This window comes from Bos mutus, chromosome 5, assembly GCF_027580195.1.
Source record: "Bos mutus isolate GX-2022 chromosome 5, NWIPB_WYAK_1.1, whole genome shotgun sequence".
Classification (NCBI taxonomy): Eukaryota; Metazoa; Chordata; class Mammalia; order Artiodactyla; family Bovidae; genus Bos; species Bos mutus.
Genome location: NC_091621.1, coordinates 44,852,202 through 44,922,074, shown reverse-complemented (window position 1 = coordinate 44,922,074; position 69,873 = coordinate 44,852,202). Strand labels below are relative to the sequence as shown.

General features: G+C 49.7%; 4 protein-coding genes across 4 annotated transcripts in view; 3 read left to right on the top strand and 1 right to left on the bottom strand.

The window, feature by feature from the left end:
* KRT84 (keratin 84) overlaps positions 1-1,023 on the top strand; it is a 6,804-nt gene extending 5,781 nt beyond the window's left edge. Inside the window, exon 9 of the mRNA XM_005906991.2 lies at positions 677-1,023. Coding sequence (XP_005907053.2) covers positions 677-1,023 — 347 coding nt within the window. The remainder of the gene's footprint in view (positions 1-676) is intronic.
* Positions 1,024-12,589: 11,566 nt separating this feature from the next.
* LOC102266976 (keratin, type II microfibrillar, component 5) lies at positions 12,590-20,030 on the top strand. Its single transcript, XM_070369986.1, has 9 exons — positions 12,590-13,009; positions 14,725-14,933; positions 15,507-15,567; positions 15,711-15,806; positions 16,464-16,628; positions 16,891-17,016; positions 17,408-17,628; positions 18,357-18,388; positions 19,076-20,030. Exons 1-9 carry the CDS (start codon positions 12,590-12,592, stop codon positions 19,267-19,269), a joined length of 1,524 nt encoding a protein of 507 aa, XP_070226087.1. The 3' UTR covers positions 19,270-20,030.
* A 4,714-nt stretch (positions 20,031-24,744) lies between these two features.
* LOC102266697 (keratin, type II cuticular Hb5) lies at positions 24,745-43,564 on the bottom strand. The gene is made up of 10 exons (XM_005906989.2): positions 43,142-43,564; positions 40,454-40,662; positions 38,012-38,072; positions 36,997-37,092; positions 35,917-36,081; positions 35,561-35,686; positions 29,506-29,726; positions 26,435-26,466; positions 25,619-25,725; positions 24,745-24,855 (listed from the first exon to the last, which is right to left on the bottom strand). Exons 1-10 carry the CDS (start codon positions 43,562-43,564, stop codon positions 24,745-24,747), a joined length of 1,551 nt encoding a protein of 516 aa, XP_005907051.2.
* Positions 43,565-58,962: 15,398 nt separating this feature from the next.
* LOC102266402 (keratin, type II cuticular Hb3) lies at positions 58,963-65,546 on the top strand. Its single transcript, XM_005906988.3, has 9 exons — positions 58,963-59,346; positions 60,950-61,158; positions 62,260-62,320; positions 62,442-62,537; positions 63,118-63,282; positions 63,555-63,680; positions 63,933-64,153; positions 64,850-64,881; positions 65,359-65,546. The coding sequence occupies exons 1-9, from the start codon at positions 58,963-58,965 to the stop codon at positions 65,544-65,546; spliced, it is 1,482 nt and encodes a 493-aa protein (XP_005907050.2).
* The last annotated feature ends 4,327 nt before the right edge of the window (positions 65,547-69,873 follow it).

The following is a 69,873-nucleotide window of genomic DNA, read 5'->3' as shown; positions in this document are numbered from 1 at the left end:
CCATGACAGCCAGAGGAGCAGGGATCATCTGGCCCTTGGACTGAGAACATCCTTAGCTGACTTAGGTCTTAAGACATCCCCAGAGCCTGCCTCCCCAGAGCTAAGCAATCAATCACCAATTGGGGTTGATCTAAGTAAAGCTTAATCAGACTAGAGACCTGGGTCATGGAGGTGTGTCCAGTGGAGACTAGAGGGCTAGAGAGCACAGCCATTTAGTGAGTCAGGAGGAACTGAAAACGGGCCCTCTTTAGGGGTGGGCAATGTGGGGATTTCCAAGGGGCAAGATGTAACTGGAAGAAGCCCTGTGGCTTTATTACGGAGGCTACTGGATAATTCAGCTCACCAGCACCCTCACACAACCCAACCAGACTCTGGCCATATACAAACCACAGTGGACTTACCGCTGTATGCCAACACCTGGGGGACTGGCTGAACTCTTCCGTTTTAGTCCAAATGTTCCATTTTAGTCAGTGACTCCACTAAAGTCAAAGTCCATTTGGACTTTAGTGAAGTCACAACTTTTGAGTCACCCAGGCAAAAGGACAGAAAAGTGGGTATTGACTACATAGATAGTAGGAACCCCTGGGACCCAGGCCACTTCTGCCTGTCCTCTCTGCTCCCGCAAAGGGAGCGTGAAGGGTGAGGCAGCCTCGCTGAGGGTTTCTTCCTCCTGCAGCGGTGAGTAGCTCCCGGGGCGGCCTGGTGTGCGGGCCCGAGTCCCTGTACAGCAGCTCCAGCCTCTGCCGTGGCGGGGTCATCTCCGGAAGCAGCAGCAGCAGCAACATCCGGTCCAGCGGCTTCTGCAGCTCCAGCGTGGGCGGGGCCCGGGTCGTGGGTGGTGGGGACCTGCTGGGCGCTGGCTCCCGAGGGGGCTCGGTGCTGGTGGGCGAAGTCTGCGCTCCCAGCGTCCCCTGCCCACTGCCCACCGAGGGCGGCTTCAGCAGCTGCAGTGGCGGCCGTAGCAGCCGCAGTTCCACCGTCCGCTTCGTGTCCACCACCACCTCCCACCGGACCAAGCACTGAGAGCAAGCGCTGGCCAGCCACCGCTCTCAGAAGAACCATCTCCACGCCTTCTGCTTCTGTCCCCAGGGTGCCCTGAGTCAGGCTGGAGGGTGCTCTAGGTACCCCTCCTGCGGGGAAGCCACGGGCTGCTCTGCCTGGTCTCTGTCCTTTGGGGGGATTTTTTACACCCCTTAGATGCTCCATCCACAGGCCCCAAAGGACTGGCTTTCTCCCTGACTCCCAGTTTCCTAACTTTGGGTCACTCCTCACCACCCAGCCCAACAGCCTAAAGAAAGTACAAAAACCAGTATGTTGGGGGAGAAATGGACCAGTTCAATGCCAGAAAGAATGTGCCTGGGCACCATCACCATCCTAACTTTGGATTAACTTCAAGAATGGAGAGCTGGCTGTCCACAGACCAGGGGTCCTCAGCCCACCAGCCTCTGCTTCCCTCTCCTAACTTTCCCTGGCAGAAGGTTCTTTTCTCCTCTTCCTGACCCAGAAGGAGCCACAATCTTCAGTGGCCCAAGGGATCCCTGAGTCCCCAGAGATGGTTCTTCTCCAAGTGGCATCGGTCCTGACTGCTGCTCTTCCTGGGGTGTTGGTTTAACTCCAGCATGCGAGTCCACGAGGTGGATGGGTACTGGTGGAGAGGCGGGCCCTGCAACACTCCATGCCCCTGCTGGTGTTGTGAGGGAAGTCCAGCCTTCCACTGCAAGAGGGTTTATGTCTGCAAGCTCCAAGGAGGCCTGGGCTGGGGTGGGTGCCTGTTTGTACTACTCTTTGTGTTGCTGGAATTTCAATAAACTTGCAAGCTAACATGTCTAGGACTCTGGCCTCTCTTTACCAGTCATGCTGGGGGTGGGGGATCTTGCCTCTTAGATTCCACTAGCTCAATCCCTTGGGGACTTGCTAAGGGCAGAGGCTGGTGTCCTGGGACAGAGGATGTACTAAGAAAAGAGCCCTCAGGCCCCTCCCTGGAGGGGCACATAGTTCAGCAAGGGAGATGAGACATACAGCAAAAGCTCTGAAAAAGAATGCCAAGCAGCCCACTTCTCTCCATGTGTTGCCCTCCACCCTCCTTCCACCAAGGCAAACCCTTCCATTTGTTTCCCAGGTCCCACCCACCCCCAGTTCCTCTGGGATCATTGTAGGGGCCAAGAGACCCAGCCATGTGATTAGAGGGTTGAAACTTTCAATCCACCCTCCCTGACCTCCAGGAAGGGGAGCGGGGTTGGAGGTTGAATCAATCAATCATGATTTATGTCATGAAGCCTCCATAAAAACTCCAAAAGGACTAGGGGTTCCAAGAGTTTCCAGGTTGGTGAATATGTGGAGATATGGAGGGGGGGTGTGCCTGGTGAGACCATGGAAGCCCCCAGCCCCTTTCCCCACACTTTGCCCTATACATCTCTCCCATCTGACCTTGAGTTTTATCTTTCCGTAATAAACTGGCAATCTATTACGTAAAATGTTTCTCTGAGCTCTGTGAGCCACTCTAGCAAAGTAATCAAACCCAAGGAGAGGTTTTGAAACTTTCAATCTATAACCAGTTGATCAGAAGTCTGGATGATAACCTGGGTTTGCAACTAGCATCTAAAGCAGAGTTGGGGTGGGCAGTCTTGTAGGACTGAACCCTTGACCTGTGGAATCTGATGCTGTCTCCAGGTTGACAGTGTCGGAATTGAGTTGAATTGTAGGACACCCAGCTGCTCACTGGTACAAGAAACCCCATGTGCCTGTGTGTGTGTGCACACACACACGCACACACATTGGAACTGTGACCAGAACTCTTAGTGTGTGTCTTGTGCAACAGCAGAGGATCCCACACCATAGTAAGTCCCCACACTAGGTTTAATGACTATTCTCATCATCATTAAATTCTTAATAGTTTTAACAAGGGGTTCTGCATTTTTATTTTACATTAAGCCCCATAAACTGTAGAGCCAGTCCTACCTGAATAGCTATATTTCTACTAAGGGAATTGAATGTGCGGTTTAAAATCTTCCTACAAAGAAAACTTCAGGCCCAAATACCTTCACTGGTGCATTTTGCCAAACATTTAAGGAAAAATTCAGAGTCTTCCAGAAAACAGGAGGGAAATTTTCCCAACTCCTTTCATGAGACCAGCATTACCCTAATACCAAAACCAGCCAAAGACGTAATAAGAAAAAAAAAAACCTACAAATCAATACATGTTATGAAACTTAATGTAAAAAATAAAATATTAGTAAATTGAATACAGCAACAAAGAAAAGGATAACGCATCATGACAAGTAGAGTTTATCCTAGGAATGCAAGGCAGGTTCAACTTTCAAAAACCTAATGTAATTAATGTAATTTATGATATCAACAGACTAAAAAGGGGCTTCCCTGGTGCTCTAGTGATTAGGGATCCATCTGCCAGTGCAGGGGACGCGGCTTCAATCCTTGGCCCAGGAACCAGGACCCCACATGCCACAGGGCAGCTAAGCCCGTGAGCTGCAACTCCTGAAGCCTGCACACTAGAGATCATGCTCCGCAACGAGAAGCCACCGAAACGAGAAGCCCACACTCCGCTACCAGACAGCAGCCACGCTCGCCACAACTAGAGAAAGCCCACACGGCAACAAAGATCCAGTGCAGCAAGAAAAAAAACCCACACAGACTGAAAAGGAAGAATCATGATTACCTAACAGACACACAAAAGGATGTGACAAAATTCAACATCTGGTCGCAATTAAAAAAAAAAAAAAACTCACAGCAAACTAGGAATAGATGAGAACTTCAGTAATTTAAATAGCACTACTAAATTCATCAACAAAGTAACATCCCATAGCTAACAACCTACTTAATGGTGAAAGTCTGAATGATGTCTTCCCTAAGACTGGGAAAAGATAAGGGTATCTGCTCACATCATGTTTAGTCAGTATGACACAAGCTGGCCTAGTCGATGAACTAAGGCAAGAAGAAGAAATAAAAGTCATATAAAAAAAAGGCGGGGGAGTCAAATGGGTTGGGTAGGAAGAAATAAAACTCTTTCTATTTTTGGAAGACATTATTTTCTGCGTAGAGAATCCCAAGGAATTTCTCTTTTTAAAAAACCTGCTAGAACTAATAAGTGAGTTTAGTAAGATTAAGGGATGTGAGGTCAATATACAAAAACTAATTGCATTTCTATATTCTAGCAAAAACAGTTAGAAATTAAACATTTTAAGTATCACTTATAATAGCACCCAAACAGAGAAATACCTAAGCATAAAGCTTTAAAAATGATCAATATGCTAAAAAACTACAAAACAATAATGAAAGAAATCAGAGAAGACAAGTAAATGGAGATATATACTATGTTCCTGAATCATAAGACTCAATATTGTTAAGACATTGATTCTCCCACAAAGATGACACACGGTTCAATGAAACTTGTGAACTCTGGTTTGTGCAAACCCCAGTTCAGATCCCAGGTTTTCTACTTAATAGCTGTGTGGCCAAAAGTAATAACAGGCAAGAATGATACTTAATACAGATTGAATTGAGCAGGGTTTCTAGTGTGTTTTGTGTTTTATCTTACTTGATTCTTTCAACAATCCTATGCAGTAGTCACCTTAATAACTGCACTTTAGACAAATGACAAAATCAAGGCCCAGTGGTCAAAGCAAAGGCATTCTGAGTGCAGAACCCACACTCATCACCACCACGCTGTTCGATCTGTCATTTATTCTGTCTCTTGCCTCATCTATAAAACAGGAAAATAGCTTCTATATCAAAAAGTTGTTGTGGAGATTACACACAATGGCATAACTACAGTGCTTAGCCATAGCCTGGTACACAGTGGTGCACAATAAACGGTTGCTATTGTTTTGATGGTGATGGTGGTGGCAGGTCTACTTCTACTGCTAATGGAGAAGAGCTGTGTTCAGCAGCTCAGTCACCCCATTACCAAACACGGGTGGATGCCCAAGGGTCAGCAGGCTGTTGCCAGTGTTTGCACGCAAAGCCCTCAGCCCTGAACTGCAGGCAGGCAGGCAGGCAGCTCCCCAGCCTTTCCTGCTCCTGCAACCTGGACTGGGCCTCTGCCTGGCTACCTGTGGGGCGTTGCTGCCCTCTGCTGGCCACCAACTTCCCCGGGGCCTTTTCAAAGCATTTCCAGGGCAGGGTATTATGGAGAGAGAGAAGGAAGTCTTTTTTTTTCTCCTTTTGTTATTAATTTCCTTACGCTTATTTTTTAAATTAAAGTATGGTTGGTTTGCAAAATCGTCTTGGTTTCAGATATGCTGCTGCTGCTGCTGCTAAGTCACTTCAGTCGTGTCCGACTCTGTGAGACCACATAGCAGCCCACAAGGCTCCTCTGTCCCTGGGATTCTCCAGGCAAGAATACTGGAGTGGGTTGCCATTTCCTTCTCCAGTGGTTTCAGGTATACAGCACAGCAACTTGTTTATGTGTGTGTGTGTGTGTATACACACACACACACACACATATATATATATATATGCATATATATGGCTTCCCCAGTAGCTCAGTTGGTAAAGAATCTGCCTGCAATACAGGAGACCCAGATTCAATTCCTGGGTCAGGAAAATCCTCTGGAGAAGGGAATGGAAACCCACTCCAGTATTCTTGCCTGAAGAATTCCACAGACAGAAGAGCCTGGTAGGCTACAAGTCTATGGGGTTGCAGAGTCAGACAAACTAAGCGCGCATGCGCACGCGTGCACACACACACACACACACACACACACCACACAATATAGAGAGATAGATAGATTCTTTTTCAGAGTCTTTTCCCTTAGCAATTCAGTTCAGTTCAGTCAGTCAGTCATGTCTAACTCTTTGCAACCCCATGGGCTGAAGCACATCAGGCTTCCCTGTCCATCACCAACTCCCAGAGCTTGCTCAAATTCATGCCCATCAAGTCAGTGATGCCATCTATCTCATCCTCTGTCATCCTCTTCTCCTCCTGCCTTCAATCCTTCCCAGCATCAGGGTCTTTTCCAATGAGTCAGTTTTTCACACCAGGTGGACAAAGTATTGGAGCTTCAGCTTTAGCATCAGTCCTTCCACTGGATATTCAGGATTGATTTCCTTTAGAACTGATTGGTTTGATCTCCTTGCAGTTCAAGGGACTCTCAAGAGTCTGTCTTCTCCAACACCAAAGTTCAAAAGCATCAATTCTTCAGCGCTCAGCTTTCTTTATAGTCCAACTCTCACATCCATACATGATTACTGGGAAAACCATAGCTTTGACTATACCAAACTTCATCAGCAAAGTAATGTCTCTGCTTTTTAATATGCTGTCTAGGTTGGTCATAGCTTTTCTTTCAAGGAGCAAGCGTCTTTTAACTTCATGGCTGCAGTCACCATCTGCAGTGATTTTGGAGCCCAAGAAAATAAACTCTGTCATTGTTTCCATTGTTTCCCCATCTAAATGTTGAGTGTAGTTCCCTGTGTTATCAGAGGGGAGTCTTTTAAAAACAAATTTTTTTCCTCCAAAATTGTGTTTAGGACACAAACACTGCAACTCTGAATGGCAACTTTAAGGAAAGGAACCCACCCCCCATTCACCAGCCCACCACAGCGTCGCTTTCACCATGCTGCGTCCCTGTCGGTCTTGGTTCTCAGAGATGCTCAGAAAACCACAACCCCGAAGCAGAAAAGAGCCATGGAGGCTTCTGAGTTCCATGCTTTTCATACCAACTATGTTCCTTGGGGCTCAAGGGCCAGCGCTTCCCGTCTGCGGCATTTTCTGCCAAGCACAAAATATTCAAAGTATCCAAAACATCTATTCATTTGCACATTCACTCAGCCCACAAATATTTATTGGGCACTTACTATATTCCCAACACTGTTCTACGTGCTTGGGAACCATCAATGAACAAAAAGACTGAAAATCCCTGCTTCCATAGAGTTTATTTTGGAGTGAGAGGAAACTGACAATAACCAAGAAATAGACTAAACAAGTCAATTACAGTATGTTACAAGGTGTTAAGTGCTACAGAAAAAAGAAATTAGAGCCAGATAAGCTGGGTGGAGAATGCTCTAGAGGGAAAGGCAGGCTGCCATTTTTAAAAGAAATGCCAGAGAAACCTCTTTGAGAGGCTGTATCTGAGCAAAGACCCGCAAGGCAGGTGGCAACAGGGCAAGCCATGTGGCAGAGGGAAGAGCATTCAGGGAAGAAGGGCCAGTCAAAGGCTCTGGGTCAGGAGTAGGCAGTGTGTGTGTCCGAGGAGCAGAGGGGGGCCAGAGTGGGTGCCCAGAACAAGGGGATGAGTTGAGAACTGTAAAAACAAGGACAGGCAGTGCAGCCTTAGACTTTTTCTTTTTCTTTTTACTTTGAGTGAGAATTATCTGGGCATTTGAGCAGAGGAGTGACACAGCTCAATGTCTTAAGGGGATCACTGAAGTAGAGGGGGCCAAAGCAAGCAAAGAGACCAGCATGTCCATCTTACCTGTTTTTATAACCGAATAGATAAATAGAGAGAGAGATTTATATAGGTGCTTTCCTCCTAAGATTTAGAGAAATGATTCTACTGCTGAAGAAGGAGAGGAGAAGGAGGACGAGGAAGAGAAGGAGAGGGGAAAGGGATGGGAGGAGGTAGAAGAGGACAAGGAGGAGGAGAGGAAGAAAACTTCAAAACCATTAATGTGGTCCAGCTTTGAAATTCGAGGCTCTGTGTTTACTGAGCATCTGCTCTGACCCAAAGTAGCCATCAGGAAACAGTAAAGCCACCAGAGAAAGCTGCCTGCAGGAAGGCATGTGGACAGGGTTTGGGAGAAAAGTCTAGAGTTCCTAGCAGGGAAGCCCATCAGAGGAAAGATGGGGAGGTGCAAAGAGCGGCTTTGCCAGCTGGATGAAGCGCCCAGCCCCGGATGCACTGGGGAAGGTCTGGCATTCATTCAATGCCTCCCTGTTGCTCTGGCCTCACTCCTCTCACAGAGGGTCTCTCAGTGACATCCAGGTCTTGCAAAAGCCAGAGAAACTGTCCTAGTGCCAAAAGACCGTCTCAGAACTGTGTCCCACCACCAGAAGGTGGCGTAGATCTGGACACATAATAAAAGTGTGGAGAAGACCAGCAGAGGTGATGGGCAATGCCCAAGGTGGATTATCTGAGTGGGAAACTATCGAGGCCTTGCTCATCACAGCCATCAGGATCAATCCCAGAGGATCCCACTATCCAAGGAGAACAGTGAGATGGTCTCTGAGAACCCCGGCAGTTACATATATGAAACTATAAGGGTCAACAGGCAGCTCTAGGACAGACAGGGTAGGATGAGAAGGTATCAGCACTCCTCTATCTTTGGATGAGTCCAGGAAGCCCTCCTAGCAGCAAGGGAATTGTAAGTACAAGAAAGAGAGCAGAAGGGAAGGGAGGTCATGACTCCTGGTATGGAGAACAGCACGTGTGTCCCCCAGCAAGCATCCAAGCTTGGATAACATGTGGGAGGAAGATGGAGCATCTGTGGCGGGTGTGAGTTTGAGCAGTGACGCCTCTGCAGAAAGCCTGGGAGATGGACTTCAAGAGTCGAGGAAGCTGCCAGGGACTCCAGGGTGGAGCAGAAAACCTCTCACCCAATTAGCTCTTGAAGACTTCCTGGAAGAAGTGGCCTCTCAGGAGCATGTTAAATTATGGGAGGGCCACGGGTTCTCAAATGGACATTCCTGATACTGGGTGTGGCCTTCACAAGGTGTGAGTGCGGGAGGGGACAGAACTGAAGGGCTGATGAAAGCCAGCACCCAGGACAAAAGGATGTGCAAGACAGTAACTGCAGCTACCTGGGGAGCCCCAGGAAGAGTACTGGTGCACTGCTGTGGAGACAGAGGAGAAGAAATCACAGTCTCCCTCTGAAGAGTCCCCAAAGGCTTCCTGGAGGAAGTGGCCAACTGTTCTGGGACATTTCAGGCAAAGGTGTGACAGGGAAGAAAGCTTGGAGATAGGGAAAGGGGTGTGGGAAAACTATAGGGCATATGTGGGCAGTAAGGCAGGAGAAGGCCAGTAAAAGGAGGTCTGGCTCCCATCCCAGCACCCAGATAAGGATCTGGTCTCACTAAGCCAACTGCTTCGGGGGACGGTAGAGATGGGTGTGGTTCTATGGATTCTCTGCCCGCCCTGGGATAGAATCAGATGGTAAAGGCCCAGGTCCGATCAGTTCAGTTCAGTTGCTCAGTCATGTCCGACTCTTTGCAACCCCATGGACTGTAGTACTCCAGGCCTCCTTGTCCATCACCAACTCCCAGAGTTACACAAACTCATCTCCATTGAGTTGGTGATACCATCCAACCATCTCATCCTCCGTCCTCCCCTTCTCCTCCTGCCTTCAATTTTTCCCAGCATCAGGGTCTTTTCCAGTGAGTCAGCTCTTCGCATTAGGTGGCCAAAGTATTGGAGTTTCAGCTTCAACATCAGTCCTTCCAATGAACACCCAGGACTGATCTCCTTTAGGATGGATTTGTTGGATTTCCTTGCAGTCCAAGGGACTCTCAAGAGTCTTCTCCAATACCACAGTTCAAAAGCATCAATTCTTCGGCACTCAGGTTTCTTTATAGTCCAACTCTCACATCTATACATGACCACTGGAAAAACTATAGCCTTGACTAGGCGGACCTTTGTTGGCAAAGTAACGTCTCTGCTTTTTAATATGCTGTCTAGGTTGGTCATAGCTTTTCTTCCAAGGAGCAAGCGTCTATTAATTTCATGGCTGCAATCACCATCTGCAGTGACTTTGGAGCCCAAAACAATAAAGTCTGCCACTGTTTCCATTGTTTCCCCATGGGTCTACACAAACTCCCCAGGGTGTTGTGCCAGACTGACCTGATCTGTGAGTTTCTCACTTGCCTGGGATGACCCTGAAACAGTCCCATAAGGACTCAGCCTCCCCCTCCAGCCCAGTCCCTTAAATCTAAAGCACCATGTGGATGGACTTCCTGAGCAGACCCCACCAGCCCTGGGCTCTGCTGCCACCTGCAGTAATGCAAACTTCACCCAGCAGCCACAGGCACATCCCTGTACCTGGCAGGGCCTGCCCTCACTCCCAGCACACCTGCCCAGGGACTCTCACCCTTGTTCTGAGTGGTCCCGCTGGTCCTGGATGGGTCTCTTATTTCTGAAGGCAGTGTGGCATTCCCAGGTCTCCTGAGTCCCTGGTTCCCCTTTCCCATCCTCAGTGCCCAGGCCCAATTTGAGGTGGAGGGGTGTGTGTGTGTGTGTGTGTGTGTGTGTGTGTGTATGTGTGCACGCGCTAGGGGCATGGGGTACCACTGACACAGGCATCTCCCTCTGGACCAAAGCCTCCACTCCCTCCTGCTGCCAAGAGGCAGAAATGGGTCTTCCATCCTCTTCAATAAGCTGAGGAGAGCTGAGCTTACAGCAGGTGAGGTTTAATGGGCTGTCCAGGCTGACAGAGCAGAGGACCCACCCATCCTCCATCTCCCATGCTCGGCTCCGACCCTCCTCCCCTTCAAAGGGCCCAAAACCCTCTTGGCCCCACCCCGCCACTCCAGGTCTACACCACCATCTGGCCAAGGCACAAGAATACATCCCTGGGTCCAGGCCAGCAGGACCCCCGCTTAAGGGGTGGCAGCTGGGAAACCATCCCCTCCTTGATCCCCAGTATGGCCTCCTCTATCCACCCCAGACTCCACCTCAAATTTTTACACTAGTGAAATCAGGTTAAAGAAAACATTAAAAGCAGACTTGAAAGGATTATGAAATCATAAACATGCAGAAGAAGTGAAGCCGGTGGGTGGGGCAAGGAGCAGGCCCACTCTCTGCTGAGTGAGAGGGTGCGGAGCGGAGCAGCAGGGGTATTTCTGATAGGAAGCAAGAATCCCTTTCCCTTACACAAACCCTTTTGGTCCCCAAAGTACATTCTTGTGTATTATCCATTTAATCCCCCCAACAACCCTGGAAGATAAGAATGAATTCCACATTACAGCCAAGGAAACAGAAGCTCAGAGAGGTTAAGAACGTCCCCAGAGCCACACAGCTAGGAAGTGTCCAAGCTGGCACTTAAACCAGGTCTTCCGATTTGGACTCCCTTGCCCAGGTTGCTAAATACCTGCTGCTTCACCACGGGTGACTATGATCTGAAGATTACTTGGTGCCAGCTGAGGCCACCTGCTCCTCGCTTCCCCAAGGCCTCTGCCCTACTCGGAAGGACAGGTGTGGGATGTGGAGATAGAAACCAGCTAGCCTGGTGCTGGGCAAAGACCTGCAGTGGCTCTGGCTGTGAAGACAAGAGCAGACCCCGGATAGAACGTGGGGTGTCCAGGGAGGATCCAGGAACAGCAGCACAGGGACAGCATTTGGTTCTGGCAGGCTCCCTGGAGGAGTTGTCACCCTCAGAGGAAGTTCCTCTGCCCTTCTTCCTGAAGTTCCTAACCTCTCAGGGGCCTGGCGAGCCTCCCTGGGGGTACAGATGACATCCCCAGGTCTGTACTCAATGAGCATTAAAGAATAGCCATCATTATGTTAATAAGTGGCCCCAGGACATATAGGAAAGAGGGGACTTTGGAAAGAACCAAGAGTTCAGAACCTGTGGGAGCCAGAAATCACAGTGTCCTCGAATAAGAAAAGCCGCCTTCCTCCCCCGTCTCTGCGCAGAGCAGTCTCTGAATGTTCTTCCAGGAGTGACAATTCCAGGGCTGGCAAACAGGGTGAGCCCCTCCCCTGGCTGGTGGTCTTGGAAGGAACTGGGACTCACAGGACCTGTTTCTTCTTAAAGAGCCAAGAGATAGTGTCCAGAGTAAGTTCGAAGCATCAAGGCTTTCCCGGAACTGGGTTCTCCCATCCTTTCAGTCAAGTGGGAGAAAGTATCTAAAGGGAGTCTCCCCATTATCCACAAGAGGCCATTATTGTGGCCACTGAGAGGTAAGTGGTTTGTAGTTTTGTGGGTGAGAAATGAAGGCCCTGGAACAGAACCTTTCAAGCTGGAATCCAGAAGGTTCTAGGAGACCATGGGCTCAACCCTCTGCCCTGCAGGAAGCATGATCAAAACAGCCTCTGTGGACCTGAACCACCTCCAAGCCATGCTGCTTGAGTGGGTTTGGGCTCTCTTGATCTATCTGCCCCTGAAACACAACGATATACCTGAGAATGTATCCTGTATGGAGCCCCGAGGACAGAGGTGATGATCTCTGGTGGTCTCCCCCAACCTGGGGCCCTAGAGCTTCTTCCTGGAGATGGTGGCCCCAGTCCCTACCCCACACTCAGCCATTCCAGACTGTTGTGTTCAAACCCGTCTCCAGGTGTGGGTTGAGGCCATCTCACAAGGAGACTGCGGGAAAATTAATTACCCTAATGTATGTAAACGAGCTTTGAAGATGAAAAGTGCAAACGCACAGTGTCCCTAATAACATCTTCAATACTTTTACGGAGGCCGGGAGTCACTGCTGAGCTCACCTTTAAGACGAGTCCTTGGAGAGTTGTTGGCAAACTCCCCAAGCCAATAAACAACATAAAATGACTTTTCACTTCTTTCATGTAGCCAACCCCAGCTCTCTCCACCAATAAAAGGACCGAGGAGGATCAGAGGGTCCAGAAGCATCCTACGTAGCGCACCCGCCGCTCTCAACACTCCCTTGCTCAAACCTCCATCCACTCAGACCCACACCATGTCGTGCCGTTCCTACAGGATCAGTCCAGGATATTCCGTCACCAGGACCTTCAGCTCCTGCTCGGCTGTGGCCCCCAAAACGGGCAGCCGCTGCTGCATCACCGCCGCCCCTTACCGAGGCGTGTCCTGCTACCGGGGACTGACGGGCTTTGGCAGCCGCAGCGTCTCGGCCCTGGGCTCCTGTGGGCCCCGCATAGCGGTGGGTGGCTTCCGTGCTGGCTCCTGCAGCCGCAGCTTCGGGTACCGTTCCGGCGGCGTGGGCGGCCTCAGCCCTCCCTGCATCACCACCGTGTCAGTCAATGAGAGCCTCCTCACGCCTCTCAACTTGGAGATCGACCCCAATGCGCAGTGCGTGAAGCACGAGGAGAAGGAGCAGATCAAGAACCTCAACAGCAGGTTCGCTGCCTTCATCGACAAGGTCAGTGAGGCCTGGGATGGTCCAGAGATGGCCCCGGCCCTGCCTTCCCCTCAGGAAGGTCCCAGTCTTCAGGGGAGCCAGCGTATGGCTGCCAGCCACCGGAGGGAAATGCAGGCCAATCTTCACAGAAGGATTTATTTCTCTCGTGTAATTCCAGCAAAGTGTATCTATACCCGCAGCCCAGCATGGTCCAGAAATTGAGTCTGTGCTGTAAAGGGTTTGCACTTCCAGAGACAAGACAACATGGGAATATCCGAGCTGCCGTGAAACATTGGGCGCTGGGTGCTGGACGAGCAGAGGGGCAGTGGGGAGAAAAGAAGGCCTGTGGTGGGGCAGCTTGGGAAGCAGTTGGAGCTCTGCTCAGAGCCCTGCCGCCTCCCCACCTCCCCGCCTCTGCTCACAGTGCGAATCTTCAGGCCTGTTGCTTGTCCCCTTGATAGAACCGGCTTCATATGTTTGCTTTGAAGATTAACTGGGCTCCTGTGCAATCAGTGCCGGCACATAGAAAGTGATAAATGTTAGCTGTTAGCATTCTTCCAAGGACAGTAGTGGGCGAGGAGATGTGATAGGCAACCAACCAGGCTTGCCAGGCTGCTTCATGGGTGCAGAGCTGGGAATGGAGGAGGGGAGGCCACTAGACTGGCGAGAAGAGACCCACCGGTGCAGAGGGTGAGAAATCCCCAGCTGCCCTCTGGCTGCCTCCCACAAAGGTCACAGCTGCACCTCCCTTCGTGTGGGCTCTGTCATGGGGCCTTACTCCAGCAGAGGAGACAGGACCAGACTCAGGTCTGGGACCCGGGGTGAAGGACAGTAAGGGGGACCTTCTTATTATCACTTTCTTTAGTGATCTCAGTTAATCCTTGAAATGAGTCACTGGAGTAGATATTACCATCTCTATTTTTTTAATAACAAATTGAAGCTGAGAGCTTAGGGAGCTGCTTAGACAGACTGTTCATAGGGTTCTCATGACTGAGCAACTGAACTGAACTAGATAAATCATGGTGACAGGCAGGTGAAGGAGGCTCAAGGAACGTAGGATCCTGACTCCTGACTAATTATGAGATGATAAGTTAGTCATTTCATACCTTGGGGTCTCCTGTTCCCCTCCTGTACTATAGGGGAAATAAGATCTCCCCCCATAAGGTTGTGAGAATTGAATAAAATTGATTGGTAGGTGCAGTCATAGATAAAGGTGTGTGTGTGTGTGTGTGTGTGTGTGTGTGTGTGTATCTTAGCACAAGCCCTGGGACCACACAGTAAGTATTCAATAAATGTTTGTTGCTTACATGAATAAATGAAGAACTTGTAATTAAAGTCATAGTTAAATTGGTTGAGCACTTCCTGTGTGTCAGAAACTCTTCTAAACACTTTACATGTAGCAACTTGTTCAATCTTTACAACTTTAAGGAAGGTACTATTATCATCTCTGTTTTGGAATGAGAAAACCAAGCACCCAGAGGTGAGACAGCTGCCATTACAGTGGCAGACCTGGGATGTGAATCTGACCTTTGGCCTCAAGCCCGGGTCACTCCCACCCACAGTGCCTCCCTGGGGGGCTGGGAGCAAGGCCCCCTGAGTCGCAGGGATTCCAGGGCTCAACCCCCGCCTGGCCCCGGCTGTTCAGCGGGCACCAGGGCAGGAGAAAAGAGAACTCTGGGGAACCAGACACCTCCCGGGGCTCCTCCTGAGTCTCTTTCTCCCACTCTGGGCGGCAGGTGCGCTTCCTGGAGCAGCAGAACAAGCTGCTGGAGACCAAGTGGCAGTTCTACCAGAACCAGCGCTGCTGCGAGAGCAACCTGGAGCCCCTGTTCAATGGCTACATCGAGACGCTGAGGCGGGAGGCTGAGCATGTGGAGGCCGACGGCGGGAGGCTGGCCTCAGAGCTCAACCACGTGCAGGAGGTGCTGGAGGGCTACAAGAAGAAGTGAGTGTGGCACCACCTGTGGTAACAGGGTTAAGGGGGAAGGCTCTGCCCACAACCCTCTTGAAGCAGCTTCATTAAGATTCCTGCCTGTCTGCCAAGAGGGGCTGCCCGCTACCCAAGAGTATGGGCAGTAGGAGCCTAGGTTTCTTCAGATTCTTTGGCTCCACCTCAACTCCTTGGAGGCCCATGGGTCTTAGAGATGGTTTCAGAGGAGTAAGGAAGCCCAGTGGGGTTCCATGGCTTTCTTGCTCCTCCTGCTCCCCTTCCTGACCCAGGCTCCACATCCTCTCTGCCCGTGGCACCAGCTCTCTTTGGATCTAGGATGGATGGAAAGATGATTGTAGACCTGGGCATGGAATGTGCATTCTCTGATCTCATCCCAGAGGCAGCAGGACTCAGGTGGAATGAGCCAGGCTGGGACAGGGCTAGCCCACAAACAATGCACAAATAGAATGGGGAGAGAACGGGATGACGTTTGCAGAGTTCACCCCATTTGACTCCCAGAAGAGCTTGCCCAGGATGGCTGCCAAACCCTGACTCCTCAGCACCAGCCTCTGACTCTCTCACATGCAGGTATGAAGAGGAGGTGGCTTTGAGGGCCACAGCGGAGAATGAGTTCGTGGTTCTAAAGAAGGTAAAGGGGCTGGGCTCCGGGAGGGAGGGAGCGGCACCTCTGTGCGCACAACCTCCAGGGGGACGGGTCGCCACACCCACCCAGAGCACCTTCCCGGGGCCTCCTCCCACACGCTCGCCCCCTCCTCTCCACCCCACCACCAGGATGTGGACTGTGCCTACCTGCGAAAGTCAGACCTGGAGGCCAACGTGGAGGCCCTGGTGGAGGAGTCTAATTTCCTGAAGCGCCTCTATGACGAGGTGAGGGGGCCCCTGCCAACCAGCCTGGAAGAGGGGAGGGAAGGTGAGGGGACCCAGAGTGGAGACTGTGTGCACATTCACCCCCTGAGGGATGACAGCATGTAAGGAACACGCACACACATGCAAGTGGGCGTACTGTGAGGCTGTCACAGACACGTGCACGTGAGCACCGAGGACTGTGGAGCACGTGTGTGCTTGGGCTTCTCTGTGCTTGTGGTCTCTGGGTGTTGCCGTGTGTGTGCCTGTGGCTGGTCTGAGTGCGTATAGGTCTCTACATGGATATGAAAGTGTATACGTGGGGTGGAGAGTGCAGGGGGTGGGTAGGGTGGGTTTCCAGTGAGAGAGGGGTCTTAATTCCTGGACAGATCACTAGTCCTGGCATTCATACCCAAGCTTCCCTGCTGAATGACGTTGAGTCAGGCCTTTTTCATACACTGGGATTCAGTTTCCCCATTTGTTAAGTCTGTCCCCAGCTGATCTCTAGAGCCCCTTCCAGCTTCACTGATGATGTACCTGTGTGTGAACGAAGGCGAGTGGGAGTCATGAATCATGCATGGCCAGTGGGTCCCCCAGGGAGTGGACAGCCCCCAGGGGTAGAGCATGTGACCCAGACCAGACACCAGAACCAAATGCATTGGCTTTTGGCACCCACCCCAGGAGATCCAGATCCTCAACGCCCACATCTCAGACACCTCGGTCATTGTGAAGATGGACAACAGCCGAGACCTGAACATGGACTGTGTTGTCGCCGAGATCAAGGCTCAGTACGATGACATTGCCAGTCGCAGCCGGGCTGAGGCTGAGTCCTGGTACCGCAACAAGGTGAGTGGTCCAGAACACCTGCCTCCTGAACATGGCACTGGAAAGGATATGAAGTGTGGATTAGAAAAGGCTTCTTCTGCCTGGGGACTTTGATCTTTAGGGATGTCGAGAAAGAGACAGATCTCAATTTGGGTGTCAGAGCAAGGTGGCCATGTATAGTTGCACAGGCTGAATACTGTGCAACCTGCACAATTATCCAAGTTGTCCTGAGTGGATGAGCTGTCCCATTCTGAGCCTCAGGAGCCTGTCTGCTTCCTCCCAGTGTGAGGAGATGAAGGCCACGGTGATCCGGCATGGGGAGACCCTACGCCGCACCAAGGAGGAGATCAACGAGCTGAACCGCATTATCCAGAGGCTGACAGCTGAGATTGAAAATGCCAAGTGCCAGGTATGGGTTCTGGGAGGGCTTGAATACCCAGCACAGGAAAACTGTAGCACCAGGCCCTTTGCCCGCAGAAGAACAAAGGTCTAGCCCTAATCAGGCCTCAGAGTGTGCCCGTGAGGAAGCAGGGGCCCAGAGAGGGGGCTGGGGCCCTGGCACTTCACACAGCACAGGAGCTGAGATGAGCCAGATCACTGATATCCCCCTTCTGGCCACCCTGAAGCACCATCAAGAAGAAATGATGAAAAGTGTCCATCACCTCCCTTGTGTTCATAGTCCCATTAACTACCTGCTCATAGGAGGTTAACCTAACTTTTCTCTGGGATCCTTGCCCCAGCTCCCTTGGCTCAGATGAGCCTAGCTGCACCTTCCCATCCTCACATCTCTTTCCCCACAGCGGACAAAGCTGGAGGCCGCAGTGGCTGAGGCTGAGCAGCAGGGTGAAGCGGCCCTTAATGATGCCCGCTGCAAGCTGGCTGGGTTGGAGGAAGCCCTTCAGAAGGCCAAGCAGGACATGGCCTGCCTGCTCAAGGAGTACCAGGAGGTGATGAACTCCAAGTTGGGCCTTGACATCGAGATCGCCACCTACAGGCGCCTGCTGGAGGGCGAGGAGCAGAGGTGAGGCTGAGGAAACCTTGGGAGTCTAGAAGGAGGCGGCCCTGGTCCTCTGGGGGTGAACTTCCCTGAACCCAAGTGGGAACTGCATCTTTGCCCACTGCTAGTACAGCTCAGGCTTCAATAGAAATAATAATTTATGAACGCTTTATTAGGCCTGTGCTCCGTGCTCATTTTAATCCTCACAAACCAGGTATTGTTTTTCCCATCCAAAGATAAGGAAATAAGGCCCAGCGTTCAGCGACCTTTTCGGGGCTACACAGTTAATAAGCAGAAGAGCCAGGACCCTCATGCAAGACTTGTGGCTCTGAAATCCACTCTCTTCCAGTAGCTTCCTACAGGAGGCTGCCGCTTGGCCTGCCCTGGAAGCAGGTACATTATAAGGTCGATGCAGTCTATGCTATAGCTCTTCATTGGTACCAGGCCCTTTCACATGCTTTCTGTAAGCCTGATCGGCACTATCCAGGGTGGGCCAAGTCATTCCGATTGGAAGCAGCACGTGGATTTCATAGCTTCACTCACCTCTGCTGAAAAGCAGAAGGCCTTGTCTCTGTGGTCAGTGAATAGTTAAAGGAGTGTGAGCATTTAAGGCAAACTCTAGGGAGCACTTCCTGCCTCTGGGGAATTGGATCTGTACACAGCAGGGCCCTCTCTGTGCCTAAGCTTCAAGGAAGCTGCCTCAAGGAATCCAGCTCAGTGCTTGGAATTAATTAGACTTTTCTTTCCTGTAGGCTGTGCGAAGGAGTGGGCTCTGTGAATGTCTGTAAGTACCTGCTTGAAACCCCCCTAGAAAACTGGCTTTATTGATGGGCAGATTTGAGCCGGACAGCCTAACCTACAGGACCTGGAAAGTTCCAGACCTGGGAGGGGGCCTTTCATGCCCCCTGCTCCCTCCCCCGCTACGCCCCGCCACCACCCCCTTACCTTCTCCCTGGAGGCACTAAGCAAAGGCATCTTTGGGCGCCCTCCACTGGTGAATGTGTGAACTGCATGCCCGGGAAATAAGAATGCAGCCTCTTCGCCCCTGGGCTGCCCTGGTGGCTCAGATGGCAAAGCGTCTGCCTCCAATGCGGGAGACCCGGGTTCAATCCCTGGGTTGGGAAGACCCCCTGGAGAAGGAAATGACAACCCACTCCAGTACCCCCTTGCCTGGAAAATCCCATGGACAGAGGAGCCTGGCAGGCTAGAGCCCATGGGGTCACAAAGAGTCGTACACGACTGAGCGACTTCACTTCACTTCAGCTTTGCCACTGAATCTGGGGGTACTTGCTTCCTTCTCGCCTGGGTGCCCTAGAAGGCTGAGGTGCTGAGAACAGGATCTGAGTTATGAACCACTAAACTCATCGGGGAGGAGGACGCTCATGCATGCAGAAGCCCTTGGGGGCCTGTCCTGGGGTTGGTGACATCACTGCGGTCCATTCAGCCCTCCCTGTCCCCTCTCTTCCCACAGGTGTCAGCAGCTCACGCGGTGGAGTCACCTGTGGGGGCCTCACGTATAGCACCACCGCAGGCCGCCAGATCGCCTCGGGCCCCGTGGCCACCGGGGGCAGCATCACAGTGCTGGCGCCCGACTCCTGCGTCCCCTGTCAGCCCCGTGCCTCCAGCTTCAGCTGCGGGAGCAGCCGGTCTGTCCGTTTTGCGTAGAGTCAGAGGCCCCGCCTGCATCCCCCCAGCACGGAAGGGTGTGTGAATGGGAAAAAAAAAAAATTGTGTGCTTGCTTCCAGAATCTTCCATGTGTTCCTACAAGGGAAGGACCCTCCGCCGCTCTCCGCACCACCTTCTCCTTTTAGGGAGTTGTTTTCCTGGTTCTCCAACAGGCTTCAGTTAGAGTCATTCCCAGCCCTTTCACTCAACTCCGATTTGAATGCTAAATTCCCGCGGCCAATTTGTGTTATTCACCAAGCTCTCTGGGACCCTCCCAATCACCCAGGGCAGCTGGGCATCATGAAAACTCAGTCTTCCTCTGGCACAAGGAATAAGCCGAACCATCCAGTCAGGTCTCCCTCAACCTTAGAATCAGAGAGGAAGCCGCCCCCACTCCAGCAGATCCCTTGTCCTGGCTGGGAAGTTCTCTGCAGGAATTGCCCCTTGGTCATTTGAGTTTGTATTTTGCTTGTCTCTCTAACTGATTGCCTTCTTCTGGGTTAACCTGTTCCAGCCAAACTCCTCCTGTGACGTCCCAGATGAGAGGCCTCTAGTGGGGGGAATTCTTTTGACTTTGGACAGGTCTTGCTATTCAATACACCTTAACAGATTTCAAAGAAAACGCCATGGTTGCTCCAGATCGCCCCCTGCCGGCGCAGGGGGAATCTGTCCAATCCAGAGCAGGTGGGCTGGAGAAGGGGAGGCCACTTTCTGGGTCTCCCTCTTATTATGACTGTCTGTGGGTGCCGTGCCTTCTGGGTTGTCTCATTCTGTGTTTCAATAAATGCTGCTGCGATGCAAAGACATGTGATCTTGTGAATGGCAATGTCTCCGACTGTTGCCCTAATGGCCTGGGAGTGAGCAACGAGAATGAAGACAGAACACAAAATCTGGTGCAATGGGTCAGGGGACCTGCAGCCTCTATTGGACTGAGGTGCAGAGTCCACTCTGAGTCCAGCTTTTATTTCTAATGGCAGACTACAAAACTTTCTTTGATCTTTCTTCCCCAAGACACTACTGTGACATAGTCCAGATCTCCTTGTTTTTACCCCAGGCCGTTCTCTTCTAGGATAGTCTCAGGACCAGTCAGCAAGTGCATAGGCAGTGTTCATACCTGACACTGACTTGGTGTTCCAAGGTCCATCTTTCATGATCCCAGTCATACTCCCTTCTGGGTCTGGCCTTGGGGTTTGTAACAAGGCTATTATTCTAAGAAAAACGTGAAGAAAAATCACAACACAGTTTTGTAACATTTGCTGTTTTTCCAAGTGCTACTTCTGTGAAATTTCTCAAGGTTGGGAAAGCACATTATTAGGAATTCCCACTACATCCAACTCTCCAACATGTCTGACGCTCAGCTCCCACTTGCTCCATCTCTAGCTGACCAGCCCTTTCCAGCCCCAGCCCCCCAGTGGTGCTGCCTCTTCCTCTCCACTTCCATAGCCTGATTCCAGCTCAGACCCCTCAGTCCTGGACCACAGCTCCAGATTCCCACATGACCACTTTCTCCTCATTCCTCACACACACCTCCCCCCAGCAGCCAGAATCCCAAACTCATGGCTCTTATCCCCTACCACCTGGTTCAAACAATTTCCCAGCATATGCACGTGCTCCCTAGGCCAGACACAGTCTCCTCCAGCTCGTCTTCCCACACTTGCTCCTCAGTCCTGTACAACCCCTCCACCTGGATGCTCAATTTCTCAGATTCAGGCTCTACTTTGTGGAAAGACTGCTCTCTGAGGCCTCCAGGGACCATCCCACCTGGACATATCGGCTACTCCACACCCTTCTTCCTATTTGCCTTTGCTCAGTGCTCCCTCTGCCCACCTTCCCTCCTGCTTCGTACATACACACACGTTTCCCTTTCCTGCCCGACAGTGTCTCAAACCCTGAGGACTTCTGACTCTTTCTTTGTGGCTCAGACCATGGCTATCACTGGGTGTGTCTGGACACTAGATCAAGCTGGAAGTTTCTGGAAGAAGTTCCAGGCAATTTCTCTTCCTGGCTTTGCCCCCAACTAAGCTCCAGATGGGATTCCAGAACATGTCAGGCCTGGGATGTTTGGGTGAACTCAGGCTGGTTGAGCAGAGGTGTAGACATCAGCCCTCTTGGACTCATCTCCATCTCTCCATTAGAGAACAGATTAGCCATCACTATTCCGCCTGCTGGCCTCCTCTGCTGCCCCATCCCCTAGCCTGTCCCTGGAAGGAAAGTTAAGGTCCCCTGCATTCTGATGAATCCTCACTTCAGGCCCAAAGGGCTGCAACTCCAGGGAGACTGCTGGCCCTTCCTGAGTGCCGAGGCGGCTGCTGTTTACGGTTTGCTGGCTGATACCAGACAGGACTCCTCCAAGTTTCTGGCCCCCTCCCCTTCTTTCTCCCACCTCTATGGGTCTCCAGGGCATGGTCGTAGTCACAGTAGGCCAACATTCAATTTAGGGCACGTCATCCATCTACAAGAAAGGTTAAGTCACCAGGGCTGAAACGTCAGGAGATCAAAATTTGAGCATCAGCTCTGCCATGTCTCAGTAATACGCTGTGCAAGAAGTGGCCTCCGTGCTCTGGGCGTCAGCTTGGGGGTGGGTGAGATAAGCATTTTCCAGCCTTGCCACTTCCTGTGGTTCTGGGTCTCTGCAGTAGCCTGTGCTTTAGGAAAAATGCCTTGATGTTACCATGGGTCTGGCTCAAGTATAACTAAAAAGTTAAATCTGATAAATAAAAATATAACATCATGCATTGAAAAGTCAAACAACCAGAATCTGGGAGTTAGCAGCTATTTAATAAGTTTCCATGTTCTGTGCATAGCAGCCCGAGGTGCCATCAGCTTATGAAGATGAAACTTCCCCTCCCCCGCCCTTGCGTTCAACAGCAAAAATGCAGAGCCATCTCTTCTCTTTTCAAAGGAAAGGAGTTATTCCTTGCAGAAAGTCAAGGATACACTCCAAGAGTAACTGAGGATTAAAGTTTCATTACAAAAAAAAAAATTTAAGGAAAAGTCAAGTGATCTAAATCTCTTGATTAAGAAAAAGCCAGAAGAGCAAGGGGCCCAGACAATAAAGCAGGCCCATGTGGGTGGTTCCAGAGCTTTCCTGGAATCTCCCCCCCCCCGCCACTTTTTCTTTAAACTCCACAAAAACTAAGAGCTCCATCAAGAGAAAATCAGACCTTCTGTCCATTTTCTACTCTTATTCAAACATTCAGTGCCCTTCCCTCAAATACAAAGGCTCTCCATCTGCTTAGACTTTGGGGTCTTCTCTGTCCCTTCTGGAGGCCACAAGCGCTCCTTCACCGAGTCGCAAATCCTCTCTGCTCTGGGCCATCCTCACAAACACCCACACCCAGGCCACTCCTCCCAGCCTCAATGTCACCAACTGCTCTCTGCCTCAGTCCTTGGGATCTTGGGAAACAGAAACTGAAGCCAAGCATGGTGAGAAAAGCAGATTAACCACATGACCAAGGAAATCACGAAGTCTAACCCTCTTTGGAATGGACATGGACATGAGAAATGACCATTTCTGGGAATCACCCCTTGTCTGGATGCCCCGCTGTTATTCCCTCAGTGGGCAGTGGACAGCAGTGGTGAGAGGTCAGTTGCCAGGGAAGGGAGCGGGTCAAGGCAGCACTCAGAGGTTGAGCTGTTGCATTGAAAATGAAGGAAACTCTGGAGACACAAATGTGCATATACACACCCTCCCCCATCACCATCAGAAAGGAAAGGCAGAGCTTCCCCCATTTCTGCCACCCCCCCACTCCCCTACCCCATTCTGGGGCAGAAGGGGCCTGGTACAACTCCTTTCCCTTCACAGAGGCGATCTAGTGGCTCCCTGAGCCCAATTTTCTCCCCTGCTCAGACTTGGTGGAATCTAGACCAAGGAAGTGCCCAAGATGAAGCCCCTGAAAGACCCTTTAAGCCCAGGAGGAGAGACCAGGGGGCCACCACACTAAAAAATATCTGGGTCCTCCCGGGTTTCCCAGGGACCAGTGAGTCTCATGGGGACACATTCTGAAAGGCATCAGGAGGGCAATGCCAGGGAGAACTACTCAAAGGTCTTTGTATTTTGAGATCAAATATGTATTCTTGGGGCAAGATATCTTCCACCCAATTGGGTCTTTTTTTAAATCTTTTTTAAAAAATCCCAAATAACATAAGGTGTCAGAAATAAGTGTTCTTCCTGTAAAACAAGTGAAAGAAAGTCATCCACCAAAACCCCTCTCTCCATCTCATCACATCCAGGGAGGACACCTTCGAATCTGAGGGGACTCTGAACCGACTTCCCTGGGGGCACTTCTTGGGGGTTGTCAGTGCAGGAATAGCGGGGGGAGAGAGTCCCAGGTGGCTCAGCAGTAAAGAATCACCTTGCCAATGCAGGAGACGTGGGTTCAATCCCCAGTTGGGAAGACCCCCTGGAGAAGGAAATGGCAACTCACTCCAGTGTTCTTGCCTGGAGAATCCCATGGACATAGGAGCCTGGCAGGCTACAGTCCATGAGGTCACAAAGAGTCAGACATGACTTGGTGACTAAACAGCAACACCAGAGGTCCCCACAGAGCCCACTGTCCCTGTCCAGGCCATCGGGGCAAATATCCTCTGACCAGAGGTCTGAGTTTTCATTCTGGATCCCCACGTAAGAGGCCTGTGCTAACTGCCCCATACTAAGGTCTGTCCAAGATTCTTAGAGAACAGAAGCTGTGAGGAGATGTTCCTACAAACACTTCCAGGAGGCTCATTAATGTCACCTTCCTTCTCTTTTCTCTGGAGTGTCAGTAAGGTAGGATCAGTTAGAACGGCATGGGCCATGATTTTATTCTTCAGGAAAAACTGAGGCAAGGGAGCAGAAAGTATATGAGCATTGACATTCCCTACTGGGGCTTCTCTTGTGGCTCAGATGGTAAAGAATCTGCCTTTAATGCCAGAGACTCCAGTTGGATCCCTGGGTTTGGAAGATCTCCTGGAGAAGGGAATGGCAACTAATTCTGGTATTCTTGCTTAGAGAATTCCATGGACAGACGATGGGGTCGTGAAGAGTCTGGCACAGCAGAGTGACTAACATACATAGCCCTCAGTTTGGATACTGGACTAGCTGTATGAGAAGTTACTCAACTTCTCACGGCCTTAATTTCCATATCAGTATAATACTGTTGCTGTAAGCAATGAATGAAATACATATATGATGTTCCAGACATCTAACCAGTGCTAGTCAACACAGGCTCCCCTCTCCTCCTCTTTTTTACCTTTGCCCCCACCCCACCCACTGTGGGTGGCCAAGACTGGCTCTGATCTTTTAACAAAGTCAGAGGAGAAAGGCAAAGAGTTGAATCTGATCCTGTGAAAATCAGACGGAAAGTCACGTCCACGGCCAGAATGATCTGAGCCACCCACACAAACCAGTGTACTCTTGATCTTTAATTCTTATGGGAATCCCCTGGGAGCTTGCTTAAATTCAGATTCCTGGACTCATCTCCATAACTTTTGATTCAGTGGTTCTGGATGGAGCCCAGCATCTGCATATTTAACAATCCCTTCATCCCCCGCTCCTCAGGGACCCTGATGTAGATGGTGGTCCATGGTCCACACTTGGAGAACCACTGAAACAATTGGGGAAACAAGGAAGGGTACAGACATTGACTTGGTTACAGGAGAAAATGTTTACCACGACATTTAATCATGCACACCAAAAGAGAGAAGAAGCCATACAGGAATCACCCCAATACAATAAAATTACAAACCACCAATAATAAAAAGCTGGGAGGATTAGCCTCAGTCTTTCCATCCTGACCGCTACATGGCTGAGGGATGCTCTGGAAACATACAATCTCTCAGATCAAGTGAGGGGACTCCCAGAGCCCCAGCCCCACTCCCACTGCTGCCCCCTCAATGCTGATGGGCCACAAACAGTCCGTTGTCCAAGGGCAAAGCACAAGGGTGCATCCATGCCCTGCCACCTGCTACCTGGGCCCCTGCCCAGAGGGCCTGGCACATGGTCAGTTCTTAGTAAATGTCTACTAACCTGAAATTAGGGAAGAAAATGACTAAGCAGTTTATATCAAAGAGTCTTTACATCTTTTCTTGGACCACAGGGAGGGGGGAGAATCAATGGAGGCAGCAAGAATGCCAAACCCAGGGTTGAGACTCAAAGAGTAAACCATAACTCCAGTGAGGAGGAACCTGGAGAGTTAGTTCTGGCTCCCCAGTAAGGGACAATCACTAAACCGACATTTGGGCCTGAGACAGAAAAGCTTTCCCTGTTCCCCACTTTCTACCCTGGCCCCCTCAGACACCATCTGTCCAGAGTCCTAACCCCCACTATGCAAACCTCACAGATCTCACACTGGAACAGAATCCCCCTACAGAGGGGGAGCAAAGAGCACTGCTGCTGATGGCCGTGCCACCCAGGCCACGAGGGACGGTGGAATCAAGGTCGCCGCAGATCACGCCTCCCTGGGAACGGCTCACACCTGTAAGGAGATACCAACTCAGAATTCTCTCCATTTCAGACATGGCATGACCCAGAATTTTTCTAGAACCAGTGATTAACTCTTTACACACTGAGGGACTAGTGACATGAATCCTTTTAAACTACAGGAAAATCTAATCCCATTGCCATATTCCTGAAGGAATATGGTTAGCAAGTTGGACACCGAACTCTGCTTGACTACACTGCAATGTTGAAATCTTTAGGCAAAAACTGATTGAGCACAGAATCATCTAGAAATTATGTTGCTGGAAAGGTGAGGGGAACGGATGACATCTAGGCTAGGGGCGGCATACACGTCAAATTGTTTAAGACAGATTTAAGAGATGTTTTCAGTAGCCCCAGCTGATCCGAATATATAGCTCATGGTTTGTTTGTTTGTTTTCTCATAAAACATTGTACCACCTGAGGCGTATTCTGCGTGGCTGAAAGACTTGGGTGGCTTTTAAAGAACCAATTAGCAGGTCCAAATTTGCCACAGGCGTATGCTTAAGCTTCATGGATGCTCCAGACGGGTCCATATTTGGGTGGTGGTCAGCTATTTGGGGCTATCCATGTCTCTCAACTCCTATCCCTCTCACTCAGTGTACTGTGGACAGAGACTCAGTCCCCTATCACAAGCAACCTATGAAGCAATCCATGAAGACCACAGATACCCAAAGAAGCACGCCCACCGACACCCTCAAACTCACAGATGTTGATGGAGCCCACACCTTCACACAACCTGTAGGGGAGAGGAGAGGAGGCAGTTAGAACCTGGTTGCTCTGCGCTTGCGGCATGCCTGCTCTCCATCCTGAAGGCAGGGAGGAGAGATGCAGGGCGGGGCCTTCTGCAGAGGCAGCCATGCTAGCACTGTTCCCTGGGATCCCGAAAGGACAGGGGGAGGTTAATTTGCAGGATCCAAAAGGCCACTTTATTCCGTTTGCTTCTAGGCTATGGAAACTTGGGATACTGAAAAGGAGGGGTGGGGTGACCCTTCTTATCCCTCTGCTAAAATTCCGGCAAAGCCAAAAAATAGGTGATGGGAGCAGCTACTGCCTAACTGGACACCTCTGGGTGGGAAAAAGCTTGCCTAGCATCCGGATGGATCCATTTTTATCTCGCATTCTTAAAAGCTACCCCAGACACACACCTGACTTGATAAACTCAGAGAGAGGCTGGAGGGTATGTAGTTAAGAGCCTGGACCCTAGAGCCGGCAGAACCAGTTACTAGCTGGATGACCTTGGGCAAGTCACCTCACCTTTCCAAGCCTCAGTTTCCTCAGCTCTAATAAGACTGTTGTAAGTTCTGTGTGTAAAGCATCTGCAGACAGAGCCTGGCAGGCAGTAAACCTGATGTAAGGGTTTTCGGTACCCTTTGCTGAACACTCGTTACGATGTGTCATTATACCAGGACCTTGCATGCTTCATAAACACCTGTACTTTCTGTTCTGTGTCTCCTTCACTTTTTTTAAACTCCCAACTTCAAAACTTTTTCTCCAGGAATGTTCTACTCTGATTCATTCTGCCTGACTCAGAACCCTTCCCCACTCCTTGTCTTCTCAGGGGATATATGCTTCCAGCTCACCTTCCTGCTACGTGAACCTGGCTTTGCTACAGTCTCAGAATTGTGCCCTTTCAGAAGATTCTAGCCAATGCCCATCAGCAGCTCTCTCCAAATTGAGTAATTAGGCCTGCTTTTTTCTTATTTTCTGTGTTTTCTGCAATGAATGAGCATATAATCTAATTACATATGTTATATGTAAGAGGAAAGTGAAAGTGCCAGTCGCTCAGTCGTGTCTGACTCTTTGCAACGCCATGGACTGTAGCCCGCCAGGCCCCTGTGTCCTTGGAATTCTCCAGGCAAGAATACTGGAATGGGTTGCCATTCCCTTCTCCAGAGGATCTTTCCAACCCAGGGATCGAACCCAGGTCTCTCACATTGCAGGTGGATTCTTTACCATGTGCACTATCAAGGAAGCCCCATATGTAAGAGAAGAAAGTCTATCAAAAGGGCAATGGCCACCATATGCAAATACATTAAACAACCTTTTAAAAGCTCATGTGTAGGGAACAGTGCATCATTTATTATGACGGAGTTATCAACACGCTAATGATGGTTGATGATTACCATAATGAAAGGAAGTTTCACATTGCACACTGAGTGCTAGCAAGTGGCTTAGGGACTGCAAAGGAGGTGATAGCACAGTTGGCTTCACCCAAAGGCCTCAGAAATTGACAGGAAATTTACCAGCTTTGGTCAGGCATGGCCAGATGCCTTGGGTGCCACTCTTGTCAGATTTCTAACACTAACAGTGTTAATATGGAGTCTATCCATGGGTGCAGCCCTGTCGGGCCACCCCACCATACAGTTATTCTAATTCTGATAATAACTTCTTCCTGCACAAACTTACTGCGTTCCATTACCTGTTGAATCTTTGCGAGAGCCTGAAGCAGTGGATTTTATGAGTATCTGTTTTACAGGTTAGGACATTATTTTGAAGCTAGTACGTGTAGTGCTGGGATCCAAACCCGGGTGATCTGGCTCACAGCCTGTTATCGTAATCTCTACACTCTATTCCCCAGTCTGGCCTGCTCCCCACGATGGGACCCAGCGCAGAGGCAATGGTGACGTGGCCATCTCAAGGCTAGGGACCCTTGTACCACCTGAGAAGTAAACCTGCATTGCTCCCTCCCACGCTGACATCCCCTGGCCCCAATTCTTGGCTCAAACTGTCAGCACTGCCTGAGGTGACCTATCCCTTTCCCGCCCCACCTCGGCTCCTCTGCCTCCTCCCCTGAGAAGCCTCTGACAGTCTTCCTGGGACACTAAGCCCAATCACCTAGAGGATGGGTGGATGCATGCATGCCCCTGTCTTCTCTGCTGGGCAAGGACGCAGTGCTGCTTCTATTCGCCGTTCTGAACACCAGACTCTCTGGGCTGAGAGAATTCCTTGCATTCTGTGCATCCAAAACTGAGTGGAATGGCCTTTAACAAAGCTTCTGAATGATTCCAGCTTTCACAACCCACTGAGATCTGACTTGGAGAAGGAAATGGCAACCCACTCCAGTATTCTTGCCTGGAGAATCCCAGGGACAGAGGAGCCTGGTGGACTGCCATCTATGGAGTCACACAGAGTCAGACACGACTGAAGCAACTTAGTAGAAGCAGCAGAAGAGATATGACTGCAAAAACATGCTTTCACCCAACAGATGAAAAGTTGCCTGGGAATGAGCTGTACTGGAGGGACAGCACAGGAAGGGAGAGAGATCACTGGAGGGCTAGCCAGGAGGCTGGTGTAGTTCTAGCTTAGCCATTAACTAGCTGCAATCTGATGCTAAAGCTGAAGCTCCAATACTTTGGGCACTTGATGCAAAAAGCCAAGTCATTAGAGAAAACCCTGATGCTGGGAAAGATTGAAGGCAGGAGGAGAAGGGGATTACAGAGGATGAGATGGTTGGATGATGTCACCGACTCAGTGGACATGAGTTTGAGCAAACTCCTGGAGATGGTAAAGGACAGGGAAGCCTGGCATACTGCAGTCCATGGGGTAGCAAAGAGTCAGACACGACTGAGCGACTCAACAACAACAAACTATGGTCTTGGACAAGCCTTTCTCCTCTCTGAGCTTCAGTTTCCCTATCTGGGAATAAGACAATGGCTAGTCTCTCTAGGTCTCTAGAGACTTGGCCAGTTTGAACGCTCTCTGCCTAGAGGTGAGTCAGTGAGACACTCTTCTAGCCCCATGTGGTGATGTGAAGTGGCCCTGGGCCCATCCTCACCGGCTCTCCTCTCCCTCCAGCAGTTTGCGATAAGTGGCGATTTCCACGTCCAGGCCCAGCTTGGAGTTCATCACCTCCTGGTACTCCTTGAGCAGGCAGGCCATGTCCTGCTTGGCCTTCTGCAGGGCCTCCTCCAGCCCGGCCAGCTTGCACTTGGCATCGTTAAGGGCCGCCTCACCCTGCTGCTCCGCCTCAGCCAGGGCGGTCTCCAGCTTGCAGCGCTGTGGGGAGGAAAAGAGCTTAAGAAGAGTGCAGGCTGTGGGGACTCTGGGTCTTTGTGGGGACTAAGATCTCCCATGGCCTTGGTCATCCTGCTGCTGCTGCTGCTGCTAAGTCGCTTCAGTTGTGTCCGACTCTGTGTGACCCCATAGACGGCAGCCCACCAGGCTCCCCCGTCCCTGGGATTCTCCAGGCAAGAACACTGGAGTGGGTTGCCATTTCCTTCTCCAATGCATGAAAGTGAAAAGTGAAAGTAAAGTCGCTCAGTCGTGTCTGACTCTCCTCGACCCCATGGACTGTTTACCTCAATTCAAAGTGGTCAATTTTTAAATTAACTAGGCAGGGAAATCACAGCCAATTGGAGCTTTCTCCCTTCATTTTTTAAAACTATCTTGTAAGACTCAAGTCCATGGTGAGCTGTTAGGGGAAGGAAATGTTAGCAGAATCAGACTAATGCTAATATTAGATAATTATCTCACATTTTTATACTGCTGTTAGTTTACAAGTCACTTCCACAGATGGTATCTAATTTGACCTTGAAGTTACTCCTGAGCTTATCAGAACAGGTGTGGTTATTTCCATTATTCAGATGAAGACATTGAACCTCAGTCGGAGAGGCTGTGACTTGCTCCGAGCTACCCAGTTAGTGAGAGCCAAGCCCAGATTTTCCAGAGAAGGCAATGGCAACCCACTCCGGTACTCTTCCCTGGAAAATCCCATGGACATTGGAGTCTGGTAGGCTGCAGTCCATGGGGTCACTAGGAGTCGGACACGACTGAGCGACTTTACTTTCACTTTTCACTTTCATGCATTGGAGAAGGAAATGGCAACCCACTCCAGTGTTCTTGCCTGGAGAATCCCAGGGATGGTGGAGCCTCGTGGGCTGCCATCTTTGGGGTCGCACAGAGTCAGACACGATTGAAGCGACTTAGCAGCAGCAGCAGCAGCAGCCCAGATTTTCAGAGGCTTCTGTATGGGAATCTCATTTTTGGTCCCCTGAGATCAGCATGCTGGAAAAAGCTCCCATTCCAATGCTTTTGTCCACTAACTATAGCGCCTTCCTTTTGTCCAACTTAAGAAAGTATAAGGAACTTCTACAACTCAATAGCAGAAAACAAAAGTAACCCAATTTTTTAAATGGGCTAAGGACATAAAGAGACATCTCTCCAGACAAGACTAATAAATAACTAATAGATACATGAAAAAGACATTCAACATCACCCATCATCAAGGAAATGCAATCCAATCCACAGTGAGAATCACCTGATACCTGTCAGTTTGGCTATTATAAAATCAAGACAAGTGTTAAGGATGTGGAGAAATTGAACCTCTGGTATACTTTTGGTGGGAATGCAAAATAATGTAGCTGCTCTGGAAAACAGTTTAAAGGTTCCTCAAAAACTTAAAAAAATGGGATTATCATATGATCCAGCAATTGCGCTTCTGGGTATTTTATCCCAAAGAATCTAAAGCAGGATTTCGAAGAGATATTAGCTCTCCCATGTTTGTATTATTCACAATAGCCAAGAATGAAAACAGTGTAATGTCCATCAACAGGTGAATGGATAAAGAAATCATGGTATATACATACAATGGAATATTATTGAGCCTTTTAAAAAAAGGAAATTCTCCAATGTGTGACAATGTGGATGTACCCTGAGGACATTATGCTAAGTGTAATGAGTGCTGAAGAATTGATGCTTTTGAACTGTGGTGTTGGAGAAGACTCTTGAGAGCTCCTTGGACTGCAAGAAGATCCATCCGGTCCATCCTAAAGGAGATCAGTCCTGGGTGTTCATTGGAAGGACTGATGTTGAAGCTGAAATTCCAATACTTTGGCCACCTGATGTGAAGAACTGACTCATTTGAAAAGACCCTGATGCTGGGAAAGATTGAGGGCAGGAGAAGAAGGGGGCGATAGAGGATGAGATGGCTGGATGGCATCACCGACTCAATGGACATGAGTTTGGGTGGACTCTGGGAGTTGGTGATGGACAGGGAGGCCTGGTGTGCTGCGGTTCATGGGGTCACAAAGAGTCGGACATGACTGAGCGACTGAACTGAACTGAATAAGCCAGACACAGAAAGACAAACACTGCACAATTCAGCTTATATGACGTATCTAAAATAGTCAAATCATAGAATTAGAGTGGAGTGGGGATTTCCCTGGTGGTTTAGTGGTCAAGAATCCGCCTTCTCATGCAAGGGGAGCGAGTTCAATCCCTGGTTGGGGAACTAAGATTCCATATGTCTTGAGCAACTAAGCCTGCAAAACACACTAGAGAGTCCATGCAGCGCAAGACCCTGAATGAGGCAACGAAGATTCCACGTGCGGCAACTAAGACCTGAAGCAGTCAAATAAATACATATTAAAAAATAAATAAAGAGTGGAGTAATGGTTTCCAGGGGCTAGGAGGAGGAGGAAATAGGGAATCACAAATAAGTGGGCATAGAAGGCAATCACACCCCACTCCAGTACTCTTGCCTGGAAATTCCCATGGACGGAGGAGCCTGGAAGACTGAAGTCCATGGGGTTGCTGAGGGTCCGCCACGACTGAGCTACTTCACTTTCAATTTTCACTTTCATGCATTGGAGAAGGAAATGGCAACCCACTCCAGTGTTCTTGCCTGGAGAATCCCAGGGATGGGGGAGCCTAATGGGCTGCCGTCTATGGGGTCACACAGAGTCGGACACGACTGAAGTGACTTAGCAGTAGCAGGGCATAAAGCAGGACAAATAAGCTCTAGAGATCCATTATAAAACACTGTACCTAGAATCAACAATAATGTATTGTACACCTTAAAATTGTGTTAAGAGGATATATCTCATGTTAAGTGTTCTTGTTAGTCACTCGGCCATGTCCAATTCTTGTGACCCCATGGACTGTAGCCCACCAGGCTCCTCTGTCCATGGAACTCTCCAGGCAGGAATACTGGAGCGGGTGGCCATTCCCTTCTCCAGGGGATTTTCCCCACCCAGGAATCAAGATAGGGTCTCCTGCATATCAGGTGGATTCTTTACCATCTGAGCTTTCCAGAAACCTATAAATTTTTATTCTAACCACATTAAAATAAATATTTTTTAAAAGCATATCAGAATGCAAGTGAGGAAAACTTCTAACTTTCTCTAACTTCACTTCTGGAAAGTAAATCATTCTCATATTCCATTATTTGGCTACTAATAGTAACAAATTACTTCTGATACCTCTTACACAGTGGCTGAGAACAGCTAAACTGAGGGGAGAGGACAGAATTTAAACCAGGAATATGTGGGAACTCAGTATTATGATACAGGTGGTATCACAAACAAGTGAGTAAGAAATGGATTACAGAACACATTTTCTTACTATATGTAGAAAAATTTAATTAAAAACCTACTCCTTGTATATACCAAAAATAAAGGTCAGGTGGATTAAAGACCTAAATCTGAGAAGTAAAAGTATAAAATCAGTAGAAGACAAAATTGTAACAGGAGGCCTCTATGACCTCAAACCTTTTAAGTATTAACTGTTAAAGCAAAAAGTGATGGATTTGGCTACATCCAGTTTAAAGATTTCTATTCAGTGAAGGAAATCAGAGCAAAACAGACAAGTGACTGGTTGAGAGAAGATTAACTGGAAAATGTATAAATATAAAGGGTAACATCTACATAGAATGGGCAAGGAAATACTGGAGATCACTGAGAAGAAAAAAAAATCACAATAAAAAATGGGCAGATGATCTGAACAGGCAGCTCTCAGAAAGGAAAATGCAAATGAGTAGTAAGTGAATGAAGAGACAGTCATTCTAGTTAATGACAGAAATGAAAATTAACAGTTAGATGTCATTTACACATTATTAGATCTACAAGAGTTCCAAAGTCTGGTAACAGCAAATGCTGAAACAGAAGTCCTCGCTTGCCGATACTGGGAGCACACTCTGGCGCAGAACTCCGAGGGCACTTATGGAAAGTAAATTAGTGAATATCTTACAACTCAACAATTCCATTTCTTGCTTTATACCTTCAAAACGTCCCTAATGTGGTTACACATGGAAACCTGTAGAGATATGTATAAATGTTCATGATACAACTGATTGTAACAGCAAAGTCTTGGAGGCAAACTCAGCAAGCATCCATCAATAAGGGAATGGATAGGAAACCATGATTTATAAATAGGACAGAAATAATGAAACAGACAATTTATAGTGATGTGCATGGATTTCAAAAACTTCCAACTGGAAAGTGGCAGAATTTGAATGAGATTTATGGTATAATATCATTTGGTAAACTTAAAACGCTAAGAGGTTTAAATGAATCTAATATACATAGGAAATATATAGATGAAAGAGAGACTATAAAGAACTATATTAAATGCATGAGAATGAGTGCTGGGATGAAAGGGAATGGAACTGAAGATAAAGGATGGACAGTTTTAAATGAGAGATGCGCAGAGGGTGGTAGTGCTCCCTTTGAACAGAGTGGTGTGTCACTAGTTCAGGCCTGCGCACCCCAAGTCCGGCAAGAGAAGTGGGGAGAGAGAAAAAGCAGGAGGCAAGCACAGCACTAGACTGTGTTGTCTAAGGTGTGTTTAGAGGAGAGGAACTGTGAAGGGATATAGAGGACAATGAGAACAGAATTCAGAGAAGGGAGACCAAGCATCCTGTCTTTGAAGTCTTGGGCATTCTTGGTCATTCAGATGCAGGTTGTTAAAACACAAGCCTCTTCAAAAGGGAACACTCCTGCACTGTTGGTGGGAATGTAAGTTGGTGCAGCCATCATGGAAAACAGTATGGAAAGTGAAAGTTGCTCAGTTGTGTCCAGCTGTTTGCAACCCATGGACTAAACGGTCCATGGAATTCTCCTGGCCAAAATACTGGAGTGGGAAGCCATTCCCTTCTCCAGGGGATCTTCCCAACCCAGAGATCAAACCCAGGACTCCTGCATTGCAGGCAGATTCTTTACCATCAGGGAAGCCCAAAATAGTATGCAGACACCTTTAAAAGACAAAACATAGAGTTACCATGTGATCCAGCAATCCCGGTCCTGGGTATGTATCTGGAGAAAACCCTAATTTGAAAAGATACATGCATCCCAATGTTCATTGCAGCACTATTTACAATTGCCAAGACATGGAAGCAACCTCAATGTCTATCGACAGATGAGTGGATAAAGATGTGGCATACATACGGGGGGCGGGAGATTACTCAGCCATAAAAAAGGAGTAAAATAATACCTGTAGCAACATGAATGGACGTAGAGGCTATATACTGAGTGAAGTCAGTCAGACAAAAACAAATCCCATATGATATCACTTACATGTGGAATCAAAGATATGACACAAGTGAACTTATCTACAAAAGAGTCACAGACATAGAGAACAAACTCTGGTTACCAAAAAGGGAAGAGGATGGGGAAGGGGATAAGTTAGAAATTTGGGATTAGCAGATACAAACAACTGTGTATCAAATAGATAAACACCAAGGTCTTACTGTATAGTGCAGGAAGTTATACTCAATATCCTTTAATAAACCATAATGGAAATGAAATCTATATGCTTGTGCATGTGAGCTAAGTTGCTTCAGTTCAACTCTTTTGCGACCCTATGGACTATAGCCTGCCAGGCTCCTCTGTCCATGGGATTCTCCAGGCAAGGATACTGGAGTGGGTTTTCATGCCCTCCTCCAGAGGATCTTAACAACCCAGGGATCGAGGTCACATCTCTTACGTCTCCTGCTTTGGCAGGCGAGTTCTTTACCACTTGCGCCACCTGGAAAGCCTATATATAGGCTTTGCCCCTCCAAAATTAGCAGCAGCAGGAGGAAAGCAGAGAGCAGACCCCAGCAGCAGCCCACCGACCTGCTGCTTGGCGTTCTCCACCTCGGCCGTCAGCCTCTGGATCACACGGTTCAGCTCGTTGATCTCCTCCTTGGTTCTGCAGAGGTTCTCACCCTGCTGTGTTACTGTGACCTTCATCTCCTCGCACTGCAGGTTGGGAGACAGACAGGAGGAAAGCACCAATGACTGCAAGGTGGCTGCAGGTACTGAGATGTTGTCTCAGTCAACCCACATTTCTTCTGGGATTGTCCCACCTCCTGCCCTGCTCTGCGTGGACCTCCACCACAGCCCCTCTGAGTGCATGGGTGCATTTTCCAGGGAAGCTCTAGCTCCAGTGGTCCTCTCTGCCCAGTGGGGAAGTCTGCCCTTCAGCTCACCTTGGTTTGATACCAGGACTCAACCTCGGCCCGGCTGCAGCTGGCGATGCCATCATACTGAGCCTTGATCTCAGCCACAACCGAGTCCATGTTGAGCTCCCGGCTGTTGTCCATCTTGACCACCACCGAGGTGTCAGAGATTTGCGACTGAAGGAGGTAAATTTCCTGTAGGAGACAACAACCATTGCCCTCATCTCCAAAGCCTTCACCGATTCTCCTCTCCACAGGTAATTCAAAACACAAACCCCAACTCTGAAATTTTATAAAATTAATTAGGAAACTTCTGACAAGTCAGGAAATTTTTTTTAAGTGCTGCTTTAAGAATAAAAGGCTAGAATTTGAATCATAATATCAAGGCAGTGAGTAAGGTGGAATTTCATTAATGCCTAGATCAACAGAGGTAGATTTCTGTGGATAAAGTCAAATTGGGTCACTCCACTTGGGGCCCCAACTACCCAGATCAGCTGTGACTGTCTGTATAAACCTAATCCACCAAATAACAGATAGGTTTGGAGTCCTGAATTTTCTAATTGGGCTTTCATACTATTTGAATTAATAAGATATGATTATTATATTCATATACCTAAACTTACAGTGTCAGATCTCCATGTCATGCTGTGTAGATAGGCAATGAATCAGTCTTTCAAATTATTTTTTGTTTCTTGTCTTTTTTAATTGCAGTATAGTTCATCTACAATGTTATGATCACTTCATATGTATAGCAAACTGATTCAGTTATACATACATATGTATCTTTTTTCAGATTTTTTTTTCTTATAGGTTATTACAAAATGTTGAGTTTAGTTTCCTGCGCTCTATGGTAGGTCTTTGTTGGTTATCTATTTTAGATATAGTAGTGTATATCTGTTCACTCCAAAAAGGTAGGGCATTACTCATTTCTATTTTGAAAGATCTGAGCAAGAGAAAAATCTCTTGTCATAAAAGGAAAGGATATTGAGGCCCTAGAAGAGTAAGGAATGCATAACTTTTCCTAGAACCAAGGAACCATGACAGAAAACCTAGAAAACCCTCCTCTGCCCTCTCCTTCCCTTGCCCTTCTGGAGATGGGAAGAGGCTCACCTCATCGTACAGCGACTGCAGGAAGCTCATCTCCTCCTTCAGGGCCTCCACGCTGGCTTCCAGGTCAGCCTTGCGCAGATAGGCACAGTCAATGTCCTGGTGGAGACACACGGGAGGGTGGGACAGGAGAGTGGGCCAGGGGAGCCGTCAGCCTCTGTGGAGGCCCTGAGGCCATCTCCCAGCCCACCCCTTTGCCATCACACAAACATCGGTGGGACCCCCTGGGATAGAAGTGGGGAGGAGTCAGACTCCTAGAGACTTCTTTCCACTTCCTCCGGAACTAGGGATCCCGCAGAAGCAGGTAGCCTAAGATGACAACCCAACATGTCAGGCTGCAGCCGCCAAGCCAAACTGGTCCATAGAGCATGGCCGTGTGGTGAGCACAGAGCCAGGGGTGGTCCTTGGCGCCCAGGTCAGGCACCACTCAACACCCAAGCAGCTGGCTCTCTCATCTGAAACCAAGGCCACACCTGTCCTGGCAGATTTTCTACCAGCCTTTCTCTCCATTCTGTGATTACTAACAAATGAGGTGTGTAAGGTAAGCACAGTATTTATGAAGAGCATTAGCATACACTTCAACTCACCAATTTGAAATCAAAGAGAAATCATTAATAGTTTTCTCCCCTGGTTTTTACACCGTCTCCATTTGCACTGAATAAGGACCACAGCTCCCATAGTCACTACCAAGCTGAGAACTAATACTTCCCAATCTGGGAAGCAAAGGCCATAGGAGAGTGAAACTGATTTGAAAGCGACCATTTCAGCTTTCGGGAAGTTTACAAAAAGCCAAACAGCAGCATGATGAGGTCTCTTTTTAAGAAGCTTCCATCAGCACAGGCTGGGTTCCTGCATGGCACCAAGATGGCTTTGGCAGCCTGACCCACCGACAAGCATCCGTTTGCTGAGGAACCTGGTCTGACCACAACTGGACTGACTCGAAATTAGCAAGATGCCCAGTGTCCAAGCATGCAGCATCCAATATTTAATTCCTTTCCACGTGCAACGAGTCACTCACCTTCTTCAGCACCACAAACTCATTCTCGGCCGTAGTCTTGAGAGCCACCTCTTCTTCATACCTGAGGAGAGACAGCACAGTTGGAGAGGCCCCACCCAAGGGGTAAGGGCCTCGGGCTAGCCAGCCGAGTCCTAGGTTATCAAAACTCCCTGGTCCTGCCCTGGACTTTCTGTGTGTCTTAGGAGAAGTGTCTGGGCCTCTCTATACTTCTGTTTCTCAGCCACAAAGAACCCACCAAAGGACACCGGATATGGAGTCTAGATACCTGATTTCTGGTCCAAGTTTGGGCTTTAGTCGCTGCAAAACCTCAGGCAAGTCACTGAATCTCTCTGGTCTTGGGATAAATTGCCCGATGTGTGATCAGGTACACAGTAATTATTTGTTCATTTCAAATGAATGAAAGATGCTCCAGGGGGCCTTTCAACTCTAAAACTGTAAAAAATGTAGCTACCGGGAGGCCATTCTCTCCCTCCTCCCCCACCATCCAAGACCTTGAAATCAGAGAAGTCATCTATGGTGCCCAGATTGCTGGGAGCATTTCCACAGCCTTCCTCTGCCAGCCTGGTCTAGTCTCTCTCTCTTGCCTGTGAGGTTTTATCCCTGCAGCAGTCTTGCCCCAACCTGACAAGGAGCACCAGAGTTCCCAGAACATGGTTTTCACAACTTTTTAATGACAGGGTAATTGGGACTGCTATAAACTCTGAGCTCTATAATTACCAGCCCTCACACCCCCAGAGTGGGAGACAGACCCTGACACCTGCAAACACAATTGTGTCTGCATTTGCATCCCCCCAGGCAAAGTTTAAAAACCCATTGCTGGATCCATCTGGATGGTAGAGCCTGATCTTCCAAGACCAGAATTTCAAGTACTTCCCGGTGAAATTACCAGCACCGGTTATGTCAAAATCACTCATCACTCTGTCCATATCTGCCATGTAAAGATGAGCAAGTGACCCAGTAAGTTTAAACAAGGTAATGGCCAGACTAAATAAATCGAATTAAAACAAAAGAAGCTCAACATTCAGAAAACGAAGATCATGGCATCCGGTCCCATCACTTCATGGGAAATAGATGGGGAAACAGTGGAAACAGTGTCAGACTTTATTTTTCTGGGCTCCAAAATCACTGCAGATGGTGACTGCAGCCATGAAATTAAAAGACGCTTACTCCTTGGAAGGAAAGTTATGACCAACCTAGATAGCATATTCAAAAGTAGAGACATTACTTTGCCAACAAAGGTTCGTCTAGTCAAGGCTATGGTTTTTCCTGTGGTCATGTATGGATGTGAGAGTTGAACTGTGAAGAAGGCTGAGCGCCGAAGAATTGATGCTTTTGAACTGTGGTGTTGGATAAGACTCTTGAGAGTCCCTTGAACTGCAAGGAGATCCAACCAGTCCATTCTGAAGGAGATCAGCCCTGGGATTTCTTTGGAAGGAATGATGCTAAAGCTGAAACTCCAGTACTTTGGCCACCTCATGTGAAGAGTTGACTCACTGGAAAAGACTCTGATGCTGGGAGGGATTGGGGGCAAGAGGAGAAGGGGATGACAGAGGATGAGATGGCTGGATGGCATCACTGACTCGATGGACGTGAGTCTGGGTGAACTCCAGGCGTTGGTGATGGACAGGGAGGCCTGGCGTGCTGCGATTCATGGGGTAGCAAAGAGTCAGACACGACTGAGCGACTAATCTGATCTGATCTGGTCTGAAAACAAAAGATTTACATGGACCTTTGAATTGTGGAGCCTGGCAGAACAAGAGCTGATAACTTATCTGCAGAATAAATAGAAGAATGATCCAAGGTCATCAGACACTTGAATGGTATCTGCCAAATCATCTTCAAGGTAACTCCCCAGAGACCTCTCCTTTCCTCCCGTCCTAGCGCTGACTGCTCCCAAGTGTCTGTTCTCCATCCTCCTGCTTCCTTTGTTCCTCACTCTCCATCTCTCTTGGGCTTCCCTGGTGACTCAGATGGTAAGGAATCTGTCTGCAATGCAGAAAGCCGGGGTTCAATCCCTGGGTCAGAAAGATCCCCTGGAGAAAGGAATGGCTACCCAGTCCAGGATTCTTGCTTGAAGAATTCCATGGACAGAGAATCCTGGCAGGCTACAGCCCAGGGGTCACACAGAGTTGGACACGACTGAGTGACTAACACTTTCACTGTCACTTTCTCCATCTTTGGGTCAGTCTGTGCTCTGGATGTGTGCCCACCTCTCCCAGGCTGGGAGCTCTTCTTCCCTGCAAAGCTTTCCCCCTTTCCCCGAATGGGGCTGCAAGTGTTGAGAGCTGAGACAAGACAGAGCAGACTAATAAAGCAGAAGCACCTTGATAAGTAGGCTGGGATGACCCTAATCTTCAGCCACCTCCATCTCCGGGAAGGTTGTATGAACTCAGTCAAGACCCACTGCACACCTATAACCACTCCCAGCCTGGCCACACTCACTTCTTCTTGTAGCCCTCCAGAACTTCCTCCACGTGGTTGAGCTCTGAGGCCAGCCTCCCGCTGTTGGCCTCCACACACTCGGCCTCCCACCTCAGTGTCTCGATGTAGCCATTGAACAGGGGCTCCAGGTTGCTCTCACAGCACTGGCGATTCTGGTAGAACTGTAGCTTGGTCTCCAGCAGCTTGTTCTGCTGCTCCAGGAAGCCCACCTGCCATCCAGAGTGGTAGAAAGAGATTCAGGAGGAGCCCCAGGAGGTGACTGGTCCCCTAGAGCTCCCTCTGCCCTTGGGGATGGATCCCTGACCCGCAGCAGCCCATGACCTTCCCCCAGAGGCCAAATGATCTGGCCAAGTCAGAAAATGAAAGACACAATTGTTCCCCAAAAAAACTTCCCTTCACTCCATCTCTCCTTCCAGGAAGAATACACAATTTATTTGTGACTTATTTATTCTGCACAGAATGAAATAACTCCTCATCCTGCAAAAATATCCCAGACCTCATGTGACAAGACAAAAATGGCCCCTCAAAGATGTTTATGTCTCAATCCTCAGAACCTGTAAATAGGTCACATTACATGCAAGAGGACCTTGCAGGTGGAATTAAGGTTATGAAACTGAAGATCAAGAGATGAGCCCGAATTATCCAGATGGCTCCAAGATAGTCACACAGGCCTTTTAAACTGGAAGGGAAGGCAGAAGCGTAAAAGATACCCTCAAAAGAAGGAAGCAGAGGAGAAGCTCTGGACCATGAGAAGCTCTGGACCACTATCATCTTTGAAGATAGAGATCAGGCCTTGAGTCAAGGAATATGGCGGCCCCTAGACACTGAGACCAACCTCTGGCAGTCAGCCAGCAAGGAACAGGGACCCCAGTCCTCCAGTCACAGACCTCAATTCTGTACAACGTCTGCATGGCCCTGAAAGTAAGTTTTCCCAGGACCTCCAGAGGAAGTACAACCCTATTGACCCCTTGATTTTGGCCTCATTAGGTAATAGGTTTGTGTTCTTCTAAGTTGCTAAGTTTGTGGACATTTTTATGGCAGTGATTCAAAAATGCACCTACCATGACTCTCCTTCGCTCTGACCCCAAGGCAAGGGGTCCAGAGCGACTGGATCAGGACTTTGAAGAGTTTTCATTGCTTAACTCTGCCATTCACCACGTCATCGTGCCTCATGTTTTCTGAGCCTCAATTCATTTTTTTAATTTTTATTTATTTATTTATGGCTGCCTTCAGTCTTCGCTGCCGCTCGAGGACTTTCTCTAGTTGTGGTGAGCAGAGGCTCCTTTCTAGTTGCGGTGTGTGGTTTCTCCTTGCGGTGGCTTCTCTTGTTGCAAAGCATGGGCTCCACAGTCTGAGCTCAGTAGTTGTGGCACACGGGCTTAGCTGTGCTGAGACATGTGAAATTTTCCTGGACCAGAGATCGAACCTCTGTCCCCAGGACTCGCAGGCAGGTTCTTAACCACTGGATCACCAGGGAAGTCCTCTGAGCCTCATTTTAAATTGAGGCAGTGAGAACACATCAGCAATGGCACACTGGCAGCCCCCAGGTGCGATCTGGCCCAGAGGCATGTTTTATTTGGCCTTCACACTGTTTTATAAAAATTCGATTCATCACCAGCATCTAATAAGAGAGTGATTTGGGGCAAGAATCTAGCTTTACCTCACCTTAACAACCCTGAAACTTGGACAATGCTGGGTGTGAGCTGGATTTCAACCTTGCCCAACCCCTGGTGGGTGGCCTTGGGCAAAGAGTGACCTGCATGATCCAACGTCACCTTCATCTTGCCGATGTGAGGGAAGAATGGTTTGGACAGCCAACAGCATGTTAAGAACGGGTGTCCAGGACTTTTGCTTACAGACCTGCCTATTCCTGATGAGAGCATTTGTCTAAGAACAAAGTTTCCACCCCTCCCGCCCCCATCCCCTTGGAATGCACCTTACTACAAAGTCCAAGGTGCAGATGTGCACAGGAATCACCCTGGAAAGGGGGGCTTTCCTCCAATGGACATGGGTGGCTATCCTTCCCAGAGCCATCAGACTCACAGAGGGAGCTTCACTGAGAAACCAGAGCTACATATCCAACCAGAAGTCCGGCTTGGAGACTGCAACATCAGAAGAGCACCGTGCTACATCCCCCAACCTGGCCCCCATGGATCTCCTGTTTCTCACCTCACTGTCTTTAATCTGTGCATATTTTGAGTAGGGGAGTGCATCAGGGCCTGAAGTCCTAGAAATTCCCAGGCTTCCCACAAGGTGCCCACCAGACAGGAGCAGGACAGGAGCTTCTGGCCTCTCTCTCTGTCGTGGTTCCCCTGTCCACGAGGGAGATGGCAGCATCTCCTCTAGGAGGGGGTGAGACACCAGCCTTAGTAGAGAGGCCCACCCCGCCCAACCCCCTTGATGGCTGAGATCCAGAAGATGGGGCCCCAGACACACAGTCAGCTCCTGCTGGGCAAGGTGAGCAGCAGCGATAAACCTTTCTTTTCTCTCTGGTGGTTTCACATCCATGATTACGTTGGAGTCTCATGGCAACATTTGAAAACTGAGACCCTGATTCAGTCATGTTCTCAGGGCCATGTGCTAATTCGGAACAGGGCAGTCCCCAGGTATTTGAACCCAGTCTGTCACCAGGTTCCAAGTACCTTTCCCTTCCTAAGCCACAGCCCAGGGGACAACCCAGACACCCACCTTGTCGATGAAGGCAGCAAACTTGTGGTTGAGACGCTTGATCTGCTCCTTCTCCTCATGCTTCACGCACTGCACCTTGGGGTCGATCTCCAGGTTGAGGGGCGTGAGGAGGCTCTCGTTAACCGACACAGTGGTGATACAGGGTGGGGTAGGCCCGCAGAGGCCCCCTGCCCGGTAACCAAAGCTGCCCCCTCCTCTGAGGGGCCACGCATAACTCACTGCGATCCGCGGGGACCCCACTGCACACAGGCTCCTACTGCCGAAGCCCCTGAGACGCCGGTAGCCGGGGCCCCCGGGGCTGCCCCCGTGGAAGGCCAGGCCATTGGCAAAGCCATGCACCCCAGGCTTGGGCACAATGGCTGAGCAGGAGCTGAAGTCCCTGACCCTGTAGCTGGAGCTGTTGTGGTAGGAATGGCTCGCCATGCCTCTGCTCGCCAGGCCAGAGCCAGGATGGGGAAGTGGGGAGAATCCAAGGATGCTAGGACCCGCTACCCCTCCTGCCTTTTATCAGGCAGACAGCAGGCCTCCAGACAACATAAAAGTCAGGAGAAAGTCATTAACATCATTTACGAGCGTGGGAATCTCCCACTAGGCAGGCTGAGAAGAAAGCTGAAACTTGCCTCCCTTAATAGATGTATCAAGGAGACCCTGCATCACAATAAACCTGCCCCTGCCTTTTCAGCCCCACAGGCGTAGACACATCCATGAAGCCCCTAATTCCCCTGCAGCCCTGGGGTCAGACCTGATATCATGATCCCACATGGGCGAGTGGAGGCCTGTACCAGTGCATTCTTGAGACTTGAAGGGTCCCATGTCCCACTAAGGTCCCTGGGCCTGTCCTTCCCAGCAGAGCACGTGATGCCTGGAGCATCCTTCCGGGTGAGCGGGTGAGGGGTCATCTTCGAGCCTTTGCCTGGCATGGATGAAAGTGAAAATCTCTCAGTCATGTCCGAATCTTTGTGACCCCATGGACTATACAGTCCATGGAATCCTCCAGGCCAGAATACTGGAGTGGGTAGCCATTTCCTTCTCCAGATCTTCCCAACCTAGAGAGATCGAACCAGGTCTCCTGCATTGCAGGCGTATTCTTTACCAACTGAGCCACCAGGGAAGCCCGGCATGGATGAAGGTGCTGGCCTCTCTTCTTAGGTGCTGCTGGCTGGCCAGCCACTAATCCCTTCCATTGGCACAAGGAATACAACTGCGGGGTCATGCAGGTCATTCAGTGCACAACAACATCCCCTCTTATAGTAGAGTTACTGAAGCTAGTAGTGGCCTCTCGATTCAGAAATCATGCCTTATCCACTTTTATAGCCCTCATGGCAACCAGCACATACTAGCTCCTCAGGAAGCATTGCTTGAATAGCCCGGACACAGAGGGAAGGGCCAATGTGTGGAGAGCTCCTCCATCTAGTCCACAGACACTGGCTGACCCTCTGCTGTGTGCCAAGCCTGGGAGCCAGCCTGGAGGAGGTGCCTTCCTTCTTGGGGGTGAGTGCTGATGTCCCACCAGAGCAAGACCCCAGTCTAGATGCTGTGGGAAATAAGGAGAGTAGACAGAGTTTGCCGTGAGGAACCTCATTCTCACGGGAAGACCAGACAGAGGCAGGAAAGACGGATGGCAAGAGAGGGAAAGATGACCAATCAGGCAAAGGGGGTGCTCCTGGCGTTCTGAGGAGGGCCATTTACTTATGGTAGGCTGGGGTGGGGTGGGGGGACCACAAAGGAGGTGGGAGCCAAGGCAGGTCCTGGAAGACAGTAAGATTTGGCAGAGAGAACAGAGGCAGGGGTGCCAGGCAGAGGCACTGGGCAAGCCAGACACCCAGAGAAATTGCTCAGTACTTGAGGCCCCTCGACAAACCAAGACCTTCAGCCCTGGCCTCCCACCCCCACCTCATAAGATGCCACCTCCCAGAAGAACAGTGGGGAAATGGGCCCAGTGGGGAGGTGCCTGCCTCTTGGATCAAGTGCCATTGGCGGCCCTGACTGCTATGATGCCAAAGCCCTCAGCTCACCAGGGTCTTGAGTTAAACACTCATTACAAAAATCCCTATGCACAAAGCCAAGAACAAGGACTGCTAAGTCGCTTCAGTCGTGTCTGACTCTGTGCGACCCCAGAGACGGCAGCCCACCAGGCTTCCCCGTCCCTGGGATTCTCCAGGCAAGAACACTGGAGTGGGTTGCCATTTCCTTCTCCAATGCATGAAAGTGAAAAGTGAAAGTGAAGTCACTCAGTCGTTCCCGACTCTTAGCGACCCCAGGGACTGCAGCCTACCAGGCTCCTCTGTCCATGGGATTTTCCAGGCAAGAGTACTGGAGTGGGGTGCCATTGCCTTCTCTGAGAACAAGGACTAACCTTCCAGAACGCCCCCTTCAGGAAGCAGGCCTGGGGAAGGGGCATAACAGGACAAGGGGAATAAGGGGGGAATCCTCTCTGCTCTCTCTCTTTCTCTCCCTCTCTCTCTTTCTCTCCCTCTCTCTCTCTCTCTCACACACACACACACACACGCCACCCCCAGCCCCCTGCACAGCAGGAAGCAGAGTCCTACTCTATGTGAGGAGCACAGGGATATATCCAGAGGGAGCAGTTCATGCCCCAGGAGCAAAGGTGCAAAGTCCCCAGGGTGAACCCAGTCAGTGATGGGATAAGGAGACCCTACAAACTGAATTCCTACAGAAACAACCGACTCCAGTCTTTTGCTCTTGTGGCCACAAGACTGCCTCCGCCTCCCCATTTGCTGCACAGTTCCCACACCAACCCTGACTGGTGGGAGGAGACTTGCCTGGGCCAGAAGGCCAGGCTGCTCCTCCATGTGGACTCACCGATTAAGGGAAACAAAATAGAAACTGCAATACAACACGGATGCTCTGGAAGGGTCTCATGCTGGTCTCTGTATGTTTCTCACATTCAGCAAGAATTTACTGAGCACCAGTGCCAGTCACCATTCTTTGAACTTGGGATACACCCGTGAATAAAGCACACAACAACGTGTGTTTTTTTTAAGTTTCCATTCCGTGGAAAGAGATTGACAATGAACTTGGTGGCTCAGATGGTAAAGAATCTGCCTGCAATGTGGGGGACCCGGGTTGGATCCCTGGGTCGGGAAGATCCCCAGGAGAAGGGAATAGCAACCCACTCCAGTATTCTTACCTGAAGAATTCCATGAACAGAGGAGCCTGGTGGGGTACAGTTCATAGGGTTGCAAAGAGTCGGACACGACTGAGTGACTACCCTAGATGATAAGTCTTATGGAAAGAATAAACAGAACAAGACAAGAGGAATCAGGAGAGTAGGGAGAAAGACAGGGCCATTCGTAGCAGGGTGGTCTGAGTGGGCTGCACTGAGAAGGTGACTTTGAGCCAAGGTTTTGAGGAGGTAAGGGGATGAGCCACGAGGGCAGAGGAAGAGCCAGGGCAGCTGCTCAAGATGCAAACAGGCCTGGCTGGATCCCTCTAGGAACAAGGAGGCCAGTGTGGTTTGAGGGGCAGGAACAAGTTCTGAGTGTGGGCAAGTCTTGGAGATACAGGGAGCGGAGGGTTCCACCCTAATCATGGAGCCGGTGGGCTCCCATCAAGGGCAGTGTGGAGCCGGGGGGCTTGATGGACATGAGCTGAAGTGTTAGATGACCTCCATGACACGGCGGCAGCCTGGAAAGCAGACTGCAGAGGGAGGCAACAGAGGAAGGAGGGGGAAGGGTCAGTGGGACCCCTGGGAGACAGCAGAGCCTCGTGCCAGGGAGGAAGCCCCAGAGAGTGTGCAAGTAGCCAGCTTTGGGTAGAATCTGAAGAAAGAGCCAAGCAGATTTCTTGACAGATGGGATTCAGGATGTGAGAGAAAGGGAAGAGTCAAGGATGTCTCCATGTTTTCAGGTGGGGTAAACCTGTCCCTGGGCTTCCCCAGTGGCTCAGCAGTAAAGAATCCACCTACAGTGCAGGAGATGTGGATTTGATTCCTCCGTCAGGAAGGTCCTCTGGAGGAGGGCATGGCATCCCACTCCTATATTCTTGCCTCGAGAATCCCAAGGACAGAGGAACCAGGTGGGCTACAGTCTATAGGTTTGCAAACAGTCGGACACGACTGAGGTGACTGAGCTCATGTGCACGCAAACCTGTCTCCACAACAAAGAAAAGCAGTGAAGCAGTGAGAAAAATGCCAAGATCAGTGCCCCAGACACTCATCCTGGCTCTGCTGACGCTATAGCCTGGCAAAAGTCACCCACCCTATCTGGTCCCCCGTGTTCCCAACAGAGCATGCCAGGGTCAGATTGGATGGCCTTCAACATTTCCTAGGGAAGCCTTGGGATCTCAGTTTTGTTGGGAATCCATTAGAGTTCATCATTCCACAGGGCCCGTGCTAAGTACACTGGATAGATGATAGATAAGTAGATAGATAATGAATACTTAGATGATAGACAGATAGAAAGACAGATGCTGAACTCTCTTCTCCAGCCAACAGGCCTGTTTCTGCTGTGTCCCATCCCTTACCTGTGTGCACCTGAGCTGCTTCTGGCCCCAAGTATTGCTTGGGAGAAACAAGAGCAAACCTACTTTGTCGTCTTTGGAATTGAAACCACGTGACCTCTCCTCAAACGCTTGTGAAGCTAATCTCTTAAAATCTAAGTTTCACCTGAAATGATCACAATATTGTTTGTTAATCGGCTGTACCTCAATATACAATAAAAAGTGTTTTTTTTTGAAAAACAGCTGATCTCATGCAAAAAATAAATAATAAAAACATGAAAAAATCTGAGTTAAAATACCTCTCTCTTTAGCGACACTGATTTCTTTGAATGCCTAGCTCTGTCTCTTTTCATTAACATTATTCGTGACAGTATTGTCAGAATTTCAATTTCTATTCCTTCTTAGGGCTCTGAGTATGTATTCATACCAATAATTTCTTGAAATTTAATTTTACAATATACTTTTCTAGAGCTTCGTTAAATGATGAGTGTGTTTTTAAAAAAAATGTCCTTCCATTGCTTTCATGGACTGGCAAGGGGCAAGATCTCTTCCTGCTAGCTTTGTTCACACACCAACCAGGGCTTCCCGGACCAAGAAAACTAAGCCTTATGGTTTCCTCTACCCTCTGGAGACAGAACTGTTGAGGAGGGACCCCAAAAATCACAGACGCTCTCATCTTAGCATCTGTGTTCATGCACCTGGCTGGGGTCCAACACATGAAATTCTTCACTCAACAATATTCAAATCTTTCCATCTGTGTTTCTAAAGCATCATCTCCACCATCTGATGAAATGGCTGGTTCCATCCAGCTTTGCTTCTTTTCCTCTTTCCTTTTCACTGAAATACATCCTTCCTTAACTCCAAGGAGTTTTTTAATGCTTTATGCACAGTGTGACTTCCTCCCTTTACATTAAAGCTGTTTCTTCCACATAAAGCTGTTTCTTCCATATAAAGCTGTTTCTTCCACTGCCCTTTAAGTCCTAGTTCCATCTCAACAATTGATGAACTCACAATTATCTCCTTTTGTTAACATTCCGTCTAGGTTAATTCCCTGTATCTGTTGTGCTTGTTCAGGATTTAAGGAAAATGCGTGTCCCAGCGGTCTGGGCGATGGTGACTTCCTAGGAGGACGTTAGAGGGGGGCAGGCTGCACGTCAGCAGCGGCACCGAGTTGCTCCGGGGTATGCAGGGACTTGGGGCAGAAGGCTTCCCACTGTTCAAGACCAGTGGTGACCCAGGCATGATGGCATCTCAGAAGTGGTCCCTGCTGCCTTCTGTCAGGGGGCCTCATGCGTTTACTCTCAAAGGTAGAGAAGATTAGCCTAGTTCATCAGCATCTCACATGGAGCATCCCTTGGGCGGAGTTTCTTGTGGAGCCTGGCTTGCTCCCTGATATATGATACCTTTGGCCCAATTACAAATTCTGACCTAATCTCGTTAATCTTGCAGCCAAAGGACACAGAGATGAGCCTTCTTGCCCCAGAAGGACCTAAAGGCAGGGAAGGCAGAACTTCCAGGATTACTGGGTGCATCCCTGTATTCCTGTATTGTAAAGAAGGTTAGCTTCCGGGGCTGAAGGGAAATGTGTATAATCATGCCAGTGATGTATCCCCAAGGTGAGGGGTGGGGGCGGTGAGTGGCAGCAGTGTGCTCTGGTGGGGAAGAGTATTTGTCACTGACATTGTTTAGAATTGCTCGTGCTTGGTGATAAGAACAAACTGATTTTTAGTCAGTTTTACTATTGGTTTTTTAATTCCTTACCCAAAAATGCACCCCTATGGCCTACACCCAGGGGAGATCAGTCTCATTGTATCCTTCACCCCACCCCATACATCACCAAGTGGCTCAAATACAGTAAGAGTTGATTCCTTGATCGCTTAGCACCATTGAGGGTGTAACCTAGTCAGTAGGATAGCCCTCCACACAGGAAATCAGAGACCCAGGCTCTGATCAGTGTTGCAGTTCTCGCCTGGCTGAGACATGTAGGTGTTGGATGATGCATTAATCACCAAGGAATACAGTTACTAGTCACTCCTGCTGCCCGATGTGAAATGAGGTGGCCTGACCTCACAGCCTGGAGGGCATTTCCGATTCCATCTTGGCCTTGGGCTGGGTCAACCTCATATCACCTTGCTAAGTCGCTTCAGTCATGTCTGATTCTGTGCAACCCCACAGATGGCAGCCCACCAGGCTCCGCCGTCCCTGGGATTCTCCAGGCAAGAACACTGGAGTGGGTTGCCATTTCCTTCTCCAATGCATAAAAGTGAAAAGTAAAAGTGAAGTCGCTCAGTCATGTCCGACTCTTAGCGACCCAATGGACTGCAGCCTACCAGGCTCCTCGGTCCATGGGATTTGCCAGGCAAGAGTACTGGAGTGGGCTGCCATTGCCTTCTCCCACATCACCTTAGATAGACTTTAATGTAACAGACTTAGAAATCCTTCCATACATGCAGAAGTTTTCGGTCAACCCTCAAGTGTTTAGTGTTTTACTAAGTGTAACACCTCCTTCCCTCACAATCCCAGGTCAGCAGAAGGTTCCTGCCTGCGGATTAGATCCCTATTTCTAAGAGGCTTTCAAGCTAAGTGAGATGTGCTGAGATGGAGAGAGGACAGGCAGACGGGCACAGAATAAGAGCCTGGAGCCAGGACAAGAAGGGCATGGCCTGCTCATGCCCTAGGCAGGTGGAAGGCAGGAGCAGTGTTTCTGAGGTGCGGGGTTATCAGAAGAACATCATATCACTGGGGAAAACAGGACGGGACCTGGGGGAACAGCTTTGAGTCTCCTGAATCTGATGCCAGAGGGAGAAACAGGCTGTTCTGATTTCTGGGGTGAAATAGCTGCTAAAAAGCTATGATTCAGATGTCCAAAACAACTAAGTTATCCATTATGGTTTTGCATGAGGAATGGAGATCCAGGGGATTTTTCCAGAGACCCCAGAATGGCAGCCAAGTCCCAAAGCTCAGCACCAAAGGATATTAGTCCCCAGGGTCTAAGAGAGCTGCATATTGGACCTGCCCTTTACTCCTCATGGTCACAGGCCCCAGAGATGTTCTGGGAGGAAGCCGAGGTGGAAAGTCCACAGTCTTCCCAGTGCCCAGCAGCACAGAAGGCAAAGTGTGGCCAAATGTTTTTCCACCAGTATTGAGGGACCTCACAGGAATCAACCCTCAACGAGCTTGTGGGACTGCTACTCAACTGTAGGCAACCATGGGAGCCCGCACCCCACCAGCTGTCACCTAGGCAGAGGCCTGCTCAACAGTGCTTCCCCTTGATGCAACACACATTGAAAATCTCCTCAAAGAAGGAGGTGGAGGTGTGTTATGAGAGACCTGCCCCACCCAGCCAAGCCGTTATAGCTGTAAGCAGACTGGCTGGGCCCTGGGGAGGTGGTTTAAAAGTGGAGTGAGAGAATAGGTTTGAGCAGAGCTTAAAACCGAAATCTTAAAATGAATTTAAAATATCTTAAATTCTGAAATGAGATGATTCTAATCATGAAGAGTGGTTGCAAATTACTGAATCCAGCCAGTGTAGTAAATCACCCCAAAACATAGGAGCATTTTAAAAAACTTTTTATTTTGTATTGAGGTATAGCCAATTAACAAGCAATGTTGTGATAGTTTCAGTCGAGCAGCAAAGGGATGCAGCCTTACTTATATTAATACCTATATCCATTCTCCCCAAAACTCCCCTCCCATCTAGGCTGCCACTTAACATTGAGCAAAGTTCACGTGCTATACAGTAGGTCCCTGTTGGTTATCCATTTTAAACATAGCAGTGTGTACATGTCCATCCCAAACTCCCTACCTATCCCTTCCTCCATCCTCCCCACCCCCAGCAACCATAAGCTTGTTCACAAAGTCTGTAGGTCTAACACACAGCAGTTTTAAAAGCCAACATTTGTTTTACTTATGAGTCTGTGGTCTGGGCAGTAATCAGCAGGGTCAGCTCACGTTCTGTCTCAAGGAGCTCCCGAATTCTCAGGCAGCACCCACGGATGCTCTGAGCCCAGAGTGGCAGCCATCCTTGCCCTCTGCTGCTCAGACCACACAGGAGGAAGAATGCCCAGTCCCAGCCCCCTCGCTGCTTCTGGAGGAACAGTGGTGGCCAAGACAGCAGCCCATGGGGGTCGAGGGCAACTGAGGAGTCCTGAAGAAGAAGAGGTTTGGTGTCTGTGTTGGGGTGAGGGAAAGTTGACGGGAACATGAGAGGCAGCTGTACCCCCAGATGCTGTCAGGCTGCTAGGGGACAGGACTGATGCTTTGGCTCCCAAAGAGGTGAGGACACCCAGGGGGCTGCAGTGACAGAGGACTCAGCTTCGGGTTCCACTTAGGGGTTGCTCAAGCTGGTCATGAGACAGGGAGGAGCTAGCTGCCTGGAGGATGTGGTGGGACTCAGTGTCCTCCGGAGTTCCCCAACCCCCACAGCTCAGGAGGCTTCCCAAAGGAGAAATTTCAGGAGCCAAAAAAAAAAAAAAAATGGCCCAGAAACACTTATAACTAGCCCTTTCATATCTACTTCCAGGCTCTCATCCAGCTGCATCATATTAGCCTGATGTGCAATCCATTTCACAGCTCTGAGCTCTGTGGTTCAGACCATCCGACAGAGATGCATGAGGCCCACTCTGGGACCTGAGGTACCTTAGAGAAGATGCTCCTGGACTGCCGGCATTGCCATGCTTCCCCAGTAGAGGGCATCCTAGTCTGGCTACCAAAGGCACCCAATGCCATGATTGGGGAAAAGCCATTTTCCTCCATGAAGCCTTCAAAGGTAGATGGACACAAAGTGCAGCTTCCCTGACTCTTCCCAGCCTGGATTTTTTCACTCTCCCAGAAGCTTCCCTCTGAGTGCTCAGTACCTCATGGTGTAACCTCCTTGGACAACCCACAGTCATCACCCCGACATGTTAACTTTCTAACAGATCTTGAGTACCAGGCCTCCTTCCTCTGGTCCTTCCTATGCCTTGTCAATTTCAGCTCCTTAAAAATCTGCTTCCAAGATACATCTGCCTAGGCACCAAAGGCTCAGAAGAAGATGTCTGAAGGCTCCTCAGCCCAGCTCAGGTTGGCCGTAAGGAAGCTCTCTTTCTTATCTCCTAGGTCTTTCCCACTTTCTTTGTTTCATTTCTGGTTTTTCTTTTAGACCTCTTGGCCAGAGTTGAGTCCATCACACTTCCCAGTTCTTGGCAGAGTGTCTTCACCAGCCCATAGAAGGCTCTTCCCTCTTTTACTCATCTGTTCCCCCTCATTTCTTATCCCTCCTCTCACTCTCCTCACCAAAGGCACCCAACTGTAATGCATGTGATGATGTCTCCAAATTGTATAAAGTATTATAGCCTTATTAGTGTAAAGTGGGGCTTTCCTGGTGGCTCAGATGATAAAGAATCTGCCTGTGTTGCCAGAGGCTTGGGTTTGCTCCTTGAGTTGGGAAGATCCCTGGAGAATGGCTACCCACTCCAGTATTCTTGCCTGGAGAATCCCATGGACAGAGGAGCCTGGTGGGCTACAATCCATGGGGTCGCAAAGAGTGGGACACGACTGAGCAACTAAGCATTCACACACACACTGTGAAGTAAGTAGCAGTGCTTCTGGACAGTGTACATTTTATTTACATAAATGGTATGGTTTTGACACTGTTTAACTCAACACTGTGTTGTCTGTAAGTACATCAGTTCTGTTGCTTCTAACTTCCATAATACACCTTTATCACCTTTTATGTCATCTAGGCTGACTCCCACTTCCTTCTGCTACAAGCAAGGCCACCATGAATTGTCTGGTGCTGGCAGAGGGGCTGCTCTCAGATGTGGGGTCAGACTTCCCTCAGAAGTGGGGTTGCTGGGTCCTAGGCTTTACACGTGCCTAAATACATGCACAGTGCTACCCTGCTTTCCAGAATGCCTGCACCAGCTCTTATTCCACCCCCAGTGCCCTAGGGTCCCCATTCTCCCAACTCTCCACTCACTGTTGGTACTACCTGCTTTTTAACCCTTGCCATTCTGATGGTAGAAGGATATCTCATGCTTCTGGTCTGCATCCTCTAAGGACTGGCAAGAGCATCCTCAAAGCCATTTGGTCTTTCCCTTTGGGGGGCTGTCTGTGCAGACTCTGGCTAGCTTTCCACTGGATTTCCTGTCCTTCACTTGTTGTTCTGTAGGGCTCCTTATACATTGCAGATATTAAGCTTTTCCCAGGCTCTCCACTTTTTCTCTATAGTCTTTCATTGAAGTAGAATTCTTAATTTTGATGTGATTATGTCAATCTATCTTTTTCCTGTTGTTTTGATTTTTTCTTTTTTTGTGTGATTTTGACTTTTAAAGTTTGCTTAAGTCTTTTCCCACCCCTAAGTTACAAGGATTTTCTTTTATATCTTCTGTTTGCTTTATACTTGCATGTTTCATGTCCAGACCTTGCATTCATTGAGGTCTCCCATGGCATATATTACAAACTGAACACCAGCTCTATGCTTTCCGTGTAGTGGGTCTATTTTTATTTATCTCACCAGCTGAATAAATAACTCTTGTTGCCACCATCATCAAATACCAAATTTATCTTACATTAAAGGGCCTGTTGTGAGCTCTCTCTTCTGTTCCAATGGTCCATTTACCTGCCCCTACACAGGTACTAGGCTTTTTAATTACTGTGACTCTCTATCCTCAGATTTTCTCTTTACTTTCCTTTTTTCATAACTAACTTTACTGTAAATGGACTTTATTCTTTTGCATAAAAATTAGATTGATTTTATCAAGCCCCTCAAAAGAAATTCAGCTGGAATTATATTGCATTATACTTAAAATTAGAGAGAATTGATATCTTTAAAATATTAGGTCAGATTATTTCTGAATATGATATAATTCTACTTAGATTTTCTTGTATTCTTTTATAAGAGTCTAACCTCTTCCATAAAGATTGTATGAATAGTTTATTGTTACGTGGCAACTACTGCGCTGTTTTTATCACTCTTAAGAATGGTGTCTTTAATTTCTATTTATTATCTCATTGGTGACACTGATATAGAAACACACTTTTAATTTTTGTAAGTTGATCTTGTTAAACCAGCAGCACTGCTCAACACATCCTGTCATTTCTAGAGCTTTTTGGTTGATTTTTGTTGAGTTTTTTACGCAGCTGATCCCACTGTCTACAGATAATACCATTCCTTTCTCTTCTACATTAATTGCATATATTTATTTTCTCGGCCAGGAACTCCAGTATGTCAAGCAATCATGGCTTTGAGAGCCCGTGTCCTTGTCTTGTTCCCAACCTTCATTGGAATGAGCCCAAAGTTCACCCTTTAGGTATGACACCCTTTGAGATCCACCAGTGCTCTTTGAATATTTCTGTGCTTTTCTGCCGTTTTCTACCATTCTGACTGCCCCAAGCCCTACCCACCCTTCAAAACCCAGCTCAAGTCTGGCCTTTCCCACAGAGCCGCCCTGACTGCACCAACCTATGGTGAGCTCAGTCCCTGAAACAGATGCACTTTATCAGGCAATTGACAATCAATCATAATCGATCGCAAACTGCCTTGGAAAAAGGACTATATCTACTATCCATTTAACATGTACTTATTTCCAAACCTACCTGATTAAACAGTCAGCTTTTGGAAGACAGGGAAGTACGGAAAATGTCTCCTCATCTCTTACAGGACACAGTACTCACTGAATAAACAGTTGTAGAGTCTGTGACGGTGCCACGATTTATCAGATCCAGCCGCTCTGCCTCAGTGTATTGCAAGTTCAAGGCCGGAAGGCAAAACTGGAGGCGGCAAGACTGGAGAACAAAGCAGGCAAAGGGGAGGGGACGCAGTTCCCTCCTGGACCGCAGGCAATGCAGGCTTAGCCTCAGGGGCTTTCATAGAGACCATCTCATTTCATCCTCAGGGAGGTCTAGGAGGCCAGCATTCCAATCCTCACTTTACAGACGAAGAAACAAGGCACACAGATGGACTTACTTGTCACACAGCTAGTCAGAGGCAGAGATGGGATTTGTATCCACATCTCCTGACTCTCACATCCTCAGCTTCACCGTAACAGCCTCATCGCTTCCAGACCGGCAGCACACAGGCACAGCCCGAGCCAGGATGGTCCTCTTGTGCCTAGTGATTTTACCTAAAGTAAAAAGAATTAAAGGACTCATGGGTATAAAGGCAAGAAGAAATGATCAAAGTCAGGGCATCCATGGGTCAAAGGCCAGGCAGACAGGCAGGTGACCACCAGAAAACTGCACAGTTATAAATAAGACTGGGTGATGCTAGCCATCCCAAGGTGGTAGGCAGGAATCAGAGCTACAGGGTGAGCTGCAATTCCAGACAGCAGAGGCAGATCAGTCCCCAGGCGGACCCAGGCCAGCTGTGTGAAGGGGAGACACAGGGCACAAGCCTTGGCGACCGAACCAGCCTGGGACTCGGCCAGAACCTTTATAGCCCAGGGTGAGGGCGGGGCCCAATCCAGCCTGGAGCCCAGCTGGAAGCAGCCTGGCAGGATGCGGCTGTCCCTTTGTCAGCCTCCTCTCTAAGGGGATCACCAGGGCTCAGTTCTCTTTGTTCTGGACCACTTACACATAAGTGCTTTAATTAAAGCTTGCTGGGGTGGCCTTGATTGCCTCATAAAGCTGCCTGGCTATTTTCTGCTCACACAAGGATGACACTTCACAGCCAATGCTCACTGACCCTTTGCAAGGTCCTGCTGGCCCCTGTTAGTATACAGTGTAGGGGGCAGCACCTCCTGCCTCCAGGCACGCTCCTCATCCTCCCAACATTCCAGCAAGATCTGGATTGCATTCATATTTTACAGATAAGGAATCTGGGGAAGCATAACTAATCACAGGTCACAAAGCTAGTAAGTGGCAGAGCCGAGCTTCCAACCGTGCTTTTCATCTCCAGAGTCTACGTGCCCATCAGGACCAGGAGCTGGGAACACTCATGGCTCCCCCAACCCAAGGAGATGGGTGTGTCTACACAGAGACCCTCAGTGAAGAGTCCAATTTGGATACCGAGCCCACTGGATCCAGGTAGGTAAGCAGGATCAGAGGACAGAGGCAATTAGGAGTGCGGCGACAGATGGAGGATCCACAGCATTTGACCAAGAATTAATCTCACATAACCACTGGACATACAGTGAGAAACTTCCAGAAGCTCACCAGTTCCAGCTGAGACAAGAGGAGAGAAATATCTGGTTCTGTCTTGGCAGATGTTTGAGCCAGCAAGGGCTGAGCAAGAAAGTACCAACCAGCATGCCTCCCACAGAAGCGCCCCCAAAGTCCCACTGGCCATTCAGCTGGACTCAGTCACCCCCAAACTCCCAGGCTGCCTCCTGTGTGTCTCACAGCTGATGCCCCTATCCCACAGAGCCCACTCCAGGCACAGGAGTATGTGGATATCTGTGCCCAGGGCTCAAGAGGAGGGCCTGGGAAGGTCTGTTTTCAGCTCCATGTGTATGTTGCCCAGCTCCCTGCCAGATCTCCACAGTCCACCCATTCCCTGCCCTCCCAGAAAAGATGGCCCCTCCCTGGGACATAACTGACCACTCACCTGAGAGGTGGTAGGGAGGGCGAAAGGTGAGGCTCTGGGAGGATGCTTGGAAGGCTATTTTTAGCCCAGACTGGGTCAGCATTTGGTGGCAGTGGGTCAGGAAACAGGTTCATCAGAGGAGTCATCCTCAAGTACAAAGGTGCTCAAGAGACATACGCTTGGAAGGGTTTATAGGCTCAAAGTCTCAGATTAGGGAAACCTCCTGGCTCAGTCCCATAGTCCACCCATCAAAGTCATCAGTGGTCCATGTTCAAAAGGAGGTGGGCAAAATAAGGGAATTTGGCTTTCAGGACAGCCACATGAATCCCCACCTCTGCTCACCCAAGGATCCTCTGAGGGAGGAAGTGACACCATTTCAGGACTCTGGTGACCTCCCCTACCTCCAACACCTTTCACTCTTCCAAGTGGGCACATACACACCGACAGTCATCACTCAGCTTCCCTGCTAGGAAACCAAAGGACTTCCACCCCACCAACATCTGACCCCAACTCAACCTGGGCATTAGGGGCATCCTCCTACCTGTGACCTCTCCCCTTCCCGCAGTGGACAAGCCTTGGCATCCCTGTGTCCACGCCAACCCTCTTCTGCCTCCAAATACCTCCAGTCTCTGCTGGATTTCCAGGACCTAGCAAGGTGCATGGTTGGCACTGGATTAGAATGTACCAAATGAATGAAAGAATTAGTGATGGCACAGTTTCCAAATCAGAACTGAACTCCTTCCTTTTCTCCCACCCACCCTAGCCTTACCCCACCCTGGTCCTCCTTCAACACACCTCCAAGGATGCTCCTGGATTAATCCTGCAGCTCTGGGGTGTTCTACTCTCACCCCTGCCCCCTGGCCCACCAGTGTGTGCTCAGCTGTTTCAGTCATGTCCGACTCTTTGTGACCCTTTGGACCCTATGGACCCGCCAAGTTCTTCTGTCCGTGGGGATTCTCCAGGCAAGAATACTGGAGAGGGCTGTCATTCCCTTCTCCAGGGGAGCTTCCTAACCCAGGAATCAAACCTGCATCTCTTAAGTCTCCTGCATTGGCAGGCAGGTTCTTTACCACTAGCGCCTCCCGGGAAGCCCACCAGTAGTGATGCCTAGAACTCTGAAGAACAACCTTGGTTCTCTCCTGAACTCTCTGACTCAGATTCTCCTGTGTCCCATTGGATGCCCCATGGCTCCTGCCTTCCTAGGAATATCCAAAGTGCAGGGGCCATGCTCTCTCCCAAATCTCTCCCCCAACCCCCATCACTGAATAGGCTCTGGGTAGGAATAGCTTAAGAGAAGCTCATTTTGATGGTGAAGAATGGGACATACTTTAAGAGATAAAGGCAAAGAGGCCCATAACGAGAAGTTGTGTGGGACAAGCCAACCCCCCATGGGACAGGCCAACCACTCTACTCCAAGGCCAGGTCATAGGTCCAGGGCCCATAGTCCAGCCCTGTGCCTTCGGGAAAGGATTTGGGGAGCAGGCTCTACCCCAGGTCACTGCAACTGTTGCCTACACTCAGAGCATGGAGTCCAGCTAGATACTTGTAGGAGGTCTCCACTTCCAGTAGCAATGGGACGGGGAGAGGCCATGAGGAAGCTCATAAATGGCTTTGAAGATGAAACAGGCCTGAGGCCGAGATTGTTGACACAGCTCTACTGAATAGGCAAACAGTTGGCTCTTAAGAGGCCAGGGTGATGCCAAGCCAATAAAATGCAGCTATTTTCTCTTTGCTGCCCCTTTTACTGCCAGCTGCCCTGGTGCATAAAAGGGCCTGCCACAGCTCAGGGAGCACAGGCCTTTGGCTCAGTCCTCTGCCAGCTTCTCCACTGTTCAGACACCTCCCTGTCTCCAACATGACCTGTGGCTTCAGCACTGTGGGCTCTGGATTCGGCAGTCGCGCCTTCAGCTGCGTCTCTGCCTGCGGACCCCGGCCCGGCCGCTGCTGCATCACGGCCGCCCCCTACCGCGGCATCTCCTGCTACCGCGGCCTCACCGGGGGCTTCGGTAGCCGCAGCATCTGCGGGGGCTTCCGTGCTGGCTCCTTCGGCTGCAGCTTCGGGTACCGCTCCGGTGGCGTGGGCGGCCTCAGCCCTCCCTGCATCACCACCGTGTCAGTCAATGAGAGCCTCCTCACACCCCTCAACCTGGAGATCGACCCCAACGCGCAGTGCGTGAAGCAAGAGGAGAAGGAGCAGATCAAGTGTCTCAACAGCAGGTTCGCTGCCTTCATCGACAAGGTGAGTCTCCTTGATCATGCCTTTCCTGAATCCCACCCATGCTCAGGACCCCAGCTGGGCACTGAGGAAGGAGTCAGAGACATGCCCACAGAAGCCCTCAGGCCAAAAGGAGAGGAAGTCATACCTCTTGAACACAGACAGAAAGACAAGAATAGGTTCAGAAGCTGCCTAGTCTAATGGGGGAGACAAACTGAAAACACAGAAACAGAACTAGGGGCAGAAACTCTAGTGCTGAGAGATAACATCCTGTGAGCAAAGGGCCGCTGTGTGGGTGTTCAATGCATTTGAGGACCAGCAGCTGCTTACTTGGTAAGGAGGTACTCTCCATGTCCAAGCAGGGCTGGTGACTGCAATACTGGAAGGCTGCCCAGAAGGAATCTCCTGGTTCACACAGAGCCCTTTATATAACAATGGTTACTTGGCCACTGAGCAGGGCCCAGAATGGCCTGTCCATGCCTCTGTGCATGGGATCCAGGGGTGAGCAACAGACTCGGTCACCACTCTCCTTGGCCTTGTGGAGAGGAAGGTAGTATGTGGTCTGGTTGAAACCATCTGCAGATGTCAGTGTCCAGCTCAAGTCTCCTCCACTGAATCCAGGCAACTGCCATGAGGCAGTGGTTTGAGGGGCCAGGGGAGAAGGCTTCATTGAAGAAAAAGTTCTGGGGCCAGGGAAGGTTATCCAGAGCCAAACTTGTGAGAATTCATGCTACAGAGATACCCACCAGGAAGGGCCAAAAGGATGTGGAGCTCTTAAGAGCATGAGAGACCAAGAGTAGCACAAGAAAGGACTTACCAGGGATGTGGCAAAGTTATTACACAAAAGGACCTGAATGGGGTGGTGGGCCAACCTCATGGAAGAAAAGTGGATGTGAAATTTCTCTTGGGCACAATTGTCAGCAATTATTGTAGTAAGAGAAGCCCGCTCCCCCCACCCCACCCCCACCCCACAGGGCAGAAGATCAAAGTTGGAATTCTTCTGCCACTATGAGATCTCAGGCAGTTAGGGAACCTCTCAATCCTATAAAACTTCCTCATCTGTAAAACAAGGGAGTTGGCACACACCACATCCCTGCACTAATAGTCCAGGTGACTATTATCCTAATTGCATTGTTGTCGTAGGATTTTGATTATTGGCACATACTTTACTTGTTAACTTTTACAGTTGGTCTTTCTAAAAAGGTTGACCTGTTCATTTGCACACTGACAGTCACACCTGTCTTGGAATAGTAGACATTCTGCATTCGGGTGCTTTTCTGCAACAGGGCTCATTAAACTCTTAGCAAGGCAAGCAGTCAGGACAGGGTTAAGTGCTGGGCCCAAGGACACATTATTAACAAGAGCAGCAGGGTCTGGACTCTGCATGGCTTTAGTGTTTTCCATGACAGTAGGTACACTGCCTTAGAAGAGACTGACATTAGCTCCAAGGAAGGACTTCCAGGAGAGCCACTGAGGCCCTAACATGGTTTAAAGAGAGGGGACATAATGCTTCTGAGGACTCTGAGTCAGAGAGCTGGGGATCCTGGGTCTTGGTGCTGGGACCCTCCCCACTCTTGCCCTCTGGTCCTACAAGAAGAGGTTCTCAGGCTCTGCCTCTGTGCGGCAGGTGCGCTTCCTGGAGCAGCAGAACAAACTACTGGAGACCAAGCTGCAGTTCTATCAGAACCGCCAGTGCTGCGAGAGCAACCTCGAGCCCCTGTTCGAGGGCTACATCGAGACACTGAGGCGGGAGGCCGAGTGCGTGGAGGCTGACAGCGGAAGGCTGTCCTCGGAGCTCAACCACGTGCAGGAGGTGCTGGAGGGCTACAAGAAGAAGTGAGTGTGGGAAGGCACCGGCTCCGGGAAGGGCTTGAAGGTGGCTCCCAGCACAGGGGAGCATCCAGACTTGTGGCTGGGTCTCTGCCTGATGATCAGGAAGAGCCTGTGCTCTCTGCCCCTCCTCGAGGTACATGGGTTCCATGGGTGGGTCCTGGCCCCCTGGAGACGGAGCTCAGCCTGACTTCCTACCAGCAGGTCAGGGAAATGATGTTCTCTCCCTTTCTTCTACCCATAGATCTTCTCTTAGGACCCCAGAAAAACTAACATTGCTGATCCTTTTGAGTCTAGCTTTCAAAGTCCTGGACCTTCTTTTGAAGTTCACCCCTTCACTCAGCTAACACTTTTTGAGCACCTATCAGGCACCAGGCAGATCTGGACAGGGTGATAGCAATCCAGGGGCAAATGATAGAGCCAGCTCGTGTTTCTGTGGGGCTTACAGTCCCCTGGTAGGCAGAGATGGCAGAGTCACAGACAGAGACCTCCGATGACAAAGAGTGACACAGAATACGAAGGCACACACTGGGTACTCTAAAGGAACCTTGTTTCCAGAGCTGGCCACCATCCTTCAGTTATACTCTTAGCCATGCACTGCCAGGCCACCATGCTCCCTGCCTCTAGCTCTGAGCAGGCCTGCCCACAGAGCAGGAGGAAGCAGCAGGCTCCACATCTCTTGGCTGAGCCAGGAGGAAGATGACAGAGGGGAGATCCTACCACCTGTAGCAAAGCCAGGGGCAAAGGGAGGAGTCAGAGGAAAGGGAAATGCAGGCCTGGGTGAGAAAAGAAGGCACCTGCCAGCCCCAGCCACACACACACGCACACGTGCACACACACACTCGCACACACACAGCTTCTAGATCCTACCCCCGGCCCCCCTTCCACCCTCACCCCACTGAGGAGCTCAGAGGTGATATGAAGGTGGGTGTTTCAATAGTCCCATGTATCCCAGGAGGCCTGGAGCACCTGGTCCCACCCCATTTCTTTTGAAGGTGGGGAAATGAGTGGAGGCGGGGAGCTAGAAATCAGGCTTATTTGCTTGCATGCTTCATGGTCAAGTTTAGAGTTGCTCAGAAGGAGCCCTGTTTTCCCCATACCCCTCAGGTATGAAGAAGAAGTTGCTCTTCGGGCCACAGCGGAGAACGAGTTTGTGGCTCTAAAGAAGGTAAGTGCCTGAGCCAAGCCCCTCCCTGAGCCCCTGGCCACCCTGTCCTCTCTGTCCTGCAATGCTGCAGTCAAGCCCGCAGAGTGACCTTGAATCTCACAGCCCCTTGAACCCCACACAGGATGTGGACTGCGCCTACATCCGCAAGTCAGACCTGGAGGCCAACTCGGAGGCCCTGATCCAGGAGATCGATTTCCTGCGGCGGTTGTATGAGGAGGTGAGAGGGTTCTTGGTCCTGATGGGCATCCCTGAGCCCCTGTCCAGCCCTCCCACTGGCCGGTTGATGTGGGAACACAGGCTGAGATTGAAGGGTTAGGCAGAGGAAAAGAGAAGCAAAATGGGACAGAATTAGTAAGAGGCACGGAATTAGTAAGGGTGACAACCTCTAGGACAGCTGTGCCTTGAGAAACCAAAGCCCAGGCACACACCTTGACCGCACTTTCTCTAGCTCAGATTTTCTCTGGCAGCCAGAAGCCTGTGGCTGGTCCATGAGAACAAGAAATGGGTCTCCACACAGGGGCCTGGACCCCAAGGAAGTGTCCCCAGCATGCTGGCTGCAGGGACAAGATTTACAGGGGCCTGAAAAATCCCCAAAGCAAACATTTGAGAAGTAATTGCACTTATTTCTAAATGGGATTTCTTATCTATATGGAAAGCGATGCAATTTCATCAGGGAATTGTCTGCTCCAAACGAGACTTTGGCTCCAGATGGACCAAAGAGATTACAGCCATTGGCGGGTGAGGAAAAGCTCAGATAATTTGCTTATACTTCCTCTTTCCTGACTCCCGATCCACAGGAGATCCGTGTTCTCCAAGCCAACATCTCGGACACCTCGGTCATCGTCAAGATGGACAACAGCCGGGACCTGAACATGGACAACATTGTCGCTGAGATCAAGGCCCAGTATGATGACATCGCCAGCCGCAGCCGGGCCGAGGCTGAGAGCTGGTACCGCAGCAAGGTGGGTGGTCCAGGACACCTGCCTCCTAGACACAGCAGTGGTAGGGACTTGAGGTATATATAATTAGAAAAACCTTTTTTTTTTCCCCAGGGATTCTGATCCCTAGAGATGATAACAGAAGGGCAGACAGTTCTCAGGTTATAGTGGCAGGACAGAGTTGCAGTGTATGGTTACACAGGCTGAGCACTGTACAACCTGCAAATCATCCATGTTGTCCTGAGTGGGTTGAATGTCATATGCTGAGCTTCATGAGCCTTTCTGCTTCCCTCCAGTGTGAGGAGATCAAGGCTACGGTGATCCGGCATGGGGAGACCCTGCGCCGCACCAAGGAGGAGATCAACGAGCTGAACCGCGTGATCCAGAGGCTGACAGCTGAGGTTGAGAATGCCAAGTGCCAGGTAAGGAGTGTTTGAGGCCCACCCAGGGTCCCACAGGCAGTGTGTGCGCCCAGCTGTATCTCACCATTCACTCTCCAGCCCATCTGGATGACTTGAGTCCTAGGTTATGGCCACTCAGGGAGCCCTAGGTGATAAAAGGGAGAGGTCTGTTTCTGGGGTGATCTCATCTGGGTGGAGAGACTGGACACATCCAGGAAATGGACACAGAGACCCAGAGGCCATAACCCACCTTGTTCTCTCCTGGGCCCTTAGAACTCCAAGCTGGAGGCTGCAGTGACCCAGGCTGAGCAGCAGGGCGAGGCAGCCCTCAATGATGCCAAGTGCAAGCTGGCCGGGCTGGAGGAGGCCCTGCAGAAGGCCAAGCAGGACATGGCCTGCCTGCTCAAGGAGTACCAGGAGGTGATGAACTCCAAGCTGGGCCTGGACATCGAGATCGCCACCTACAGGCGCCTGCTGGAGGGGGAGGAGCAGAGGTGAGGATCACCTCAGTTGCCGCATGAACTCTACTTGCATAGGTCTGCCCACTTCTGATTTTTCCTCATCCTAGTCTCAGTCCTAAGAACTGGTCCCAAGCTAGACTCTGAGGTCTTTGAAACCCGTATCTCGAAGGACTAGAACATGGTCAGTAGCATACAGAGAGGAAATGAGGGCCAGTGCCACTGCAATGTCCAGAGTCCCAGAGAGCCCAGGGCCTTCCTAGATTTAGAACCGAGGTGCCCTACTTCCCAGTTCAGAACATCTTCAAATTATTCCATCCTCAGCTCTTGCAAGATCCACTCCCGGCCAGGTTTCTTGGCAGTCATCCTGCCCTAGGGTGGAGATGCTGGCCAAACTCTGATCCTGGCCTCATGTGACTCCCCAAAGGAAACTTCCTCTTACTAAAGCTGAGCCCAGCCAGGTATGCCAGGTATTGTTGCTCCGGCTGTGCACTGCACAAAAGCAGCCAACTGAGGGGCAAGTGAGGCTGAAATTCAGTATATACTCTGTTTGCTAAATAGTGTGCCCTGGCATTGCTGCAACTGCCAGAACATCACTTTATAAAAGTTAACACAAGGGCATAAATATAGGCCAGAAATAGCCCATTTGACCCATCCTGGCACCCAGGGGAAACTTGAGGATCTTATTCTAACCTGTTTTCTCTTTTCCTTTTTTACCTTTTCCCCACTCAGGCTGTGTGAAGGCGTTGGAGCTGTGAATGTCTGTAAGTATTCTGAGCCATGAAAAGGAAAATTCTAGATTGGGCAATAAGAGTGTCCTGGCTATGAGTGTGTAGAGATACCAGGAGGAGTGTTTCAAATAATTCCCTCAGTAAATGGGAGTAGGTTAGTCATACAGTAGGAGAGACTGAGATTAGCTAACAGGAAGAACCTCACAGCATGAATGGGATTGGAAAAAGATCACTGCAGGAAGGGACCTCAGATGTCACACAGTACAACCCTCAGCTTGTATAGTGAGGACACGAAGAGAGCAAGGAAGGGACTTGCCCAAGGTCACAAAGGAGATCCAGGGCCAGAAGCCAGGGCTCCTGATTTGCCCGCTGTTTCCATCCACACCTTCAGAATACCAGCTGAACCTTTGTGTCCTCCCTGGGAGGGCTGAACAGATAAGAGAGGCCAGTGAAGGTGGCCAGATGCGGTGGCCACTAGCAGGCCTCCTGATACCGCGCTCGTCCCCGCAGGTGTCAGCAGCTCCCGCGGCGGGGTCGTCTGCGGAGACCTCTGCGTGTCGGGCTCCCGGCCGGTGACGGGCAGCGTCTGCAGCGCCCCCTGCAGCGGGAACCTGGCGGTGAGCACCGGCCTGTGCGCGCCCTGCGGCCAGCTCAACACCACCTGCGGAGGGGGTTCCTGCAGCCTGGGGAGGTGCTAGGCGGCCCCCGGGGAGAGCCAGAGAGGCCCCTCGGCCTGCCAGAAGTGCCACCGCCCCCACTGCTGCCTGAGAACAGCAGCGCCTCGGTAGCTGGCCCTCTCGTGTTCTGAGAATACACCACGCCCTCCTTTCCATCAGCCTCTTCTCTGCTCCGCTCCTCTAGTCGCACCTGAAGGGGATGCAGCCTGGGGAGGGACTCCTCCCTTCCGCTGTCTTGGCCTCTGGCCTCGCCCAGGGAGAAGAGCGCACCTTCCCATGTCCCCTAACTCTCTGGCCTCTTGTTCCCCCTCCATTTCTCCAATAAACCGAGGCACCCGCTTTCTGTGCTGTGATGTCTGGCTTTCTGGGAGTGAGCCCCGTGCACCGACTGGTGAGCACCCCAGCCCAGGGAGAAGGCCTGAGGACTGGAGTGCTTCTGGCCTGCCCTCAGCCTGTGTTCCTGCAGGGCCTGTCCCCAAACGCTGCCGGCCTCCCCCTGGCCAGGCAGTGCTGACCTTCCTCCTCAGTCGCTCCTCTGGGTCTGGGGTAGCTGGGGACTTATTCCTCTGACTGGTTTTGAAGGGACCCAAAGGAGGGCACAGGAATCCGCTGGAAGGCTATGTATGTGTGTGTTCGTGTGTGTGTGCACACGCACTTGTGTGCACACTTTTAGCCCCCTTCCCACCCACCGTGCTTTCTGGGCACACCTTCACTCTGCTGTCCCACCTCCACCACACAATGCACCACGGCAGTAACCGTCACAAATGCCAACAGCCACCTCAGGGGGCCACCCTGTGTCAGCCTGGACCCCACCCCACCTCATCCCCACTGCTGTCCATCAGACAAGGGGAGATGAGACCCTTGACTCTGGCCCCTCCCCCGTATGCACCCCCCCTCAGCACCTGGAACAGCCTCCCTGCAAAGCCCTGTAGCTGGTAAGGGGATACTGTCTACTGACTCTCCCAACTGCCCCACTCACTGCCCTCACCCCACATACCTCAGAGCTTCAATCTGGAGGCTAAGATGGCTCCCCTGCCCCCAGTATGGCCTGACCATGCATGTCCTCTGTTCAGGAAGTGTCTGGGAGGTCATAGGAGGAAGACCTTGAGGAGCCCCAGCCCCACTCTGGAAGCACCAGGCCTGTAGTAACCCCTCTTCTGTGTCGCCCATTTCCCTCCCACTGGCCCTCTCCTTGTCTGCCTTTGCCTCGCCTTATCCCAGAGCCTGGTGCTGGTCCTTCCTCAGGCCCTGACCTTTCTACCCAGCTCACCACACTATCTCTGGAGGACCCAGAACCTTCCCTCACTCCCTCCTGGCTCCTCACCCAAGCCCCTTTGCTCCCCGTCACCCTCACTCCCTTCCCCTCTCTTGAACTCTGAGTCTCTGGCCTTTCACGTCCTTGCTCTGCAGGCTAGGCTCTCAGCTCTTCCGTGGCTCACTTCCCTCACCCAGGCAAACCTCAAGCATGAAAATGCCCCAGAGTCCTTCCCTCAGCACTCGGAGCACGCTCCCTGGACAATGACCTCCATCCTTGCCTTCTGTTACCACCACCGTTAACATCCTCCCGGGTTCAAGTCCTCCAGCTCGAGTCCCCATGGCTCTCCGCTGCTCTGACCTCACTCCTCGGCTTCAGACCCACTCGCCCCAGTTTCTCCAAGACCTCTCCACTTGCCTGTCCTGGAGACTCTTCCAACCCACAGACCTTTCAGCTGAACTCACTATTCCTCATTCCCTCCACTGAGGTCTCCTCCTGCCTCACCTGTCAAGGTCATCATCACAGCTGCCCAAATCTGAGCCTCTAAGATCTGTCCAGGCCTGAACTCTCCCCTTCAAAACCAAATAACCCCTAAGTGCTCTCCTTTCTACCTCCTAAGTATTCCTCTCATCCATCTTTTTCCTCTCTCTGCTGCTGCTACCATCCACATTTCGGCCACCACCGTCTTGGTTGGAGACCTGCTGGTCTCCCCTTCCAATCTACACTGAGCAGCAGCCAGAGACATCTTTCCAAAACACAGATCTGACAGTGGATGAAGTCAAGACTCTTGACCATGATGCACCAGTCCTGTGTATCTGGCTGTGACCCATCTCTCAGTGTCTCTCATCCCTCCCCTGCTCTGACTTGGGGGCCCTGAACACCTCTTAAATGAGAGCTGTCTTTTGCACAGCAAAGGAAACCATAAACAAAATGAAATGCCAACCCTCAGAATAGGAGAAAATATTTGCAGACGAAGTACTAACAAAGAATTAATCTCCAAAACATATAAGCAGCCCATGCAGTTGAATATAAAAAAAATAGACAGCCCAATTAAAAAATGGGTGGAAGAATTACATAGACATTTCTCCAAAGAAGACGTACAGATGGCCAACAAAAACACATGGAAAGATGCTCAACATTACTAATCATTAGAGAAATGCAAATCAAAACTGCAATGAGGTATCACCTCAAACCAGTCAGAATGGCCATCATTAAAAAATCTACAAACGATAAATGCTGGACAGGAGGTGGAGAAAAGGGAACCCTCCTATACTGTTGGTGGGAATGCAAGTTGATACAGACACTATAGAAAACAATATGGAGACCCCTTAACAAAATTAAAAATAGAACTACCACATGACCTAGCAATCCCACTACTGGGCATATACCCAGAGAAAACAGTAACTCAAAATGACACATGCACCTCAATATCTGTAGCAGCACTGTTTATAAGAGCCAGAACATGGAGACAATCTAAATGCCCCCCAACAGACAGATGGATAAAGATACAGTACAAATATATCATGGAATATTACTCAGCCATAAAAAGGAACAAAATTGGGTCATTTCTAGAGGCATGGATGGACCTTTCAGTTCAGTCTCTCAGGCATATCTGACTCTTTGCAACCCCATGGACTGCAGTATGCCAGGCCTCCCTGTCCATCACCAACTCCCAGAGTTCACTCAAACTCATGTCCATCGAGTCAGTGATGCCATCCAACTATCTCATCCTCTGTCCTCCCCTTCTACTCCTGCCTTCAATCCTCCCCAGCATCAGGGTCTTTCCAATGAGTCAGTTCTTCACATCAGGTGGCCAAAGCATCGGAGCTTCAACTTCAGCATCAGTCCTTCCAATGAATATTTAGGACTGAATTCCTTTTGAATTGACTGGTTTTATCTCCTTGCAGTCCAAGGGACTCTCAAGAGTCTTCTCCAACACCACAGTTCAAAAGCATCAATTCTTTGACTCTCAGCTTTCTTTATGGTCCAACTCTCACATCCATACATGACTACTGGAAAAACCATAGTTTTGACTAGACAGAACTTTGTTGGCAAAGTAATGTCTCTGCTTTTTAATATGCTGTCTAGGTTAGTCATAGTTTTTCTTCCAAGGAGCAAGTGTCTTTTAATTTCATAGCTGCAGTCACCATCTGCAGTGATTTTGGAGACCAAGAAAATAAAATCTGTCACTGTTTCCATTGTTTCCCCATCTGTTTTCCATGAAGTGGTGGGACTGGATGCCATGATCTTCATTTTTTGAATGTTGAGTTTTAAGCCAACTTTTTCACTCTCCTCTTTCACTTTTATCAAGAGGCTCTTTAGTTCCTCTTCACTTTCTGCCATAAGGGTTGTGTCATCTGCATATCTGAGGTTATTGATATTTCTCCCAACAATCTTGATTCCAGCTTGGGCTTCATCCAGCCCAGCATTTCACATGGTGTACTTTGCATAGTAGTTAAATAAGCAGGGTGACAATATACAACCTTGATGTATTCCTTTCCCGATTTGGAACCAGTCTATTGCTTCATGTCCCGTTCTAGCTGTTGCTGCTTGACCTGCATACAGATTTCTCAGGAGGCAGGTAAGGTTGTCTGGTATTCCCATCTCTTTAAGAATTTTCCATAGTTTGTTGTGATCCACATAGTCAAAGGCTTTGGCATAGTCAATGAGCAGAAGTAGATGTTTTTCTGAAATTCTTTTGCTTTTTCTCTGATCCAGTGGCTGTTGGCAATTTGATCTCTGGTTCCTCTGCCTTTTCTAAATCGAACTTGAACATTTGGAAGTTCACAGTTCATGTGCTATTTAAGCCTAGCTTGGAGGATTTTGAGCATTACTTCAGAGGCGTGTGAGATCAGTGCAACTGTACGGTAGTTTGAGCATTCTTTGGCATTGCCTTTCTTTGAGATTGGAATGAAAACTGACCTTTTCCAGACCTGTGGCCACTGCTGAGTTTTCCAAATTTGCTGGCATATTGAGTGTAGGACCTTAACAACATCATCTTTTAGGATGGACCCAAAGACTGTCATACAGAGTGAAGTAAGTAAAAAAGAGAAAAACATATATTGTATATCAATGCATACATGTGGAATCTAA

Coding starts and splice junctions, on each gene's coding strand:
- LOC102266697 (XM_005906989.2), bottom strand. CDS start 43,564: ATGGCGAGCCATTCCTACCACAACAGCTCCAGCTACAGGGTCAGGGAC. Junction 35,687..35,916: donor AGTCCTGGTATCAAACCAAG/GTGAGCTGAAGG, acceptor CCCAACCTGCAG/TGCGAGGAGATGAAGGTCAC. Junction 26,467..29,505: donor CTGGAGGGAGAGGAGAGCCG/GTGAGGATGGGC, acceptor TCTCCCCTACAG/GTTGTGTGAAGGTGTGGGCT.
- LOC102266402 (XM_005906988.3), top strand. CDS start 58,963: ATGACCTGTGGCTTCAGCACTGTGGGCTCTGGATTCGGCAGTCGCGCC. Junction 62,321..62,441: donor AGTTTGTGGCTCTAAAGAAG/GTAAGTGCCTGA, acceptor AACCCCACACAG/GATGTGGACTGCGCCTACAT. Junction 62,538..63,117: donor TGCGGCGGTTGTATGAGGAG/GTGAGAGGGTTC, acceptor CCCGATCCACAG/GAGATCCGTGTTCTCCAAGC.
- LOC102266976 (XM_070369986.1), top strand. CDS start 12,590: ATGTCGTGCCGTTCCTACAGGATCAGTCCAGGATATTCCGTCACCAGG. Junction 13,010..14,724: donor TCGCTGCCTTCATCGACAAG/GTCAGTGAGGCC, acceptor TCTGGGCGGCAG/GTGCGCTTCCTGGAGCAGCA. Junction 17,017..17,407: donor TTGAAAATGCCAAGTGCCAG/GTATGGGTTCTG, acceptor CTTTCCCCACAG/CGGACAAAGCTGGAGGCCGC.